The 71,734-nt window shown below is 46.1% G+C and overlaps 1 long non-coding RNA gene across 1 annotated transcript; it reads left to right on the forward strand.

Moving 5' to 3' along the window:
• Positions 1-17,022: 17,022 nt before the first annotated feature.
• Positions 17,023-29,408, forward strand: LOC129386296 (uncharacterized). Its single transcript, XR_008613742.1, has 2 exons — positions 17,023-17,198; positions 29,213-29,408. It is a non-coding gene; the product is annotated as an uncharacterized lncRNA (long non-coding RNA).
• The last annotated feature ends 42,326 nt before the right edge of the window (positions 29,409-71,734 follow it).

Raw genomic sequence — 71,734 nt, forward strand, 5'->3', positions numbered from 1 at the left:
ATATATATATATATATATATATATATATATATTTAGAAGATTTGTTCCAGGCCGGGCATGTATGCTTTTAATAAGGCTGTGCCACAGCTAAAATTTTAGCATCCCAATTGTGTTTTCTTATGCTTTCTTTATTTCGACATATATTTTTCTGTAGAGTGCAGGCGATCCTCTCGCATGCACCACCAATGACTGCAAGGTCCTGACACAGTGGCTGAGAGTGAAAGTAGACCAGAAAGTCGACCCTTGCGACGACTTCTACAAGTTCGTGTGCGATGATTACTCGGACGAGGCTACTCTAAATAAAGTAAGTCATAAATCTCGCAAAGTCTATGGTAGCCGCTACTGGTACACAGCTCCAACGTGGCGCGAAATATTGCGGAAAAAGAAAAATATGCGAAAGATGAGAGAACTATGTTCGTGCTCCCAAAAAGTAAAGGTTTACTGAGATCTTCTAAATTGCAATGCGCGGTTCCCTGGTGCATCTAACAATATCCACGCCTTAAGGGGCTGAGCGTCGCCATTATACATGTTTCTTTTAATTTTACATTTCCTTAAAATGGGACATTCAATAACTCCAGCGCCGGGGAAACGCTGAAATTGGGGCATTTCAAATTTTACTGTCAAATCAGTTTCCACGCCGACTTTAGTGTAATGCACCAACAAATTTGGGCAGCGAGTCCGACGTAAACACACGTGAGCTATACTGTCTGCATTGATATGTTCGGCATGAAGATAATAACTTGTGTGTTTATACAATACATGTAATGATGATGGCAAAAATTAATACATGTCTCACGGTTTTTTAAAGCTACGAAGTGCATGCACAATCTTGCGATGAAAATAATTTCGTTCGTCCCTACACAAGGTATGCTCTTTACATGGGGCCTTATAACGTAAAATTATTTCAATCTCTATTTATTCCACTCACCTGACGTCCAATTTACGTACCCACCAACGCAAGAATCGGGTGGTATCTCGGTACCGCCTCTGCTGCTTTCAGAAAGCTATGTCTACTTCGCCATAAGCTTAAACATGCATCCTATGAAGTGAAATCATTAGCCTATACCACATTTATTCGACCCAAATTGGAGTACTCGTGCGTTATTTGGGACCCGTTTACCAAAATCAACATTAACGGCCTTGAAAGGATACAGGGAAGAGCCATACGTTTTATTTTTTCCAAATACGGCCGAGAAGAGTGTATAACTGAATTACTGCGCACAAATGGTTTTCACACGCTTCTAACGAGGCGAAAAAAAAATACGCCTGAAGTTCTTTTACTCCTTGATAAACCATAAATTTTCTTTAGATCCTAGTCCATACATAACTCTTTCTGCATCCAAGAAAACCCGTCATTCCCACCCCCTCGCTCTCTCCCCTTACGTTGCCAGGACAAACGTCTTCAAATTTTCATTGTTTCCTCGAACTATAGAAGAGTGGAACCTCACCCCTTTCCATCATCTGAACTCCCCTCGAACGAGTAACGAGTAATCGAACGAGTAATGCGAAGGCGTGGGATCGTTCTACACCTGCAGGAAGTTGTTGTTACAGCGAAGCTGTATACCTCTATCATCCAAGGAAGTTTTCTTGTGGTAAGCAAAAAACGCCCCTACGTGGGCCGATCCTGGAAATTGAGCGATTCTGGGCCGACGCGTAGCGGAGGTGAAACAGACGTTAAGCACTCCCCAGACAAAGGCCCGTACCGAATATAGTGCAATGCCGGGGCGACCCGCAGCAGAGGGGAAGCACGCGTTAAGCCCTGCCCATACGTGGGCCGAACCTGAAGAAAGTGCGATGCCGGGGCGACCGGCGGCGGAGGTGAAGCAGGCATTAAGCACCACCCCATACGAGGGCCGACCCCAAAGATAATGCAATACCGGCCTGACGCGCGTCGGAGATGAAGCAGGCGTTATGCACTCCCCATACGTGGTTACATCCCGAAGTTAGTGCAATACCGGCCCGACCCGCGACGGAGGTGAAGGAGGCGTTAGGCACTCCCCATACGTGGGCCGATTCCTAAGATAGTGCAGGTGGAGGTGAAGCAGGCGTTAAGCACTCCCCATATGTGAGTCTGTTCCGAAGATAGTGCATTACCGGCCCGACCCGCGGCGGAGGTGAAGCACGCGTTAAGCACTCCCCATACGCGGACCAATCCCGAAGTTAGTGCAATGCTGGGCCGACTAGCCGCAGAGGCGCAGTTCGCCATTAAGGGCCCCACATACACAGCTTCGCTGGTCATCCTTCACAGAGTGGTAGGGTACTGAGTTTTGTTCATCCACTTCAATTTCCATAAATACATCATTTCTTTAATTCAATTCATTCAGTTCATTCAATTCATTCAGTACAAGAAATTTTCCATACATTTTTCTTTATGTCTTTGTTTGTTGGCTTCTCAAGAAAGCGAATGATAAATTCATATTTTAAGCTGAATAAAACTGACCTGTTTTTCCTTAAGTATTGAAAGGGTGTGATTATATGTTTGCTTTTATGTCTTGTGTTGCTGTTCTCGAACACCGTGCGAATGTGCTCTAGTGCTTATATGCACGAACTCTGTGAATTGTCAAGCGCATTTGCTGTGAATTTACTTATATGAGCTGGTGCTTCACAGTTATGTCATAACAAGAGTTATGTCACCCTTCCGTTGAGTGTTACAAGCGTAAACTGTGCATTTTGCGACTGCATGTCACATCAAAATGTGCTTGGCACTTCAATATTTTTAGTGGATAAATAAAGTATCCAAATAAAACGCTGCCTTAATTCTGTGTGTTTTCATCCCTACAGAGAATCGTGTATGCAGATGTGATCCTCGAATTATGAAATGAGCAGTGGCACAACCAGAGATGGTATGGGGGGCACAATGGGCACGTGTCTAGGATGTGTCCCAAGTGATGTTTGTAACCGAAAAGAAAGAGGGTTAACCAAGGGGCTTATATTTAATTTATCGTATCATCAGAAGCCAACAAACATTCACACTAAGGACAACATAAGGGAAATTACTTGTACTTACTAAATGAATTAACGAAATTATAAAAAGTTGGAAATGAAAGTGGATGAAGAAACTAATTGTCGCAGGTGGGTAGCGATCTCATGTGTTCGCATTACGCGTGTGATGCTCTAACCAACTGAGTTACCCCGGCGCCGTTTCGCCATCTGCTTTCTTGTGTATTTATGTTTCCTATTAAAACCCTGGGAGTGTTAGCCAGCGCCACCATTCGCAAACCTTGGCGTTGGATGTGGAAGATCCTTTCTGCCGCAGGTGTCACGAGTACGTGATCTTTGTGGGTGAAGGCAACTGGTCAGTAAACCCACGCATGCTACCTGACGCTATCAATGTTGCCGGATTCAAAACCCTCGTTATGTAATAAGCGGGAAGAAGGGTTAACCTAGGGGACCGATATTTATTTATCATATCATAAGAAGCCAACAAACTTTGAAACCAATGGCAACATAGGTAAAATTACTTGTACTTACTAAATGAAATAAAGAAACTACAAATTGATGGAAATGAATGTGAATGAAAAAACAACTTGCAGCAAGTGAAGAACAATCCCAGGTCTTCGCATTACGCGTGCCATGCTCTATAACCAAGAAAGTAGATGGGGAAACGGTGCCGCGCTAGCTCAGTTGGTTAGAGCATGACATGCGTATTGCGAAGACGTGGGGTCATTCCCCACCTGCGGCAAGTTGTTTCTTTCATCCGTTCTTATTTAAATTAATTTATAATTTCTTTAATTCATCCATTGAGTACAAGTAATTCGCCCTCTGTTGTCCTTGGTGCCAACGTTTGCTGGCTTGTCATGATATGTTACGAATAAATGTCTTAACATCGCCAAATAGGCATTACACTTTGCGCGTGACGGAGCTGGGGTACTCGTCAAAGAATGCCAACGCATTAAACGCAAACTCCAACTACATTTTCAACCGCGTAAAAAGGCCAGCTTCAGATTATTTAGACATCCAGTAGATTTTGTGCAAAATTTTACCCTTGAAATACAGGTCAATGCGTCGCAAAGAGCTCGGTAAAACCATATATTTCATGCCGAAACTGAAAAAAGAACCATAATTGCCCGGTGGAAGTGGCATGCATTGATGAAGCAGGAGGACCAGCGCCCGTATTGTCTGCTTTCCTTGCTTGTCTCGCACGTCTGTTAGCCACAGAGTAAGTACACTTAGCTGTCTTGTGCGCTATGGCATTTCGACGTTGAATGCCCGCGATGTTATTTTAATGTGAAGTATTGTCCGAGTCCCACCGGTTTTCTCTACCTGGTTGTCTACGTTCAACAGCAGGGCCTCGATACGTTGCCCATACAAGAAAAATTATTGAGAAGGCATTGAAATATCTTTGGTCAATGTTGAGGTTTTTGTTGAGGAATTATTGAGAGTTTATTGCAGAATTGTTGGGTTGAGTGTTGAGGGCTCTTGAATATTGGCCACTGAAATTTAATTGAAACACCATTGGGTATCTCAAGGTTGAATAACTTTTAAGTTACCATTGAAAGTCCACAGTGCTTAGACGGCCCGTTGGGTTTGTTTTGTTGAATGGGTGTTGGGTCACCATTGATTCTACGTTGAACTGACGTTGTGGTAGTTCTGTTGACTTGCTGTTGAGTTAATATTGCAACAGCACTGAAAAGTACATTGTGGCTCAGTTGAGATGGCAAAGAGATTTCAGAAGTCACCATTGAAATATGATTGACGTTTCGTTGGGCTAGTGGATGTTTATTCATATATTTAAATTGCTTTGCTGTTCACACTTGCATGCCCCGGTGCCTGCTCATAACTTTCCTAAACACAAACAAAAGGAAAGGAGAGACTGATCAATTTGAAGTATCTATATTTACACTAAAGATGCGTGCACATGAAACATTATTACAGTGCATAAGGCACCACTACATCGAACCTGGAGACATAGGCTAGTATCTACAGCACTCTAGCAGTGTAAATACATCTGAAAAAAACTATACATATGAATTCAATCAGAACGATCATTGTGGTCTTCGCTTTTGACTTAAGTTTATGACTAGAAGAGAAAGCGACTCAAAAGGCAGGGCTTAAGCATACCCTCCTAACAACCAACTTTGAACACATGAACCTTTGAAGCTGCTTGCGTTTGAATACACAAAAGACATCTGAATACGTTACATTAGAATGTTTCGCACAAAAACACATCACAGGAAGACCTACGGCTGACTGTGAGAAGGCAAAATAACAGACTTGAAACAAATGACTACACGTAAATGTGTACAAGCTTTAGCACACGTCTTTCACCGCGATTAAAATTTAATTAAGTACCAAGGTAGACTTCCCTGAGCTTTTTGTCTTCGAGATGTATATATTTTCATGTTGCCCAATTATTCTATAAAATAACATCACTCAACTTAGCTATTAATTGACGAAACATCATTTAGAAATTTGTCGGGCATGGTGAACATCTGAATCATGTTTCTGACGAGCCAGGTTTGCTTTCTTCAGAAATAAACTTGTAAAACTTTTGTGCAATGAATGCAGCTTATCTCCTTGGCACAAGTCAAGAACAAACAGTACACAAGTTGATTATGTTAATTTGGGGTACAGAAGAGTTTGTTGGTGGCATTTCCTCAATTTAATGAGCTCATTTTCAGGTAATTTTTCTGGACTTCCACAAAGCTAATTAGAGCACTTTTGGGGGCATTTCCCCGATACCCACCAACTAACTGGTACCTCAGTCAAAGAGATAAGGTAGTATGCTATGCCGGTAGTATGCCGGTAGTATGCTAGTTTGCTAATATGCCGGTAGTATGCCGGTAGTATGCTAGTTTGCTAATATGCCGGTAGTATGCCGGTAGTATGCTACTCAACGCTGCAAAATGCCAGCTTCTAAAACTGTGTAGCCAATATGAGCCGCCACGAAGTCAAACTACAAGCCGGGGTCATATCTTCGACAAGATCCACATCCAAAAAAGTGGCCATGCCAGCACATGCGGGAACGCATAGCTCGTAGAGACCGCAGCGGACGCTACGCGGCTTTTGAAATGCTGCGGGCGCATGCAAGAAACTGTGTGTGCTTCTGCGTACTTCGCTTGCGCACTATCTCCTCCGCTTGTTTCCTGCGTACGCAGAGTTGTTGCGGACGCGCAACTAAATCTGGGCCCAGCGGGCGAGCGCCGCGTCGGCGCCACTGCATATCTGCGGTGCGCTGGGCCGGTCAGCGTTATTACAGAGCGCATCGCTTGCTCGCTGATATGCTCCCCACCAGCGGAGCGCGCGCAGCATACCAGCGTTTTAGAGCGAACCTGTTAAGGGCTAGTTCCCCCATTTTCCTCGTGTCCGTGTGTTGGCTCCAAATCCCAAAGATAGTGCGATGCCGCACCGACCCGCGGCGGAGGCGGAGCAGACGTTAAGCACTTCCCATATGTGGGCCAATACCGAAGATAGTGCAATACCGGGCCGACCCACGGCGGAGGTGAAGCACGCACTGTACACTCCCCATAAAGCTGTTTCACATGCTGCGAGTGGAACGACGAAAATCGGTACAGTCGCACGCGTCGCATTGAGAATTTGAGAGGGCCCATTTGACATTGCGATTTTAATAATGCGACTGGTGCGACGCCCATGACTGCTTGCAACCACGCTCCGTGGCACAAGCCGCATCATTCCCTTATTATAACGAAAAAAACACGTACATTGTATTATTATTGACATGTCTTTATTATGAGAAAATATAATAGGCGTCTCTTATAATTTAAAAACTCTTTAAGGTTTACTCTTGTTTTGGAGTGCGCAATGGCGATTTGTGAAGTTCTGTGCGATGTGACACGGCGCACGTATACAGCGGCTCGTAAGTGGTTGTGCAGCGCTGTGTGTTGTCTCGTGTGACTTGTATGTTCGTGTCGGTCTGTCTGCGCTACAACCTACACGGTGACCTATCAACAGGTTCGTATAGCTACCCTCACCGCATATGCAGTATTCGGAATTCGGTTCCAGCGAAGTACGAGTGGAACCCACGATGATAATGCAAGAGAGAATAGTCTAGAGGAATTCGAAATCCCACAAGTAACGCCGGAAGAAGTAAGGAAAGCCTTGGGAGCTATGCAAAGGGGGAAGGCAGCTGGGGAGGATCAGGTAACAGCAGATTTGTTGAAGGACGGTGGGCAGATTGTTCTAGAAACACTGGCCATCCTGTAGACACAATGCCTCATGACCTCGATCATACCGAAATCTTGGAAGAACGCTAACATAATCCTAATGCATAAGAAAGGGGACGCCAAATACTTGAAAAATTATAGACCGATCAGCTTACTGTCCGTTGCCTACAAGGTATTTACTAAGGTAATCGCAAATAGAATAAGGAACACCTTAGACTTCCATCAACCAAAGGACCAGGCAGGATTCCGTAAAGGCTACTCAACAATAGATCATATTCACACTATCAATCAGGTGATAGAGAAATGTGCGGAATATAACCGACCATTATATATAGCTTTCATTGATTATGAGAAAGCGTTTGATTCAGTCGAAACCTCAGCAGTCATGGAGGCACTGCGGAATCAGGGTGTAGACGAGCCGTACGTAAAAATACTGAAAAATATCTATAGCGGCTCCACAGCCACTGTAGTGCTCCATAAAGAAAGCAATAAAATCCCTATAAAGAAAGGCGTCAGGCAGGGAGATACGATCTCTCCAATGCTATTCACAGCATGTTTACAGGAGGTATTCAGAGACCTGGATTGGAAAGAATTGGGGATAAGAGTAAATGGAGAATACCTTAGTAACTTGCGCTTCGCTGATGATATTGCCTTGCTTAGTAACTCAGGGGACCAACTGCAATGCATGCTCACTGACCTGGAGAGGCAGAGCAGAAGGGTGGGACTAAAAATTAATCTGCGAAAAACTAAAGTAATGTTTAACAGTCTCGGAAGGGAACAGCAGTTTACGATAGGTAGCGAGGCACTGGAAGTGGTAAGGGAATACATCTACTTAGGACAGGTAGTGACTGCTGATCCGGATCATGAGAGTGAAATAATCAGAAGAATAAGAATGGGCTGGGGTGCGTTTGGCAGGCATTCTGAGATCATGAACAGCAGGTTGCCATTATCCCTCAAGAGAAAAGTTTATAACAGCTGGGTCTTACCAGTACTCACGTACGGGGCAGAAACCTGGAGGCTTACGAAAAGGGTTCTACTCAAATTGAGGACGACGCAACGAGCTATGGAAAGAAGAATGATAGGTGTAACATTAAGGGATAAGGAAAGAGCAGATTGGGTGAGGGAACAAACGCGCGTTAATGACATCTTAGTTGAAATCAAGAAAAAGAAATGGGCATGGGCAGGACATGTAATGAGGAGGGAAGATAACCGATGGTCATTAAGGGTTACGGACTGGATTCCGAGGGAAGGGAAGCGTAGCAGGGGGCGACAGAAAGTTAGGTGGGCAGATGAGATTAGGAAGTTTGGAGGGTCAGCATGGCCACAGTTAGTACATGACCGGGGCAGTTGGAGAAGTATGGGAGAGGCCTTTGCCCTGCAGTGGGCGTAAGCAGGCTGATGATGATGATGATGAAGTCGTCGTGTCAGCCCAACGAAATCATCGCGCTACCCGTGCTCAGCTTCAGCTTCTGGAGCAATATATATATATATATATATATATATATATATATATATATATATATATATATATATATATATATATATATATATATATATATATATATATATACGTGTTTGTGTATATATTGCTGGTGAGTGCGCATAAGCAGTTCCTGCGTCTAGCCATGTTCTTGCACCAAACGCAGCAACAATCACCAACCCGAAAGCCCACGTCTGCCCCTGAACGAAGCCGCAAATGATCTGTGTGCTACGGAACCATTTATTCAATTGCACTGAACATGGAATGAAAATTGTGTTGTGACATTAAACCTTATCGCTAGCCTGGTTCGTCCATCGTTGTGCGTGTGCCGTGAATATATATATATATATATATAGGAGTTCTCTCTAAATATTTCTAAAGGTGCAAGAGCCGACATATGAAATTTTTTGAGCAGCTACCTTTACTTGTGTAGGAACCTGTACGTGGCATCATAGCACTCTGAAAGACACGCCTGTCGTCCACTTTGTTGTCCTGGGTCTCGTGCTCATAGTATAATGTGAACCTCTAACAAGGAGACCGTATGAATGCGTGCTGCGCATAATGCAGGAACGTAAGCCTAAGGCGGGTGCACTTGCCGTAGGGTTTTACTCCTTTCTTCTCAGCCTCGCAGGCCGCTCACGGTTACCCTGTTTTGCGGAAAACATTATTATTATTATTATTATTATTATTATTATTATTATTATTATTATTATTTTATTAGATGTTATCGGTCCCTAATTCATGCGTACATCCGTAACAAGATGCGAGCGTAACGCCCGGATTCCTGCTTGAGTCCCTCGCGGGACACCGAACAAGTGAGCGTGTACAGAGATGCTGCATACAGCAAACTCCGCAGCTTGACTTTGATGCTTGTGGTACTTAGCATGGCGTCCGCGATTGCCCGCCGTGCTGATCGCAGATACCACGCCGTTAGTATATTTGTGACATTAGGTGGCGCTGTGAAGCATTCGAAAACGCTTACAACTCGTATATTACATGTCTAGTTGAGCAAAACGTCACAGCATATCAAAGTAAAAGCGCTGATGCGCGCTTCATTCTGCAGCGCAGGCAACGTATTGTGCATTAGGCACGCATATACTGCGTACGCCCAACTAAAACTGTCTATTAAAACGGTTTTCCTTGCATGCTGAAATAAAATATGTAAATAAGCAGTATCAACAGATGCTGCAAGCAATATCACCAGCGAGCTCCCTTGGTTCACTTTTATACATAGTTGAATTGTACACAGGCAACAAGTACGACATGAAGCAACGTGTCACACCGAATCTGAACGGGCGTTTTGAGAACGTGCCTGCAGCTGAAGCAAAGTTCACCCGAAAAAATAATGATATTGACCGGTTCTGTACAAGGTGGTTAGAGCACGCAGACCGACAACTAGTGCTTTATAGCTTCGTGAGGTTTTCGAAAATTACTACTTATTCATTGCACGCCATTAGCAGAATAATATCAAACTGCTGTCACGGTAAACAGAATAGTAAAACAGAGAATCATGAAACTAACTCTTTATTGGGCGACCGCGTGCACAGAAAAGCAGGCTACCCTCAAAGAGCAAGGATAGCGGCGATCACACTCAGCAGTCTTTGAAAATCTTGTCGGCGGCTAAAGAGCGTCGCCTTTTATACATGAATCGTCGAAAGTTCCACGGTAATACTTAGTGCCCGCATTCCTTCCACAAATTACTGCGTAATCTATGTCGTGCGTGGACTGATTATAAACGGTTCGGTGAGAACATTCACAGCAGTTGGAATCAACGATAAAATTCGAGTAATTCCGAAACCATGCAGGTGCCTCTGGCGCTGAGTGATAACTTTAAGCTGTTAACAGGTGAAATGTCGTCCCCCAGAAAGCCATAAACAAATACTTGTGACATTGTTATGGCTCACAAGTTGCTTGTTGTGCAAGAACAGGTATAGATTACAAGAATTGTGCCTACCAGTGGCCACCTCGGCAAAGGCGCTTGTAGTTCTTAAGTCGACCATGCCTGTTGCGTTCGCAGTGGGAAAGTTGTTTCAGGGACTAAGATGAATTACCGTTTTATTGACGCTACCAATTTGACCGTTCTGGCAAGTCCTTACTGAAGGTAGACAAATCGCAAGAGGCGCACTTCATGATACACAGAGAGCAGAAAATAGGATGTTTTTCAGGAGGAAAAATCAATGAATTGAGTTAAATCGCTCACTGTAACACTGCCGTCGATAATAAATAGAGTCACGTTCTAGAAGAATGGAAACCGCAGCTTGAAATAATAAAACAATTCTTTTACTCCGTGCCATAGTTCATCTCACATCTGGTACGTAGTGAAGCAGAGTACAGCGCTCTCCGAGTTGCGTGCGACAGTGTGCGTGCTCTCAAGTTTTCATTCGCCTTTAGCCAACACAAGACTCTCCGCCCCATGCAGATGCGAAAGACCGACGAAGGAGAAGGAAAAATGAACCATCTTTGATGCTTTGAAAAAAGGTCTCAATGTTCTCATATGATCATGTAAAAAGAAACAGCAAGCGGAGTGAAATGCCAATTGCTTTCTTTCTTTGCTAGAGGAGAATTTCCTAGTTCTTTGATGTAATGCAATGTGGCTTCAGGCGTTCTTGACACCACAAATGCAGCCTGCTATAGTAGATGCCAAAAATAAAATGAAAATGCACTTACTGCGCTGCTTTCAAATCAGCGTGCGTGGAGCTGCGCTCGCTTAGACAAACGTCAGGATCCTTGCTCCTTGCTTCTGTCTTTATATATACAAAAAATTCATTCTTACCATTTTAATACATTCATAAGTTTAACCATTATAGCAAAAAACGCTGCGCACTTCCTAAGGGAGCGTCGACTTCATTGCGCCTCATTTTCTATGAAGTCGTCGCAAAAATCACTGGGATGGTGTTAAATCGAAAACTTTGTTCAAATGTTGCACCCAGTTTTGTGCCCGAGGGCACACAGACCCTCCATAAAATATAATATGCACGTAACATCACGGCTGCCCTTCAAGAGCCCTATCTTGAAAGGGACCAGGAGACGGCTCATACCTTTACGCGCACGGTGCTCTCGCCGCTATTGCACTGAAGTTATAGACCGCGGAAAGGTGACTTCGCTCGCTGCTGCTCCCGCACTTGGTCACACCAGCGTCAAGTGTTTTGCAATGAGTGTCCGCGCTCATCGACTATGATGTGTTCATGTTTGCTTGTGCTCGCTGACACCACGCTTCTTAATTCAGTTAGCAAGTGAATGGCTCCAAGTTTACACGGCCGGTAAAGCTGCTTTACTTAGTTCATATAGCTGTCTACTAATTCTCTATCGCAATCGATGTTTCGTCATTCCGGTAAAACTGCGACTTTTTTGTGTGCATGTCAGGTGTAGCTGCATAAAAATAGACTTCAGCAATATCTACTCAGGTTAAACATGATTTGCCGTGTCTCGTGAGCCCGATTATGTTTCTTGATCATAAAACTTGACGAGTTGATAGTGCTACACATAAAATCTACCGCGCCCGACAGGTTTCTGAGTTTGCGAAGAGATAAAAACTGATGTTTTCCTGTAACCGAACTTAACACTACCGAAATTGGAGCAAGTTGAACCTGAACCAGCCAATTAAATAAATACTGAACTGATTCATTGACGAGACAATAGCCCCCAGCCCGTGTCATGCGCAGATGACATTCGAGATCGCGCGGATAGCCCAATCTGCTGCTCATGACACTACCGTCCCGGCCACCGGACAGACTGCCTGGCAGAAAGCGGTGGCTCTCTTCAAATCCTGCTTGTCGATGGTTGCCTCCAAGCGTGACGAGGTGAGCACGGCATATGCCACTTCCATGCCTGGTGCACGTGCGAGGAAATGCGACTGTTTCGCGTCACAGACGCACAGATAACTGCTGTAGTAAGCCATTGCGTGCAACTTGTATTAAGTATGCATCTGACTTTCTTATTTTACAGTGGTACTTCTCTGTCGCTATAAGCAAAAGGGGCAGGCTTTTAGCTGGTGGTTTGGCCTCGATAAATGTTTTTACGAGATACACGCCTGGAGAGTGGGGCATTATTTTTGCCACCTTCGAAGGTGTCCGACTTCAGATTTGTTCTCGGTCTGCGAATTGTGCTTATGGTTATAGATAAGAATGTATAGCCTTCGCCCACAGACATGATTAATCAGTGGTGATTTGCCGGTAAATTCCGAAGGAATTGGTTAGAATCAAGTCTGAACTATATCCACACACGAACACACTGTATATTTATTTAAAATAGCTTACAGGCCCCATGGGGGCATTGTGTAAGGGGGGTTACAGAGTGAGCAGCCTTCTAATGTGGCACACAAAAGATACACCTCAATACAGGCCTCATCAACAATACTACCAAGATTAAAACATGAAACAGGAACAACTGAAGTAATGAAAGGCCACAAAGGCACACTTAAGGAAATAACATGAGTAAAACGTAACGTAAGGCATTAATACTAGAAAGTAAAATACACAAGAGATGAACATATCAGGGAGTACAATTCTTGAAGTGATATTCAGGGAAAAAGACGCAAATAAGCAAAAATATATACAGGGCATACAAGTGAACACACGACGCAGCATAAAATAGCAATTCACAAGAGGGAGATAGCAATGCATCAAAAAAAAATATCACAGGATGTTCGAAGCAGATTGCAAAGTGTACGAAAAAAGATAAAGTGATTTGTAAGTGCTATTATGAAAAATGCTCGTGTAGGAGATGACGAAATTTTTCTTGATCTGACTCGGAAGCAATGTGCTCAGGCAGATTGTTCCACAAGCACGGCATATAGGGAGTGCGGAAAAGTTAAAAGCATGTGTCGTACCGTACATGCGCGCAAAACTTAAGTGGTTATTTAATCGACGAGACGTGTTCGAGGCGGTCTGGATATGTAGTGTGGATTGTGTGGTATTATAAACATATTTGTGAAACAAGGATAACAGAGCGATATTACGGCGAAGAACTAAAGGCTGTATGGAATGATCGAGTTTCATTTGCGTTACGCTGGAGCGATGGTTATAATTACGTGAAATGAAACGGGCAGCTCGGTTCTGGACTGATTCAAGCATGTCGATTAAGTATGTAGGATGTGGGCACCAAATGGATGATGCATACTCGAGCTGTGGACGAACAAATGTCTGATAGGCCAATTTGCGGATGTTGGAAGGCGAATTACCCAGATTACGACGTAGGTAACCTAGTGTCCTTGAAGCTTTTGCGCAAACGGCTGCAATATGGTCTGTCCAGGAGAGGTTTTCGGTTAGGTGAACACCCAAATATTTATACGATACTGTATGCAACAATTCTTTATTATTGACGTTGTATAAAAAATGTGAGTTGTCACGCTTACGACTAAAAGAAATAACCTGACATTTTGATACATTTAAAACCATTAACCAGGTGTTACACCAATTATGAATTAGGCTAAGGTCATTTTGAAGGGCTAGGTGGTCGTCAGTACTGCTAATTGATCTGTAAATAATGCCGTCATCAGCGAAAATACGTAAGCGAGAAGAAACATTAAGTGGCAAATCATTTATATAAATTAGAAAGAGTAAAGGGCCCAAAACGCTGCCCTGAGGCACACCAGAAGTAACGTAAGTATTTGACGAAGCAATATTATTAACAACCGTGAACTGTTGACGATTCGAAAGAAAATCACGAAGCCATGTTAGAGTGAAGCAGTCAATTCGAAGTGCAGTTAATTTAGCAATAAGGCGACAATGAGCTACACGATCAAATGCTTTAGAAAAGTCAAGGAAAATGCAATCGGTCTGCTGGTTATTGTTCATGTTAAGGTGCAGGTCAGTCGTGAATTCGAGTAACTGTGTCTCACATGAAAATCCTTTCCTGAAACCATGTTGATGGCGAAAAAAGAAACTATTGGACTCTAGGTGATTATAAATATGAGAAGCAATTATATGTTCGAGCATCTTGCAGCAAATGCAGGTCAATGAAATTGGACGGTAATTTTCCGGGGAGTGTTTATTCCCAGTTTTAAATATGGGTATGATTTTGGCCATCTTCCAGTCATTGGGCAGTTGTCCCGATGACAAAGACTACTTGAATATATGGTACAGAATGTTACTGGATATAGAAATGGTATTTTTTAATATCTTGGAACTAATATTGTCAATACCAGGTGAAGTAGAAAACTTCAAATTATTAATAAGACATGCAATTCCCTCCACCGAGATTTCAATACTTTCCATGAATTGCCAGCCATAATCAGCAACATCAGGTACATTGGTATGATCCTCGCGGCTGAATATCGATGAAAAAAACGTATTAAACGCAGAGGGGCACTCACTGTCAGGGAGGGGAGTATTTGTATCGCTATGCAAGGCTATCCGGTTAGAGTCACGGTCAGGTGATATAACTCACCAAAACTTTTTCGGATTCGAATTTAAGAGAGAAGGTAAATCTGTGGAGAAATATTTATTTTTAGCTGCAGCTAAGGAAGAACAGTACGTTTTTAAGCAAAGGCTGTACCTTTCCCACGAAGGAGCATTATTGACGCGTTTAGCGGTATTGTACAGACGTTTCTTTTTATTCCTGAGCTTACGTAAGGCATTAGTAAACCAAGGATTTGTTTAGTCATTTGTTATCGAGATCACTGGGATATATTTGTTAATTAGAGCAGACATTTTATTCTTGAAACATACCCAGTTATCTTCCACCGAGCGATTATAAAAAGAAGGAAGTAGCGTGCGGTTGAAAAATACTTCAAGTTCATCGTTTATTTTACAGTAGTTTGCTTTGTTATAATCACGTATTTTATATATATATATATATATATATATATATATATATATATATATATATATATATATATATATATATATATATACAGTGTGTTCGTGTGTGGATATAGTTCAGACTTGATTCTAACCAATTCCTTCGGAATTTACCGGCAAATCACCGGTAAAGTTTTGTCCCTGCTTTCCAAGGAACACCAGCACTAAGGGTAATGGCACCCTTAAGGGTGTATTGTTGTGCCTTTAACTGACCTCCCTACACCTTTAGGGAAGAGTGTTTTAGACAACAGACCAATATGGCAGGATGATTATCTGAAATTACACCTTTTTCTCCGATGGGTGTTGAGCCAGAGTTGTACCCTTTCCACTTAAGGGGTGTCCTGACAGAATTGCACCCCTCGGTTATTAGGTTCCTTGTACATACATGACACCCTTTCTACTTAAGTGTGTACCATGCAGCATTCCATCTTAACATATATGTTGTGTATGCATATATGAGTCGCAAAATAACCATGCATTTACACTCAGTCAGCATGAGCGGTGCAGCTACAGCATGACAGATGTCCGATTCATTGATGACGGTCCTCAGATCGCTCATAAGTGCAATATTATATAGCATGCAAATTGAATTTTTATGTGTGGGTTAAACAAGCGAAAGTGTTCTTTCGAGTGTATGAGTAGACAAACAAAGATCAGGTTAGGAAACCTCAGGAAAGTGGTAATTATTTACTTATCTCCCTTATAAATATTACTAATAAATACACAGCGATAGAAAATACCGCGAAATGGCTTGATGAGCGTGCACTCAGGCAGTCACATGGGCTGGATTTGTGAACACGAAAACTCCCTAATCAGTCATATTAGTTTGCGAACGGGATCAATTTTCTCAGAAATGCAACAAAGGTCATGCTGCATGAGCACACGTATCCGGTATCTAACACCAATACACATTTTGCACACAGGCTAAAATGTCCCTAATGGAGAGGTATGAAACAGCGCACAGTGCGTTACGCTTAACACACGCCGACATCAAGAAAAACCTTATGGAAAACACAGCACAGGCGGTGCGCAGCATTGTTGTATGCCAAACAATCTAGCACCAGATGCAATTTTCAGAATTGTGATATACTTTGTGATTGTTATGTTATTGAACAGTAAATATGATAGTTTCGTTTTTGTAGAATTTGCAACTTTTTGACAATTGACAGCCTAAATAAATAATGTGCTTCAAACGGTCATTAGATTTTAACCTTTCTTTCGAATTGAATGAACCTTACAAAATCGCCTGCAATGGTGGCCAAGCAAAACGATTTCTTCGTTCCCATCTATTTAGATAGAAACCTCAGAGCTAACGCTGCCTCTTAAAAAGGATGACAATGCATTGCCGTAAGGTTCTTGTGCACAATTCATTCACAACTTGAGAGTTGACAAGTTATTACCCAGTCTTGAAAATTTACAAGTAATTAAATAACATGAAGAAAATATCTTACACGGCACCTTAGCTCGACTGCGGACGGCATATATTTGCTTTTAAGCAATGAAAATGTTCTAGATTTCCACTGAGGTCATTGTCCAATATTAGGAACAATGTGTATGAACAAACGCGCACCCAAGATAGAGATGGAGAGTGGCACTGTCTTTTTGTCAGCGCAGACCAAAGAGCTCACAGCGTGGATGACTTCACTTGGCCTGGACCTGAATAATCTGACATCTTCTGACCAATTTGACGGGGTGGACATGCTGGTGCGCCTATCACTAGACATCGGCATCCCAGTCTTTATTTCCTTATTGTTGGATAACGACACCCTGGTAAACAACAGGCGTTTAGTCCATGTGAGTATCTGTTTCTTGCCGTTAACTTGCAACTACCTGTAAGGAGTAGTTATTATTTTTACGCACAAGTGTAACTATCCAGCTCTTCCAATTGTCGAATATATGTTACGGGGATGTTGGTAGCATAGACATTCTGTATTTACAATCTATATACAAGCAGAGTCAATGGGGTTGAGATGGCGGACTAGCAACAAAACGCAGCAGCCAGCGTCTCGCGATCTTCTTCCTCTCTCTTCTTTTATCCCTCCGTAACAGAACCCCCGTGAGCTGAAGCGCCGTCTCGACGCATGGTAGGTGAAGATATGCGAGCGATGTAGGCTTCAACTGTGAAACGTGCATGATGTCAATAGGCGGCGGGTTTGAGGATGGATGAAATTCTAACGGCACGATGTCGTAATTAACGACGTTAACTTGACGTAGGACTTCATAAGGCCTTGTGTAGCGAGAGAGAAGCTTCTGGGAGAGGCCGACTGGACGAAATGGTGACCAAGGGAGCATCCAAGCACCTGGGACGAACTGAACATCGCGATGGCACCGGTCGTAACGCTCTTTTGGCATATGCTGCGAGGCTAATGAACAAGATCGGGCTACTATACGGGCCATGTGAGAGCGATCGATGGCTTCAAGAGCGTACTCAGTGGCAACGCGCGGCACAGAAGATAGGATGGTATCGAACAGCAATGTGTGGTTGCGACCGTACAAAAGATAAAAGGGAGAATATCCTACAGTGTCATGTCGGGAGGAGTTGTACGCGAATGTCCCGTAGGCCAGCGTAGCGTCCTTGTCGCGGTAGTCGTTCATCGACAGCATCTCATCGACAGCATCTCTGTGAGTGTTCGGTTCCGACGTTTCTTAAGACTGTTCGTTTGTGGGTGGTAGGCGGTGGACATCTTGTGCTCAGTGGCACACGAGTGGCGGAGGTCATCCACAACTGGACATCAGAACGAGCGGCCGCGGTCTGTAACTGTCGAGGTGCACCGTGCTGGAGAACGACGTCGTGAATGAGAAAATCGGCAACGTCAGTTGCACAACCAGTCGGCAACGCTTTTGTTATCGCGTACCGTGTCGTGTAATCAGTAGCGACAGTGATCCACTTATTCCCTCAAGTCGTCAACGGAAAAGGGCCCAGCAGGTCATGGCCTACGCGAAAGAAAGGTTCAGAGAGAACTTCAATTGGATGGAGTCGTCCGACAGGTGGCAGGGAGGTTTCACCCGCACTGACACAATTGGCAAGTTGCGCCATCACGACGCGCAGAGCGATAGAGACCCGGCCAGAACAGGCGTCATACGCGCTCGGATGTACGCAAAACTCCAAGTTGTCCCGCCGTCAGTGCATCGTGCAGTTCGAGAGCGACGGATGGCAGATGACGGGCGACGACAAGGAAAAACTCAGGGCTATCAAGGTTCATATTGCGGTGGTAGAGGATGCCTTCGTGCAGCTCGAATATGCGCACGTGCTGTAGGCTCTGCCACATTGCACTGCGGTGATGATGCACTGTAAGGATGAGTCGCTTTGTTGTTCAGTGCGCACGTCGGTCATGTCAGTCAATGCTATCACGCAGGTCACCGGATTAGGCGCAGCATAATCGGGAGGATCCACGGGGTGACGGGAGAGGCAGTCAGCGTTCTTGTGCAGACGTACAGACTTATAGCTGACAGCAAACGAAAATTCCTGGAGCCGCAAAGCCCAGCGCCCAAGCCTTCCTGTGGGTCCCGGAGGAAGAACAGCCAGCAGAGAGCGTGCTGGTCTCCAACGACCAAAAACGTGCAGCCGTACATATACGGCAGGAACTTGGTGACAGCCCAACCTAAGCCAAGCGCTCTCATTCGGTGATGCAGTAATTTTTCTCAGGAGGTGATAGCAGGCGGCTGGCGTAAGCTATAACGCACTCGGTACCATTCAGCTGTTGAGCGAGAACAGCGGCGATGCCGTGGCTGCTTGTGTCAGCATGGACTTCGGTCGGTGCAGATGGATCAAAGTGGGCTTGTATGGGAGGGGTGGTGAGGAACCCGATGAGAGCGGCGAACGCGTGAGCTTTCTCAGGGTCCCATAAGAACGGCGTGTTCTTCTTAAGGAGATCTGTGAAAGGCCGAGCAACGTCGGCGAAGCAACGTCGGCGACAAAGCAGCGCACTTCAGAAGCAGAACGTGGACAGGGAAACTGCGAACGGTGCGAACTTTTTCCGGATCAAGTTGTACACAGGAGGCGTCAACGAGGTGTCCCAACACAGTAATCTGATGTATCCCGAATTGAAACCTCGTGGAGTTCACTTGGAGGCCGGCTTTTCGGAAGGCCGCAAGATCTGCGATGAATCGGATAAGGTGGCTGCCGAACGTGAGAGAAAAAGCAATAACGTCGTCAAGATAACAGACAGGTGGTCCATTTGTAGCATCGCCGAATAGAGTCCGTCATACGGTCAAATGTAGCAGGAGCATTGAATAGACAATACGGCATGACTTTGAACTAATATAAACCATCAGGTGTGATGAAGGCCGCCTTCTCGCGGTCCATTTCATCAACTGGTATCTGCCAGTAGCCGGACTGAAAATCAATGGACGAGAAGTATTTAGCTCCGTGCCAGCAGTGCAAGGCGTCATCGATGCGTGGTAGTGGGTAGACATCTTTTCGCGTGATCTTGTTTAAATGGCGCTAATTGACGCAAGAACGCCCGGTACCATATTTTTGTTTTTCACAAGGACGACAGGCGAAGCCCAAGGGCTGCCTGATGGTTCGGTGACCCTTTTGCAAAGCATTTTGTAGACTTCTGACTCGACGATCATCAAATCTGCTGGCTCTACCATAATGAAGAGTAGATGTAAGCATGAAATGACAGCTGGGCAAGCAGATTTGTTGATCGTACTAGCCACTATCTTAAACCGTGTGGAATACATGTTCGCAACGTCACACCGCCCCTCCCCCCCACATCACACCGCACCACGTCATACTATTCACTGGTCCATATAGATGCTGCCTAGCTTGAAAAAACCCTAATGAAAGAGGAACAACAGGCAGTGAAAGACGCCAGGGAGACAACACGCACTGCCCAGCTAGATGAAGCAAAGCGCGTGAAGGAAGCGCCACGCAACGTGGCGCCACTCTCGAGATGACGCAAAACCCGCGGTGCGGAATTGACCCACCGCCGGTGTTCAAAAGAGCACATGCAACGCTGTCTCAGCGCAAGAAGATAACAAATCGAGTCTATGGTGCCCGGTATCTGCCTTTTCAATATCGCTTTCGGAAAGAGCGAATAAAACTTCAGCGTACTTGAAGTTAAAAGTTGAGTAATATTGTGAAAAATCAATAGGAAGAACTCGGAAGCCATATTTGCGTAACTTCTTTGATGCAGAAACTAGCTTATGTAACACGGTCGTGTACAAAGGATTGGAGCCCAAAGATGCTATTTTCTTGCGCGTTCGCTGGTAGCCCGAATGATCTCAAAACGTGAAGTACGCGCAAAGTGCCTCGAGCGGCCAGTCGCTCGGCAATTATGCATGTAATCGCGGGCTCCTTTCACGCTTGGAAAAACACTTTTATGTAGTACGTATTGAGCGGCAAAAAGCTCTACCAGGAGTTTTTCATGTTGCTCTACAATGTTCTAATTAGCACTTTTCACTTAATTGTAAGGTTTGAGTAGTTGCAATAAGACTTGAGGCGGAGTGCAAAAATAATCTGAGTCGCTCCAAGCGCCAGGAAACAATACCTAGCTTCTGTCCAGCTACGTGGCATTTGCATATAATAAATCTTGGTGCATGACAGCTAGGACACCTTGTAAAAGACGAAGACCTATAAACTGTTTGTTTATATGTGGGGAGGGTGTGAATCTCGACCACTACTTTCGTTCGAAATGTACTTCGCATGTTCGTAATGCGAAAGTATTACATGCCTCACTACTCTCGAACATCAGTCGTAGTCAGCGTGACCGAAAGAAGTCGCCATACATGGCCGACAGCGCGAAGAGTAACAACACGTCAAAAATGCTCGGATTATCACCAAAGTGCTAGCAAGGTTCCTGTAACGAACGTAAATTAATATCCTCGATAAAGAAATGGCATGTTCCGGCCTGGTTGGGAATAGAATTGGTAACTCCAGTGTGCAAGACGAGCACGCTTGCCCGAAGCCACGATGACTCGACGGTTCCCATTGACTGAAAGTGTGCCTAGTGTGCGCGTCACTGCACACGGAACGGCGCAGCCAATGGGAAGGAGTTTGTCCTTCGTCATGAGTGTATAAATTGATTGTATAAAAAGCTACAGAAATGCTGAGAATCGTCTATAAATGCGCAACTAGTGTTTGGCTCAGCCGTGACTTCGTTTTTGCTTACTTTCGCTTACTTCCTTTTCTGAGCTTATGCGCTTTCTACCCATGGCCCTTACAGTGGCAGAGAATGCTTAGCCTGTAGTAGGCAATTGTAAGATTTTCTCGCCGCATATGGCCTGTTCGATGCAACAGTATCAATGGAGCCATGACTAGGGCACGAACGCACCTCGACAAAGCAAAGTGGTTGAAAGGGAGCACCAACCGCCGCACTAGCGTGTAAGGCGTTGCGTGAGTGGAGAGGGCATCGCCGCGATGCCGTGTCACCATCGCTGTGGCTCTCGTGTTATAGAAAATAGCGTCTCTTCCTATTCACAATCACCCTTTCCCTCTACGAGCGTTCCTTGCCCACGCAAGCTCTCGCCTGCTTTGTCACTGAGCTTGGCAAGGCCCAGTGAAAACGCTCAGGGGTTTTGGCGCGTTCGCTTGCTCTTGAGGTGCTCATAACTGCAAGCACGCTGAGGAGCGTTCAGTTGGACAGCGGGCTACACCAAATATTAGGATGGCCCACACCTAAATTTCAAATTGGCCCACTGCCATACGTAAGTTATCAGACCCCCAAATTTCAATTTGGCCCAGCCAAAAATTTATGTTCGCCCATCCACAGATTTCAACTTGGTCCACCCCGAAACAAAGTTGGCTCGCCCCCCAATTTTACATTGGCCCTACCTCAAACTTTAGCTGGCCCACTCCCAAATTTAAGTCAGGCCACCCTAGAATTTCAAGTTTGCCCACCAGTTAATTTAGGTTGGCCCAACCCCAAACTTCAGTTTGCCTACTGCCAGATTTCAACTTGACCCAGCATCAGCTTCAGTTTGCACACGTTCCAATTTCAAGTGTGCCCACCTGCAAATGTAATTAGTCCGAAGTCCGAATCTCAAGTTTGCAGACCCCTCTCGTTTAAGTTGGCCCACTCCACATTTCAAGTTTGCTCATCCTCAAATTTAAGTCGGTCCACCCCCAAATTTTCCCTATCCCGAACTTTAAGTTGGCCCGCCCACAAATTTAGGTTGGCCTGCCCTCATAGTGTTACCCTTGCCCACCCCCAGGTTTCAACTTGGCTCACCTGCAAATTTCATATTGGCTCTCCCTATAATTTAACTTAGCCCACGTCCAAATTCATGTTAGGCCACCCTCAAATTTCAAGTTGGCTTATCCCCTAATTTAAGTTGGCCCACCTCTAAATTTCAGTTTTCCCAGTCCGCGATTTGAACTTCGCGTAACCCTAAACTTCTGTTCACCCTCCTTTAAATTTCAAGTTGGCTGACCCCCTAATATAAGATGATCCGCACCACATGTTAAGTTGGCCTACCCACAAATTTCACTTGGCCCACCCCTACTATAAGCTGCCTCATGCATTAAGGTGCTCTTTTTATCTGTATGAGTGCCTTCGTGTTAATAAATTCTTATGTTTTAAATTTTTCCTTACCTCTTAAAATCTACCAATCAGCTACGTTTACTCCATCATAACCATTAAATATGTTAACCTTGGAAGCTACGCATATTTGTGCGTATACAAGGCCTTACACTTATCGTGCGAGACGGCAGGGGAGCTCGCCAAAGAATGCTTTGGGATTAAAAGAAAAATACCGAACCTAACTATACCGCAAATTATCGGTAAACGAAGTGCGTAATTCGTGTCCCTGACCTTCGTAACGTTTAAGTAACCCACAAGATACCGTGCTCGATTGCTTCGGCATCCCGCTCCCTCAGCTCTAGATATTTTCGTTGCTTTCGCGTTGCCTGGGATGGGGGTGGTTCCAACGGCTGGATGGGCGCGCCGACGGCGAGCACCTTCACGGACGAGTTCTCGCCGCCGCTCGTCGAAGGCTGCCTGTTCCCCGGGGCGACGCTCAACGCGCGGTCACACCATTCGTTTGCCGAGACTGAAACGAACGGAAACGAAGCCGGCGGATCGCGCACGAAACTCACTCCTGCCCTGTCCCTCCCCGACGGGAGCGAAACGGCTCTGGTTGGTTGCGCGGGTGGCGTGAGCGCGCGCCTTGCAGCTGCAATCCTTGCGAAGTAACACTTTCAACTGTCAAAACAGCTGTCCACACATCAAACCGCTCTTTTCCACGGATGCTCTGCTCTGGGAGCAGCTGTTTTTTTTTTTTTTTTTGCGCGAGCACGACAACGCCAGCGAAACTTGTGAACCATTGCAAGCTTCGCTTGACAACAATTACTGTCCACTTGATAGACGCGGAGCGGTTCTTCGAGTGTCGACCTCTGCGCGGGCGAGTGAGTGCGTCCAGACGCTTGGTGTGGTTTGATTTGACCAAACCGAGGTGCACTTAGAATGCAGACGAGAGTTTATGCGGACCTGGAACGCGGGGAAAGAACATTTAGCCGAAGGGATTTAAAGCTTTCTATTTACTACACGTAAGCAGGCTTAAGTCTGGCTGCGTAATTTATCTCTCATTGGAAAGGAACATATATCCGCCGTAGTACCTTAGTGGCTGTGGCATTGTGCGGCGATATTTAGGTCGCGGGTTGAACCCCGACGTCAGCGGTCGCATTTTAATGAGGACGAAATGGAAAAGCGCGCCTGTAGCGACACCTAAGGGCACGCTGAAACTTAAGGTAGACTTAAGTAATCCGCAGTCCTTTATTGGGAAGTACCTCGTAACGAGGTCGTTGTTTCGGAACCTCAATCACCAGATTTAATTTGTTTTTTTACGATTATCCCTTCGTATCAACGATATTTACCAAATCAGCAGGGGTGTTTTCCGCATAATTTTTCAAGGTGTATGCAGTTGCCTGATCGGAAAGGACAGTACACTGGCGTTTCCATTCGGTTTAATTTCCGGCACCATTGCAGTGTGACGCCTGCGACGCCCTAAGCGGCGCTTCTCTTCATGCAAGTGTTTCCAGATCCCTAAGAGCTGCCAGGGCAGCGCTTGTCCTGCGTTGGAGTCGTTGCCTTGTCTTCTATGTTGCGCAAAATTGTCGCCCCTGTGTGACTCTATACCACCACGTGAAAGATGTCAGCGTAAAGCTAAACCATGGATGCTGCTAAGACTGCCTGCTAGTGAAAACAGTTTTATTTCTGCGTTTTAGCTCGTTTACTGAAACATGGGAAACGAATAAAGGGAGGACTATTTTTGTGGTTTTTGTGAAATGGAAACTACAGTCATAGCAAGACGGTAATTATCTACGCCAACTAAGATTCATTGTTTCGTTTGCGTGTAGATTCTAGTAAATATCCGCTTACTGATTAAATAAACAAGCATAGCGGCCCATGCTCACATGAACACATCTTACTCCATGGCTGTGAACAATCGCTGTCACATCGCCGACAGAAGGGAACGGAAGCTCCGTGTGGCTTGTCGTTTCAACGGGTCTCTGAAACTAGAGATAAGGCGGCTTCCAACACTATAGGCGCGTGGGAAGAAAGCGAACATGAAGCGGCAAACTACATCGGCATGCCAAAGCGTCACGCAAGCCCCAGATGACCTCCAATATGCGGAGCGTGGGCTAAGCTACGTACTCATTGCACTACGTGAAAGTTGTGATCTGTGAGGCGCATCAACAAATATTGCACGGAGGGCGTCTTGCATAGCGTGGAGTCATGTAGTACAATTGCATCTATGGCTAGTTTTAACGCAATGGCGCAAATGCTGCATCGGTGTTTGGCGCCGGTGCCCACGGCCTTGTGAAATAAGAATCATTCCGAACCACACATTCCAAAGGACGCAGGCCCTCCGCGTAGCGGAAATGCGTTACTGAATGCATCAGAGAAATTCTTAAGTGCGGCTTACAACCTACACACATGATGGCGTCGCACTGTAATTTGAATATACGTGAAAACAATTCCCTCACGCGGAAACTCAAACACAAAGGCCCGTTCCAGCGTGTGTACCATTCATAAAGTGACGCACCCGGCTTTGCCAATTGTTAATAAAAAATTGACGACGTAAATAAAACATTCAAAAGCAACACTCACTAGATAATAAGTTTTCTTTTAAATGCAACAAACGTTGTAATATTTCGTGCTGTGGTTGCCGAGAAAAACAAATCTCCTTTTACATGTATTCAAACAGGAGCACCCGATCTAAAGCTTCCTCTTTAAAGCGATGTTTAAGCGTCCTCCAAGTTTTCATAGTGTTTAATCTGCCGCCACGTGGGAACCTCGGCTCCCATCGATTCCAAAACTGCATTGGATGTGCAAGACTAATGTTTATTAGTTGCTTTGGCGACAGCGCTCGCCATCGAGGCCGTTACTAGTTGCCTGCATTTTCTGCATTGCAACGCAAAATAGAAATAATTGCTCTGGTAGAATAAATTTTCAAGAAGGCCTGCATACCGCAATTCAAATCAGAACATAATACAAACACGCGCACGAGGTTACGTATACGACTGCTAAATATCTGTACTAGCATTCAGGCACACATTTATTATCTATAACTAAAAGGTTTATTATTGTGCTGCAAAACTTTACAATGATGATTGGTCACACAGGTAAACAGTTGAATTCTATTGTTCTTCTAAAGGAAGCACATTTAAAAGCGGAGATGTAGTAATATTTCATACTTTCTGCGGAACCCTATGTAGTATGCTACACAGTCCAGCAGCTTTCTGACAGGGAGAAAAGGAGTCAGCCTTCCCTGTTTTGGGCAGCCGGTTAATGTTGACAATTCAAATAGGCCTATAACTTTGCTAGCATAATCAATTTGGGAATACAGCAATTCAATGAACCTTGAGGCTCCCTTTTAAACTTTTTAATGCGTTTGCATTTTTAGAAAACCTAATAAAACTTTGATGGGCTATCTATCGATCTATCTATCTATCTATATATCTATCTATCTATCTATCTATCTATCTATCTATCTATCTATCTATCTATCTATCTATCTATCTATCTATCTATCTATCTATCTATCTATCTATCTATCTACCTACCTATCTATCTATCTATCTATCTATCTATCTATCTATCTATCTATCTATGTTTGTATGTATGTTTGTATGTTTATATCTAACCGTATTCCCGCCTACGTGGGTAACTGCCCAGAACGTGGTCGAATAGTTAGCGCATTGGGCTGCTGTGCTGAGATAACCGGGTTCGAAAGCGCCATCAGAACAACTTGGGTGCCTGAATATATACCAATGCCTACATACTTGCCGTTCTTCAACGAGGCTCTTTCATGCCGACATGGGTCGCTGTAGATGCTCGACCAGTCGGCGCGGCTGTTCAAAGAGACCCCTTACGCGGACTTGGAGCACTGTGAATGGGCCACTTGGTCTGTGTGACGAGAACATGCGTCACTGCCTATACGTGTAATAGTAGCAGAACTGATAGTTGGGTGAGTTGGTACAAATTCATTTGGGAAATATTTAACGCGCACAATCGACAAGGATACAGCGCTCGTGTGTCCCCCTTGACTGTGTCCTTGTCTATTGTGCGCGCTAAATATTTCCCTGTGTAATAGTAGGTTCGAGCCACTGTTCAATGAAGGCGTTTCACACCAGCTTGTGCAACTGAGCATGTGCCACTAGGAATGGGCCGCCTTACAAAGAGAAAATTATCCCAAAATTTTATCGAAGCAGAGTGGCACCATGTCACAAGGAGTCCTCAAAGACAGCAAGCAACCCGACGAAATGAGGGGCTGCACCACAAGTGCACTGGGTATGTAATGCTTTTCGATGAGCGCCTTCCACGACAACGCTCAGCGAGCTGCGCCATGAGCTCACTGGCCATTTGGCTCTCTTCAACGAAGAACCGCTTCCCAATTTAAGCATTGAATATGTGCCACTGAGTGTGGGGCGAAGGAGAGAATAATCCTCAGTGGTCGCAGCCACCGGCGTGCCACACTTCCTGTCCCGGAGACCAAACGTACACCTATCAGCAGTTCCACAAGATAGCGCAGCGTGTCCAGAAAGAAACGCAACAGAGAAGCACGGCTGCCGCGTGACTTGTTTTTCAGTGTTTGCATGAGCCGGTGCGCCATGCATTTTGCAGGCCACCCGCAGGAGAGGCCCGAGCGCTAGATGGGCCCAAGTTTTCCTAGGGAAGCGCAAAAGAGCAATCGCGATGTAATAAACGTGTTCGACGGTGGCAATACGTTTCATCGCAGTATCGATTCGCTGCTACACATTAGCGTCAACAGTCATGGTGAAATTCGCTATGCCGCAATTTCTTAATTAGGCTGACTAATTTAGTTCAAATATCTTCGATTAGCGTGAATTTAGTATGAGGTACATGACCAGGTTAACAGATTTATATGTTTTCTTTGATATCCTGCCAAAAACGGTAACATGGCTTCCAGTGGCACAGGTTCTGGTATAGACGTTTTCTGCTTCACGCAAATGAAAGGTCCTCAAGCGACTAGAAACACATGCACGTTAATGAGATTGGTCCAGAGTGGTGACAGTTTCCTGCATTTTGCTTGTTGCTACAAATAAAATAAATTGAGTGGTCTGTTTATTACTTAATCAGGAGCGAATATACTACTAATATATTGAAGAAGATGGACGCTGAGGTGCAAGCAGTATTAATAATACAGTGTGCGAGATAGGATCTCAACCTAAACTTGCGCTCGCCGTTGCTAACCTTTTGAACTAACGGCCCTTGTAGAATAAACCTCATTTCACAGCAAGGTATCATATGTCATCTGATGGGCTGCGCTCCAGCATGAAGTAAAGCATCATATTCATTTGGGCTTGTTCGTACGGATTCAGGCTATACTAGCAGCACCAGGCACAAAAAGAGAACTTCGACGATACTCCTCTTTTGAAAATGTTATGTCGGTACGTACTGGCATCTACATGAGTTACTGGAGCTCCTCAAAACATCTGGTGTTGGTTTTCGCGCCTTTAAAAATTTAGGGAGAAAACTGCAATACATATTAATCGCACACGTGTCATGACTGATCGCCACAATCCTCATGCCAGTTGTCTTCATCTCGGCACAGAAGCAATTAAGAAATGTGCCGCACATTTTGCTTTATCTAAGCATTTGAGCAAAGCAAATGCCACTGATGTAAAACACAATAGTTATTTGCCTAACCTACTACATTGTCGTAGGACCACGCGTCTTTGTCTATATTATAATATCTATCATTACATCCCTACTTTAGGCGATGCTCCTTTATTACCACCATAGTGGAGTTTTTTAGGAACGATTATAAGTTCACTATTTTTTCTCTATGCTGCGCCATTAAGCAGCGTTGCAACTGCTTCATTCCCACAACGAGCGCCCTGTTACAACCACCTTCTCACTTCCATTGTTTTATCGTCAATACCAACATATTGAAGAAAGCTAGTCTTTATAATTGGTTGTAAGCAAATGACACTTATAAAAAGATTTATTTTTGATTTCACACTATCCACTCCTATCTGTAAGGCCTCGGCCTCTCAGAAAATGAGCCAAGTGAAGTATATTTTTAATTCATTTCATTCTACGAGTGTCTGAAACTTTTAGCAGTGTAGAAAGGATCTTTGCATTTCTATCGAGTTTTCAATAAAGTTCTTTGTAATGTAATGTCTTTCCTCAAGGCACGAAACTGGTGGGTAGATTTTTGGAGAGAAGTTATGCAAAACGAGTCGATAGATTTGATTACAGAGTGTAACCTCCTGTTGGGTGTGTCAATATTCTTCTGTAAACGTGCATCATTGCTCCGCAGTGTGTCGTGATGGCATATCCAGGCTTTCTATACTATAATGTCACATTACTATTGCTTCTTCTACTTCCATACAGTTGGCGATAAACAACGCGGACATGAATTGGCTTGTCATGCGAGAAACGATTTTGCAAACATCACCGCAGGAGAATAAACGCTTCCACTTGATGATGCTGCAAAAGTACGGCGTTGACAGCAGCCACATCCAAAGGCTTTCCGACGAAATCAACGGCTACGAGAATGAGCGTAAGAATAAATTCGATTCTTCCTTTATCAGCATCGTCAGATGTACGAGCTCATCTGCGATGCACAGCGTTCGTCGTACACTGAGTCTGCTTTGCCTCGCATCATCGTAGATAGTGTCTTACGAAAATAACAACCGTGCATTCCAGTGTTAAGTGGCATATGTGCGTAAGACGCCACTTTTAACGATTTGCAAAGAAAGAAAGAAACAGCAACATTTGTGCCTTGGTTCCTAAGGTGTCCTTATGTACTATGCAAGTCACCTCGTTTTTACTTGATGATATTAGGGGGTAGGTTATAAGCAACAAGTACGTAAAGTTCAATATACCTTGCTTATTAACGGCATTAAAAAAAGCAACCTATGCACGTGCTCCAAAGCATTATCAGAACATTCGACGAACGGCACAAAGTGTTGCTAGCCGCCCCTACGCAACTACAAGTTACCCCAAGATCAAGTTCAGCGAACTCGGAGCCAATGCTTGTAGATAGGGGCAGTTGGAAAACTCAGCAGCCTCGCCATGGCAGCAAACTCACCCCTGCCTGACGCCGAAAAAATAGCGGCGCAGCAATGCAGATACGTCCTGTTCACCTGGTTTTTCTTCAGCGGCTCATTTGCTTCATCGTATAATGTCTCCAGTGGTCACCTCACGTCGAACTCCGCAGTCTTCTTTTAACGCCTCCAGCTCTCCAAATTCGTTTACCTGAGCTCATAGCGACAAGATTGTATCCCACTCCGCGAACACAGTAACTGTGCCACTCGAACTTTTGTACGGCATGAGAAGTGCTCGACAAGCGGTACGGGGCTTACAAAGTACTGACAGATATCAGAGCTCCTGAGGTACGGCGTTTATTCATGCCTAAATCGCCAATGCAACTCCTTCTCGATCCAGCCCATGAACGCAGAAACTTCAGATTCATTGTGGAAGTTTCTTTTTATAACTATTACATGCCTACTGTGGCGATGAATAAGTTAACACTTTGTTGGGCGTTCAACACGGACCTATTACATGCAGGTTGTCCCACATAACTTGAGCCAACGTTTTAAAAATGAAAGGCACACCGGACGCGAGTTGAACCGAATGCATAATGTTGGCAGTGGCTTAGAGTTACTAAGGCTATTTTTTTTATTTGCCTCTTAACTAACTGATTAGTTACGTTTAAGTATTCAACATTTTAGGTATTGGCCGCAGACCCCAAGTGTGATACGAGAAGTTGTAGAGCACATTCGGAAACCTCTCAATAAGTTGTTTTCAACACGATATATCTCACGTAGTCCTTTCATCAAAGTTCCAAAGAAAGTCCGCGAAATATGAAAAAATACCACGTGACGGGGCGATTGCGCACTTTTATTGTGCAGCTCTCAAGAGTTCGATGGATGAACACGGTCGGCTGCAGCGAGACTGGCCCGTGACATGGCGGTATGTCTGGTGTAGGTATCTGGGCATGTGGTTTTTATCGCATGACGGCGCAAATGCGTGCTGCTGGCCGAGGAGGGCCGAAGCGATAAAGTGTCTGAGGAGACGAAAGAGAACTACATATATTTATATTTTTATGCTTGAAATGGGCAAGAGCTGCTAGCCTGCCGGCGAAGCGTTGGTTGGGTTGGTTGTGGAGGCGGCGTTAGGGCCGGAAGATTTTTCCAGTGACCTTCAATCCAAAAAAGTGCCTTTTGATTGTAATGCGTGTTCGAAGATGTCACCATCTACTGGAACGTACATTTTGCATCTGATTGGCACACTTACCGAGGCGTTCTTGATCATGGTATCAGGGATGGAGTGGCAGACTTGTTCTATTTGTTCCTTTAGGTTCTCTGATGTTGTGGCTGGTGTCGGGTATACGTGATCTTTGACTTAGCCACAGAGAAACAAATTGACGGGAGTTAAACCTTGCGACCGTGCCGGCAAAGCAACGGGCCTATGCCGTCCAATCCTCTGCTACGGGCATAGTTCATGCACAGATTTCCACGCTTCGCTGCTGGCGTGCGCGGGAGCACCATAATGCTGATACCAAATATCCGTGATCCTTGCCAAAGGAACTTCGCAAAGAAAATCCTCAAGTTCCCCATCAACTATGTCGTTGACGTATCTTTCGCCTTTAATCGTGCTATCAAAAAAAAAAAACGGGGCCAATGATAGTGCCACCGTAATTTGCAAACCACACATTAACTCACCACTGATACTGGTGATGTGACTTCATAACCTAGTGAGGGTTTTCGTCGCTCTAATGGTGAGCGTTGTAGATGTTCGCTTGGGAATTACGGGGGAAGGTAGCTTCATCGGTCCACAGTAGTTTGTTAACAAAGCCTGAGTCCTCTTCCGTTTTGATATTACTCCAGTTTTCAAAGTCGTTTCGATTTTGGAAATCGCGGGGCTCCAAAATTTGGTCCAGCAGTACGTGGTAGGAATGAATTTGCCTCTTCTTAAGTACTCTCCACACTGAAAACTATGACACGCCAGCTTCAGTACCAGCGCTATTAACACTTGCATGTTGGTCTGAAGAAAACTTTGACAGGATACCTCTCTGCACATCCTCGCCCAGGATTGAAGATATGTGTCGTTTGTTATAAGAGTCCCTGCCTTCCTCAGCGCTTCATATGCACGCACAATCGTCATTGAGCTGGGACGCGTAGCTCCATGCAAGCGTTCAAATAGCTCAACTGCGCTGCTTCTATGCCCACATGACGCACCTAGATTCAAATCCATATCCTCACTTTCCTCATTGGAGTAAGCCATACCTGCTGCTTAGCGTTGGTGACAGCCAAATAGCGTTGCTGTGGAGAACACGCAAAGATACGGGCGCCTGAGGAGCACTACATAGATTGCAGTTCTCTGGGATTGGTTCAAACGAGGTACATAAGTTATGATGTACATCGGATAAACTGCAACAGCCTGCCGGCGCACTCAGGGACTGACGCGCGGATCAGGCTGCACAAGTGTGAAGCCAGACACGGCCACTCTATACTGCGACCTCGAAGCGATGCACGCATGCGGGGTGTGAGATCAAAAAAGAACGCCTGGTAGACAGTAAGTGCGAGAAGGAGAGCAGACGGGGCCAGTGCGAAAAGAGTCGTCGTCTGAAGAGGACATGCGTAATCTACCTTGGACATAGCCAAGGTGTTTTACCATTGGTTAGTTTGGTCCCCTTGTGATTTATCCGCTGTTCGAGCCCTACGGCTTAAAGTTGTAGCATCATCGTTCAATTCTAAAGCTATCCAAGGTTATTTGTGGACAAAGGCAAAATTGTAGCAGCCGTCAACGCCTTCCATCGTTCCCAGGCGCTTCACCCTTTCCTTCTTTGAAGCAGAATCAAAATGCTGCTTTCGTCTATCCTTTTTCATGACCTCAGACGCTTTACCCCTTCGGCGACGCTCGGCCAGCAGCATGAATTTGCACTGTCATGCGATAAAAGCCGCATGCCCAGATACCTACACAAGGCATAACGCACTGTTGTGGGCCAGTCTCGCTGCAGCCGACCTTGTTCATCGATCGCACGCTTGAGAGCAGCACAATAACTGGTATTTGTTGAGAGCAGCGTAGTCATGTAGTATTTTTCACATTTCGCGGGCTTTCTTTGGAACGCAGAAGAATGGACCACGTGAGATATGTCGTGATGGAAACATCTTATTGAGAGGTTTCTCAAGGGGCTCTACAACTTTTCGTATCACACTTGGGGTGTGTGGCCAATACTTAAAATGTTGAATAATTAAACATAACTAATTAGTTAGTTAAGGGGAATATAACAAAGTAGCTTTAGTAACTCTAAGCCAGTGCCAACATTATGCATTCGATTCAACTCGGGTCCGGAGTGCATTTCATTTTACAACTTTAGCTCAAGTTATGTGGGAGTACCTGTATGTGCAGCTTTATAGAAGTGGCAAACGTAACACGAAGCATCTGAGTGCTAACATGACCGCATTTCCCGCTCTGAGCGAGTTTTCCAACTGATGGCACCTAAAACGTGCTTCGGTGGAACGCTGTTGCAAATGTGTGAGCCAAATAGTGTGTCAATAATTTGGGGGTAAAATATAACCTTTGCAAAAATATTCTTTAGGAAGTGCTCGAAAGTGCCACGCTGCCGTTTTCAGATTATTTTCCCAATTTCCTGAGGTAGCTGTTGTTTACACAGAGCGTACACTTTCGAGAAAGGAGGGTAATTTTAACTGCAATATGTGCCGATGTTTGCGGGTTTCAAGTTATTTAGAAGCTTACAAATTAAAATTCAGTCCTCTTCTCTTTTTTCAGTATTATTGTACGTCACATGACGGTTATAGTTGGTTTCTCTTGTGTATTTGGGGATCTTTATAAGTCACTCTTTTCGTATTTAGCAAAACTAAGTGCCAGGTTATCGGTAATGTGTACGCAAGGCTGTAAATGTAGTGGTTAATAATGGCTTTTGTAATAAATTACGTTTGCGAGTGTTCCAAAGTGCTATTGGTGTGTTTTACGAGGAACGGAAAATTTCGGTAGCTGCTCTGGCCTGAATACAAATGCCAGCAAAATCATATTACTGAGAAGTGGCAGAACGGTATGTGAAATCTCTGTGTGAAGTTATTTGCTTGTGGATAATGTACTGTCTTCGTGAGAAAATTCTTATGTAGACGTTTGAAAATGTCGTATGACCGCTATGAGCTATGCATTCTAAGGCCCCAGAATAACTGCTGGTTACACCATGATTACATATCGCAGAAAGGGCTAGGGGGCATGCTAAGTGAAATTTGTGAATGAACTTCCACGTTTCGGGGTTAATTAGCATCGTTACCAATAAATAATGAACCCTACTATAAAACAAATGTTCCTTTGCCTTTTCCTTCCGCGTTTCCATTGCTGCTGTTGGGCGTGATTTTGTAGGAATGTTGTTCAGTTTTACGTTTTTATCGTCATAAGCCGGTTGCCATTCGTCATAAATCACCGGGACGCACCTATTGCGTCTGTCAGGCACTTGACGTCAAGAATCCGCAAAAACCCGAAATGTAAACTTGTTGTTTACACACTCATTACACGAAGCATAGGGCTTACTTTTGTGGCGCCGCCGGCAGCACGGTCGACTTAGAAGGCATCAAAAATACCTGCCCCTCTTATCGGTGTGGCGGTGGCTCTTCGCCGTCGCCGACGTCGACACGGAGAGCAAGATGGTCCGTTTGACAAGCCAGATGACCATTTTCGACGGCATTTTCTCCTCTAGAAGGAAATGGTGCCGTTGTTGTGCGATGAACTGGCGGGGGAACGAGAAGCCGAGTGAGCGATATGGGACTGTCGGTGGAGGATATGTGAGCAGATGTTCTATGCGCTGCACTTCTTCGCCACCGGGAGCTTCCAAGCGTCCATGGGAGGGGGCCGGGGTGAGGACACGGTGCTTGTGTCCCAGCCGACCGTCAGCGAGCGCGCGTGGTGCGGAGCAGAGGCTGCCGTAAACGCAACAAGGGGGTCAAGTTTCCGAAGACATGCGAGGAAACGTCCGCCGTGAGGGAGAGTTTCCTTCGGCCCGATGCTTTTGACCGCATCATCGGCGGCATGGACGGCAGCCTCATTGCCTAATATTACCACACGCAAGAGTAAGCGCAAGGTTGCGTTCGTGTGTTGAAAGGAATACTACGCACTAAACTGCATGTTCGTAAGTATACGTCAACTTTCCTAGTACTTACTGTTTTGGATGTCCAGGAATTCTCGATGTTCACCTTCACAACTTCACGATTGTGTTTCAATGGGCAGAAGTTTAAAAATTTCAGAATATCGATCGATGATCAAAAAGTTTAAACTGACTACAAAGAGAGTGTAGTTCCTTCTAACAACATATGCATTTATTGCACTTATTGTCGGAACATTGGTGTCGCTTTAAAGCAGTATTTTTGTCAGGGATGGGTGGTGCAGTCACACGACAGGAGGAAGTCGTTTTACAGTCTCCCGGCAAAGGGCACATTGCCTTGAAGAAGTGCCAAATTTAAACAGTAAAGTTATTGATAATAGCGGGCATTGGAACGGTAATGGTAGCGCGAGTGTTATGCAGTGTGCTTGAACGCGCAGGTTTTGAGAGGCAGCCGAGACGGTACAGAATGATTATGGCTGGGCACGTCTCGAGCGTGGCTGCGTATAGTTGTATGTGCGTGTGCACGATTGCGATTGCGCGTGTGTATGCGCGTGTGTATTTGCATTTGCATGCACGCGAAAGGGTGCAGGCATTATTGAGCAATCGCGGCGTCTGCACGCCTGCATTTCTGTGTGCGTGCGCATGCGTATGCACGAGCCTCTGAGTGCATGTCTGTATGCTTGCGGTGCAGGCATGTGCGCGTGTGAATGTGTACGTACGCAAATGTGCGCGTGTTTCAGCATTCTTGCGTGCGAACAAATGTGTACGTGCTTGTGTGAGCATGGATATCTGTTTGTGCGTATTGTGTGAGTGTGTATGTGCATGCGACGGAGAGAGAGAACTCGTGTCCGTGTGAGGGACAGAGTCGGTGCGAGGAGCAGAGAGTGGGTGTGTTCGTGTGAAAAAAAGATAGTGTCTGTGTGTGTGCGGGCGAGCGAGCGAGTGTGTGTGCAAGGCGAGAGAGTGTGTTCGTGCGAAGTAGCGAGAGTGCGTGCGTGTGTGATCGTTTGTGCGAGCGAACATTTTCCTACTTAAGCCTACTCTTGGAAACAAACGCAATGTCGAAATCATTTAAACCGATATTTAAATCAACCAGACATGAACGAATGACACTGCATTTACAGCATCATCTCTTTGTGAAAACGAAACCGACAAAAAAGTGCCTGTGGCGTTACTATTGCCACCCTTGACGGACGTGGCCCCGTGACAAGCTGCTAAGTGGTTCACCTTCGTTATGTGGCTTCCATAGGTGGCAACGCAATGTCTTGACGATATTGACGCGCTAAATCTGTAGCACCACTGAATCGTGTATCGTTTGAGCGACCAAGCAAGCTTTCGACAACGTGCGTTCGCTGCTACAACGACATTTCAAGTTTAAACGGCTTGCCTTTGGAAAAACAACGCGAATAAAAATCGAGAGTCGTCTGGCCGCGAGGACAATGTTCACGGAGCCACATCATTGATGGCAGTATCACAAAAGGCTGAAAGCGGTCAGGCCGATGTTACCGACGGTCTTATCGCGTCAGTTAGGCATCCAGAGAATGCTTAATTGCAATATATTTATTCTTAGCTCTTAGGCGAGCATGTTTGGTAAACCTACATTTCCTCAGCTACACAATCCCGAAGATGCGCTCCAAACTGCTCATTTTCTTTAGCAACCGAAGCTCAATTATTTGAAGCTTAATCAAGGTAGCTACGTGAATTACGCACACTACGGCTCTACTTGATCCTTATCTGGATGTTAGCATCTAGACACTCTAATAAATATAACGTCAGAAAGATTTCTATGCTTCTATTTCTTAAAACTTGGTCCCGTTAAAAATGCCTTCAACTCTTATCCTTATCCTAACATGCAAGTCCTGAAGAAAGGTAGATAGAATGGTAGAAAGGGACACTCGTACTCTTCCTATCGGTGTTTGGAACTGAATTTCAGCACGACGAACTTACCGCTTTTCCCTGCAGCCCACACGGCTATCGTCAAGCGTGCAGTTTCGCCACTGCTTGACTTCTGTGAATCAACGAACTTGAGAGCGCGGTTCTGAGCCCCACACTCGCTTCTTTCACTTTATTAGTTTTTCTAATGTGCCACATTCTTCTGGTCTCTCTCTATCTATTTTCCCTGACACCCATTCCCCGTGCAGTGTTGTTGACGTGTCCTCCTCTGAGAGGCAGGTACGGCACTGTACTTATCTCTTCCCCTTCACCTTCAAAGTCCACACACACACACACACACACACACACACACGCACACGCACACAAACACACACACACACACACACACACACACACACACACACACACACACACACACACACACACACACACACACACACACACACACACACACGCACGCACGCACGCACGCGCACACACACACACACACACACGCACACGCACACGCACACACATACACACACACACACACACACGCGCGCGCCTAGAAGAGGCAGAGAAACGGTAGAACCGGGATATTCGCGAAACGAATGAATAACAGCCTTTTCACCCTTCGTGCTCAGTCCCCATACAAGGAGGAAGGACGGGACAGGGAAAAGACGACGTGAGAAGATAAGGAAACGCTACTAGTATAGATACGACAGCGCTTGCGGGCAAACTGAAGGCACGGTACTGTACGTTTTTGCTATTTGTGGAAAACAAACACGACGAAAATTTGTGAAGTGGACAACTGACTCCGAGCGTGCAGACGCAAATCCGCAACTAATCACCGAAAGAGTATAGGCGACACTAATGAAGCACTCGCACGTCAAATCCACACTTATGTAGCCACAGGGGTAGCTTTGCGGCAAGGGCATGGCTCGAGGTCGCAGGCTTGATCCCCGCCGCGGGAGCAGCATTTCGACGGTAGGAAAATTCAAAACGGTCGTGGACTTGGTATTTGGGATCACGTTAAAGAACACCAGGGTATCAAATTTTATTCAAAGTACGTCACTACGGCGAAACTCATAATCCGATAGTTGCTTTGCACGTAGAGCCCCTTAATTCTACCAAAACGTCTCTCGCAATGCGAAGTGCTATGTTAAGCCATGACAATTCTGAACCCTCACATAAGTCGCAAACAATAGTACACAGCGCCTCAAGCGAACACAGCTTGCTGCATTTTGTGTACTACGCTGACAAACAGCTCTAGTGCACGCAAGGTAACATCCACCATAAGCTCACTACTCTCGCACTTTACTATACGTTGAAATATGTATATAATCGCTTTCACCATTACCGCAAATCATCGTCAATCAAAGAAAACAACACAGAAAGCTTCCCTCACGTTGATTCGCACAGTGCGTGGGATCCGCATAATTTTTAGACTGTTAATTTACATGCTTAAGAATGGCGCTCAATAATGCAATATTTTCATTCCCAATGAGGAAAAGTGTTTGTGGTGTCCACGGAAGATTTCATTTAAACGCTTTCAATTCCATGCCCGTTACGTCATTGCCAACTTCCGCGGGATCGTAGTCGTCAAAATGGGATACATTTGACAGGGAAATTAGGAGGTTGATGAACGGCAAGAAATAGAAGCTTGCGCAAGACCTCAGGAAAATAAAATGACTTTTTGATCAGCGTGGTGAGGCGGCTATGCTACGGTTTCAACGTCTACTAAAGATCGCCCAAATTATGAAGAGAGGCCAAGAAAAATGCGGGCATTTTGGGAAAGGTGATGCGGCTGGATATCTGAGGACACCACTAGCTTAAAGGCAAAAGATGACCTAAAAAAATAAGCATAACGCGAACACGGTGGCCAAATTTCGGGACAAATAAATTGTCTGTTGAAGCAGTTCACCTGAAACCCGATGGTGCGAAGTAAGGTGCGAATGTCGGCAAGTGGTGAAGAGAGGTCAAGTAGGTCCTGTGGGCGACGCCAGCACCCGACAGCTGTCAGGCGACTGCAAGTCTAAGCGAGAGGCCTGGTTGTCAGTCATTACAGGGTGAATCGGATCTGAAACTTTGGACGCGCACTTCATCACATTAAATACAATGCACCCTGCGGTGTTATTCTTCGACCGCTCGTACCGATTTGCGCCGCAATGAGGATAGGAACAAATCGTCTCACGTGCCGACTATCACCTTCCACGAACATCCGGCCATCCGTCCTCGAACATGCGGCTCTAAAGGCTGCGTTTTCATAAACTAGTCTCTCCGCCTGACGGCAGCGTCGGGTAACGTGTTGCCCGCTCTTCCTGACCATGCGGCAACCCTTCTACAACCGCTGATTTCCCTAGCTTTCGACAGGCGACGAAATAAATTGATACTAGCGTAGCCTTGGCAGTAGCTATAGCTTCCCTATAGACGTATGTAGCCTTGCATTGTTTCCTTAAATTGCCTGTACTAAGCGTTACACTGAACATCCTGTAGCGCGAAATTGTATCTTTCTGCGAAAATTGAGCCGGCACGAAAATTCAAGGGGCACTTAGTTATCCTTACGCGGATGATTGCGAAAAGATTGCGACCATGGCGGAATATTCAGACATTATGCAACAACGTAAGGTCATGTGTTCGACTCTCCTGTTTAACTGTACTGTAATTAACTGTACTTTAATTAACTTCGTCTTATTGAATACCGAACGTCGAGGGTTCAACTCCCACCAAAGGTAGCGCGTTCGAGTGACCTAATTAATTTTATTTTAACTGACTGGCCATTAATGAACTTAGCCTTAATTAACATCAAAGGACGTGGGTGCGACTGTATTCATTAAATATATCGTAATGAACTATGCCTTATTACCTTGGCCTTAAAAGCAAAAGTTGTGGGTTCAACTCCAACCAAAGGTCAACGGTTTGTACCCTTAATTAACACAAAACTCCTGGGTTCGACTTCTGCCAAAGGCCGAGGGTTCGTAGCCTTTTTCTACCACCATGTAGTCACGCCGCGTTGGAGGTGTGACCACATTTCGCCAACGCCCGACTTGCGTCATGAACCACTTAATGCTTTCGCATTAATAAGCGATATGGGTAAAATATATTTCCATGATTTTAAATAAAATATACACGTCTTCGTAGGTGGAGCGATTGTTTAGTGAATCGGGAAATTAAATGCAGCACGGCTAACAACGATGTGTGAGTTGTCTGTATTTTCATGCTACCAACTGGTGATATGCTTATGCACTCCAAAAATCACAAATTCATAGCGACGTCATTTCGATATTCAAGCACTACGCTATCCACAAGTTATGCTGCAATATAAATGCCAAATGAGGCGGATGCACATGGTGTGATGCCCACGTGGCAATGGCACGAGCATGAAGACGTATGACGTGTGTCGATGGAAGAATGCCGAAGGCAGGTTTATGCACAGAAAACAGCAACATATATATTTTTTGACTACGTTTAAACATGCTGTACAGCTTTTGCTACAGTGGATGACACCTCCTTTGCAGTCTTTGCCAGGAATGGATATATGCCCTAATATACGTACCAACTGGCTAAATCAAAGAAAATCAAAGAAATCTATTCAGCCATTCAGCTTTATGCGCTAGTTCGTAAAGTTTATTCTGCTTTACATATACCTATAAAGTAACATTATATGTCCAAGTCTTATGACGGGAATAACTTTTTTAATGCAAAGCAGGGAGGTGTGACTATGCCAATAGCTTGTCGCTTGGCGTACCAGGCTTCTTTAAGCCCAGTAAGGGCCTAGCAGCAGTAGTAGTAGCAGCAGCAGCAGAAGTAACAGTGGCGGTGGGGTAGCCACCATGGCAACCGGGAGCCAGCACAGCACGGTCTACATTAGAAATTTCTACAGCGACACAAATACAAAGCCTAGCGGCATAGTCGCGCATGCGCGCGTCCAACTGGTGCAGTGTGCGTGCCAAATTTTCGCTGCGCCTGTCTTACGCATTCGTAGTCTGAGATCATACTGCACTGGATTAAGATCAACGTAGAATGAATAAATTAGTTGTGGGCTTTTACCTGCCACAATCACGATTTACTTATGAAGCGCGCCGTAGTGGGAGACTCCAGATTAATGTAAACGACCAGGATATCTTTCACGTCCCTTCAGTGCAGAGGACCCACGGGGGTTTTTCCATTTCGCCACCATCAAAATGCGGCCGCTGCGGACGGGGTTGGATTCCGCGACCTCGTGCCTAGCAGTGCAACACCGTAGCAGCTAATTTTCTGCGGCGGGTAAGATAAATCTAGGCTAGTGCTAGTTTGCTCAATATGGACTATTATAGTTAAGAGCGAGCCCAAGCTCATGCCCAAGTCTGATGCCGCCTATTAAAATACGTGTAAACACGAATACCCATTTTCTTAGATAACGTTACACTTGACCAATATTAACAAAATTTATTGCGTTTGAGAGAGAAAAATTCAAGTGACGGCTGGAAGCTGACATATTACATAAAAAGCTTGGTATCGTACGAATTTTTCAAACATTGATAGGTCGGTAAAAAAACGAAGCGCGAAGTTTACAAATTGCTAGTTTTGTCCCGTGAACGAATATCTCCGATTTGTAAACTGCGTCGATAGAGAATCCCAAGCGAACAAACTTAATAAATCAATTTATATTTTACCTTATATTGTTAGATGGCTTAGAATGTTTTTGAAAATGTCCTACTGACAATGATCTACTTCACAACCACGTATAGTACAACAGTTTTGTCTGATTCAGACGCACTAGTAGAGGGAAGTTAAAGAATTGGGATATCTAATTTCATTGCTGAGTTGCACGACTGTAAACATGATATCGTCGTTTTTTTTGTAAATTTACGATTTCGATAATTTTTTTTTCATTTACCGTCATGAATCAAAATTTGCCATCAAGAGTTACTAGAATTTACCCTTTTCTTAATAATGCAGCAAACCCCATAACATTTGGTGGAGTAGTTGCTGGGAGAAAATACTGACACGTGCACTTGCCTATCTTTATCGGGCGACCACGTTTCGCCGCCTAACAAATGTTATCGCAAAGCGCGGGACGCACCTGCATGTATCCGAACTTTCTGGAATCTTATCGATGCTTCTATCCGCTGTCTGTTGTCGCCGAACCTTGTGTTATCTGATTTCATCGCGTGATGCGATTGGTGTAGAACTTTGTGGCAGACACGCGGGTCCCAACGATTAGTCTGGAACATTCGACGACTGTTGTATAAAAGCCGACGCGCTTGACCCGCTGATCAGATTTCCGACGATTGCCGACCGTATTCGCTGCTGTCGTTGTGCTATAAGTGTAGCCTGTTTTTGTGGTCACAGGTTCGCCCAATAAAAGTTAATTTTGTCCTTCATAGTATCGCTACTGTGTTCTTCAACGTCACCACCACGTGACAGTATGTCTCCTTCTAATGTATTTAGATACAAGCCACCGATCAAAAGCTTTCGTTTAATAGCAAAGTTGTGTGGACTTGCCCTCCCATCCTCGACTGATTGATTGATTAACCTGTTCTTTTACTGATTGATCGAATACGGGCAAAGTACTGATCAGCACGTCTTTTTATTCATCAGATTACCATGCTCGAAAATACACTGCTTAATTGACTTACATTCTTTTTTCAAGTGGAGATCCACGGGCGATGCTAAGCCGCAGTCGTAAAAAAAGAGAAACAGCAGTTTTCGCAATGGTTGTGCAACAAGCATCTTTTATTTTTTACAGTTACGTCACTATTGGGAACACTCAAGTTGACGGAATATAATATCGCTGTGGTGCGTGGGTCCATTCAAGACATGGGCGCATTGACAAAACGAGTCGTTACTGGAGGTGCGTTCTTTTTTTTTTCCTTTTTGCGCTTCCGTTGTAATTAATTCTGCTGCAAGCGCCTGTGAGTAATAAATACAGTATGAGCTGCGGGTCTTTAATTTCATGTAAATATAAGTTAGACGAGCGGTTTCGCATGACCATGGGACTCGAATGAAGAAAAGCTTGTGCTACTTTAACGGAATGTCGGCTATAAAAATAATTACGCAGCCCCTACAGCCCTCAGTGGGGTGTCCCATTAAATCTCGAGTGCGCATTTGAAACGCTTGCCCCTGTAATAATATATATTTATATATAAAGGTTGTAGTTCCAGACGGAATATACTGTCTACCATTTTTGTGAAGCTATATGTGTATTTTCCCATTACATTCCTCTCACCCTTCTGTTAAGTTGATATTTATTGCCTCGCTTTGCCATTGCCGTGAAGAAATCCCGCAATCCGACTCACGATTGCCACGCTACTGGCCGCTCGAAGCACTTTGCGCGTATTCGCGGGCTTATTTCGCAATCGGAAAAATACTTTTATGTAGCACGCATGCGATGCTTGGCAGTAGCGAAGATACATATATCTTATAGATCTTATCTTAGGTACTCTTGCGATACCTTATATCGGCCCTATGATACATCTGGCAAGACGTGTATTACTATCTGTATTTCTGATACATGAAACAGTGTATCGTTTATCTTAATATACAAGATACTGCTATCGCAACATTACCGTGCTAAAGTATAAACATTGGCTGAAATCCACTTCTGAAGCTCATACTGCTGCCACTAAGCTACCTGAATAAAACTAAAGGCCGCGGAAATTCTTTCTTCAGCTCACTCAAACTTGTATGCAAGTGACAGCGGGGCAGGTCATAAGGTCACGATGACATAAGTAGAATACTAAATGTCATTGCAGCTTTGTGTGTTCTTCGTATACACGATGCTTCGCAAGAAGAGGTCGCTACCAACGTGGTTGTGGTTCTACACCTCTCTGGTTGTCCGGTGTTGCGGAAATGCAATGCGGCAATGCGGAAAGGTAAAACTGCGCAGCGGTATTTGCGCCATCGTACAGAAGCTGCTTTTATAGGTTCTTGTAATTAAATGGCGATCCGCTAGCTGGTCCGCAAGCAGATCAGCGATTCCCATCATTCAAAACAGTGACAATCACAAAGCGCTGGCAGGGCACCATATAAAGAACTTTCATGTTAAGCAGCTAAAGCAGCCCCATTAAATTGTTTCAGAATGAAAATAATATATTTTGAGCAAGTAAGACGAGAGCTGGGACGTTCAGGGTGGAACGTGACAGCATTAAAAGATCCCTGACTGCTTCTCAAGCTTCCCGGCGACTGCAGATTATGTGACTGTAATGTTTACCGGGAAACGCTGGCAACGAGTGCTAGAGACGATGGCGAGCTTTCTAGTAGAAACGCCGCCTCTTGCGTGCGACGATGCCAGAAGCAGTATACAGCCGCGCAAAAACAAAAAATCGCATGATTTTCCCGTTTGTTAAGATTTTGCACTTTTAATATTTAAGTCTGAGAAGTTCAATATCAAAGGCATGCGCTGTAGGTGTTTTGTTTCGTGACATTTGTTTGTGGGCTATAATTCTAAAAATTCTGAGGAACATCTTTGACAAGAACGTAAGACAAGGTATGAACAACTTTAGGGGTATAATGGTCTGGCATGTCATATAGCAAGGCGTGGCATATACATATACTTAAAATAATATCACAATTTTCGCTAACGGACCACTACTCCAATGGCGACAATGGATTTTCTGCGACACAGGGTCCTTAAAGATATGGCGTTAAAAATTTTGAGGTCCTAAGACGCATTTAATTCAATTAATGTAAGGTTGGTCGGAGTTGGGATATTTGTAAGGAAAGATGGTTGTGTGTACGCGTTTGCTGCTACATTATATAGATCTGTAATAAGAAATTTGCAAAAGTATCCAAGCATCTTAAGATACAAATGGTAAGTATCGTGTCTGATACAATAATTGCTATAGTATCTTGTACCTGTAGCTCAAGTAGTTGGTGACAGAGTATCTTGTATCTTGTCATGCTACAACTTCAATGTACCTTTACCCAGCCCTGCACGTATTGAGCAACAGCAAGCTGCATCGGGAGTTTTTCATGTCGCTCTGCAATTTTCTCACTGACACTTTTTACTTAATTATAACAATTGAGAAGTTGTATAATTAACTGAGGCGAATTCGATATGGCGCAATGCTAAAATATTCTGAGTGTCTCGAAGTGATGGCAAATAAGATTACCGTGGTTCTGTCCAGCTACATGGCACCTCGACATTTTTAAATCTTGCTACGTCATACATGATGCATTTTAAATCTTGCTACAAGCCAGCACATAATTAATAGATAGAGTATACTAGTATATTAAATAATAGACAGAGTATATAGACAGAGTGTCCCCATTGCTAACTTCTTATTCTCCTCTACCCGCCAACCCTCCTTACTACGGATTCTGTCTTCCGCAACTGCCTGAGCACGCTTCACTCCCCCCGCCCTTGTTTTCAACCCTCCGGGGATGGTATTCAAAGATGTTTGCTATAGAGGCTGATTCAACGGTGCCATCGGGGCCTACATTCCAGACAGTCTTCAAGGTTCCATCGTGGCTTGCTGTTTTGACAACAGTGATTGGTCCTCTGTGATTTGAGCATGAGGTCGACATACCTTTTCTCCTAACATTAAGTCTTCACTCTCTATTCTTGTTATCGCTATGCTTTTTTTTTGTCAAAGTTCCTTTTCACCCTTACACGGCACATCGCTGCGTTCGTTTCCTCTCTCTTCTCTCAGTTGCAGCAGTGCTTAAATTCCTAGGGATGTGTCGACTGGTAAATTGGTTGGGTTCGCAGTAGAAGCAAAGAGCGGTGTATATCCCAGAGCTGTTTTATAGGATATGATGAGCTACCGCCGCTTCAAGGCAGCATTTCCATCCACCTGAGAAGTCTGGATACATATTTATGTACTCTTTGATGTCACGAATAGCTCGCTCAACGTTGCTGTGAAACTTAGCGTAACTCCACGGCGCTCGGCCCATTTCTTAAGGCGATGGCTACGAAAGGCAGGTCCATTGTCTGGCATTTACGTTTTCACGTTGTCAAACATCTTTTGGCTTACAAAGGAAATCACACTGTTGGCATCCTTCTTCCCTGGTTTTGCTGCCACTATCCTGGTGCACTCACACATGCACAAAGCTTGCGTTTTAGAGCGAGAGCTCAACTACGCCATGTCCCTCAAGGTCATTCATCGCATCGCAATGACATTGAACCATCGCAGTGCAAGTGTGGCACGGTGGTACGTCACGCCATCTGGTCCGCAGTGGAGTGGCGTCGCCGCGGCACTTGCTCGAAGCCTTGCAGCTGTTGTACCGCGTGACTAGACGAGTGTTAAAGGACTAAAAATATGCAGATATCACGCAGTGTAGGAATCGATGTAAGCGAAGCTTTGCCTACTGTTGCCTTCATTGACGGCATACGACAATCGTGACGGGATGTGAAATGTTACCTTGCATGCTCCGCTTGTGTTTGTTGTTCTTGCACCGCTCAGCATTTTATGCTAGCCTTCGTCTTGTCGGCACTAAGTGCACGCTTTGGTGCATTCTGGGTTGTAGCGATGCAGCTCACAAAACTGCCTCCCTCTCTCTCTCTCTCTATTCCTCTCGCTAACATTCTCCACACCTCCTCGCTCCACTGCCGTTGCTGTTGCGGGTGAGCACGGAGACACGCGCTGCAGCTCCTGCACAGCATTTGTGAAGGCTCACGCCTAGTTAGGCGTCCAGAGGGCATTGTGCGTATGCGACGTGGCGTAAATCTCGACACGAGCTTGTCTGGTCGTCTCTTCTTTGTGACACATTCCTGTCATATACCAACGCGATAGCGTTAAGAGCTCTGTGTCGCAGAAATTTCAATGCCGGCGCTGTGGGAGTCGCTCGGCGAATAATTATTCGGAACCACAACCGCACAGGCCCTCTACGTGGTACATACCTTGTATTACATTGTGTACAAAGTTATTCCACGGAATTTGGAAAATGACAGCCCATGCACAAATGACATGAAACTAAACACCGACAGCACATATCTTTTATGTTTTTGCGACATGACCGTATCTCGACCACGTCCCAACGCGACCGGCGTTAGTGGCGTGCCTCTCAACTACGTCCTGACGTAGCCGGCCTTAGTGTTGTGCCGGACAGCAGCAGCCGCAGCAGCCCACAGCAGCATCAGCAGCAGTGGGAAAGTCGAAGGCAGAGACAACGAAAGCTTCTCGCGCGCACGCATGACGTCACGTTGACGGGAACAACAGCGTCGATAGTTCGACCTATGGTTCAACGCACTGGCGCAGCCAATGCAACTGAACGCGGCCAACGCGCGCCAACGCACCCACCTTCGAGCGACACTCGCTCGCGCGCCGATAACGACGGACTATAAACTCGCATTTGACGGCGGCTTCCCTGGCGCCTGGCGCTCAATCTCGCCATGGTTGGCGCAACGGCTGGGCCATCTGTGGGTGTGCTTCAGTGCAGGCGACAGGCTGAGTACTATAATCAAGTATCAGTATCCAGTATCTATCATAGATAGACGGCAGGCTGCGAAATCTCAAGGAAAGGCAAAGTTGCCTGCTGGAGCCGAATCTTCTAGCGCTTCGGCTGGGGAACCGGTCGTTTGGCTTCACCTGATTGGCCAAACTTTAGGTTACGTCACAGTTCGTCGGAGACAGCGGGGCGGTTTCGCAATTTATGAATACGTCATGCTTCTGTCCATCTTCGAAGCGAACCGGTCGCAGGAACCGGCGAAGGGGTAGTCCGCTTTGGGTTCCGTTGCTGTGGCTTGCCTGTTGGCTTGCGACCCTGGCTGCGTGACTCCGGAGACACGCGGGCGTCGCGCGCGCGTGCGTTGGTTGCTTCGGAGGCTATTACTTGCCTTCGTCGTCTCCTTGGCGTTGCTCTTTCGGTGTCGACCACGGCTGGAACTGCGATACGCGTTCGAATAAGTGACGGATAATGAGTTGCACCGGCTTTGCTGGCTTTTTAAGTATAACTTTTGCAGGCTACGCTATCAAATGGAGGAGACTGGGGTGCAAGCGTACCAGTGGGCATTCCCCGCAGTGAAAGGAATATTGCGCGCTGCGGTTCATCGCCACCGGCCTGCAGCTCCCAGAGGTCTGTCGGACGCGAAGCATTAATCAGAATGGCCTAGTTCTCTGCTGCCGACACTGTCCACAAAGTTGCTCTCGCAATTACTGCGAGGCCGGTAGAAGGGCTGGGTCAGCTTTTCTGTGACCTTCGCTTTAAAGCCAATGCCAAAGGAATTATTTGCATGGCGAGATCGAATTCCCAGTACTATCTATCGCCAGCGTGAATAGTTGGCAGATCACCGTTCAGCAATCAGAAGGGTTCAACCTAGACTGGTTCAGCGCTCCCTTCGTTCGGCTGATAAAACTATACAGTCAGGATGGGAAGATATTGTGGAGATCTCTTATTTGGCTGCCCTTATTTCTCAGTTTGGGAGTGCCACACTTTGTTCGTTCATTTCACGGCACAGCGCGCACCGTCAGCGCCACACTATTCGATTTTACTTCGCGCAGGCAGTGCAGGGCGCGTATATTGTAATGCTCGATTTCAAGTTCCATTGCTTGTATTACGCGACGCGCCGTGGGGCAGATCGCAGGGATAGCGGCAGCGCAGCTGCGAGCGAGTCATGTCCGAGCCGATGATGAAGGGCGAAAAAAGAAGGAAAATTGATATAGTCGGCTAGTAGAGCTGCCCTAAGAAACAGTTCGTGGTTTTGTTGCGCTTGCTACCTAGCAAGTGCTGGCAGTGCGTTCCTGTTGCGTGCATCGTGCGAGCTCCTGGTAGCAGATGACATAGCGCTGCGCTCTACCAACTCATTTACGCTTGCGATATTGCCTGTCGGCTGAGAATGAAAAAGTATGACATTAATAAATTACTTCTGCATCGCGTTAACACCCGGTACCACACGTTTATACTTCAGAACTTGGCGTATAATATTTAATCTTTATTTTATCATATATTTAGCAAGCTGAAACATGCTCCAATACTCGATTACCTCGTCATATAATGACGTACATTTCAGAGATGGCACCCTCTCATCTATTGGCACGTCCGCCCCTTCTTCCACCACTGGCTTAGGAGTGGCACATCTAGTGATGTAAGCGGGGAAGCCAACGTTTCGTATTCCGAACGGTTACAAGATTCGCACCCTGAAACACCGGAGCAAATGCAGGCTATAGAGAATCTCCCCAAGCGCTGAAGCGTGCCAAGATTGAAGCTACTGCGAAAGCCGCTGTCGTTCTGCAACACGGACAACAACAAGGAGAAGGATAGGAAGCCATGCATACAATTAACGGCATCCGCAACGAACGTTTCACGAACCACACCATTCGGCTCGCGGCAGTTTGGACAGCGACGGCCAGGTTTCACCGTGACTTCACGAACAATAGCTGTGTGCTCAAAGGGGCTGGTTCGTTCATCTTTTGAATAAAAAAAACAGAAACAGCGTTACAGAGGACGATCTAGTAAAGAATACAGGACAGCACTCTGTGCTGTGTAGCGCTGTTTCTGTTTTTATTCAAGGACAACCTATTCAGCAGCGTGTGTTATGTGTGTCAAAGAGTGTGGCTTATTATTAATGAAACAATGTGTGCCTAGTCCTTGCAAAACGAAGTCATACAGACTTTTCTCTCGCAATAACTAGGTTTACACGAGTTAAACCTCAGCCAATCTTTCTTCAAGCCTTCAGATGTTGTTCGGAATTCCGTGAAGTCCATGTCAATAACTTCATGTGGTGCGCTAGAGTGCTTCGGTAGTGTCCTCTGTTGAATTGGTTGTTTAAACTTTATTTCGTCCACCTCGCATTTGGGAAATGACTGCACGTATGTTTGCGTGCCTTTTTTTTTATGCGGGGCCATGTGAACCATTTCGTCAGTTTCATGCAGGTCCGCAAAAAGTCATCATGACCACCTGAACCACCTGTTGTGAGAAAGGTGAAAATTTTTGCAACCAGTGTAGGAGGCGCTACAATTCTGCCAGTCTTTATTAAAAATTTTATTTCTTCACAATCTGTCGCGCCACCTACTGTTCCGTGTTCTACATCAACAACTGTGACCCGCAATCAAGACATCGCGTCTCCATCTCGCATATACGCTCCCGGGCAGTGATTAACTTGAAAATGGAACTATGGAAGCTCGCTGATCAACCGTGTGACTTTTCTTTTCGGTTCCGCCATATTCAAAAGGTGGGCAGGCGCCTTATAATTTGCGCCCTATTTAAATCTAGTAGCTTCCAGGTAGGAATGGAAGTGCCGAGTTGCTCTTAAAACGGCTAGAGCTTCCTTTCTTGCTGTGGTTTATTTCACCTCCGCTTTGGTAAATGTGTAGCTATGGTAGCCGATTAGGCTTAGTTGTTGATTGTTCGCCTCACTTTAGTGTCGCTCGTATAGTGTCGTAGCCGTTCGGTAGTGCGACGCATTTGTATCCAGCTCAAAAGGTAGACCAAAGTCCGGAAGTGTGAGGACTGGATCAGATGAGATAACTCGTACCAGCTCTTGGTAGGCTGCCTCACAGTGGCGCGTCCCACATAATAGTACGCATTTTTGCGTTAGTCTAGTCAGACACATAGTTTTTAGAGCATAGCCTCCGATAAATGCTCCAAACTGTCCTGCCAAACTCAAGAACACGCGTAGTGAGCGAACATCAAAATGTTTCACGAGTTTTGCAATGTGTGCCATCGATACTTCCTTTTTGTTCTTGGCTGTGCCATCCAGTACTCTGTCCAATAAAGTTACCTTGTTCATGAAAAATTTACTCTTCTGAAAATTGACCTTTAGGTTGACTTCTCAGAAAGCTTCGAGGACATGTGTCAGTTGTTGTTTGTGGAGACACCCACTTTTGTAATGCACTATAATATCGTCCACGTAGACATTGCAGTAGTGGCCAACGAACGCATCCAGAACGATATTTATAATTTTCTGAGACATGCTGGGCCAGTTCTTCCATCCGAAGGGGAGGCGGCTTTATTTGTAGATGTCAAATGGTGGTATGAACGCCGTATACTGCTTGATGTCCTCCTGAAGTGGTACTTGCCAAAAAACGTCTTTACAAAGGTATATCCTAGAAAACAAAGTACATTCACCTGTGTCATCAATAATTCCCTCTATCCTAAGCTTAGGGAATGGTTGTGTATGGTGGTTAATTGCTCTCTAGCGCGTGCAGAGTCGGAGGCTTATATCTTCCTTAGGTGCTATGGTTATCGGCGATGTCTATGACGATACAGATGGACGGATAATACCTGCGTGCAACATCTCAAGAAGCTTGTCTTTCAGCCATGCTTTCTCTTCTCTGGTGAGGTTGCGAGGTTTCTTCTGTTCTATAATCTTGTCAAGTAATATAAACGGTACTTCTGACTTTGTAGTACTATATTTCAGGATATATTAAAGGAATGTCATCTCCTTTCTTCACCAATGCGAATTTGTTTCCGTTTTCTAACAGGTTGCGGCTCATGTGCATCTTGGTTCACAGATACAGTGTCATCCCAGTGTATGTTCAGCTTGAGCAATTTCATATCCAGACGGGAGAGTACAAAGTCGTGCTCAATGCCTTCTATAACCAGTGCCAGAATGTCAGCAGTTCGTGAAGGGTACTTAGGCTTTCGGCGCATCCATTTGCAGTATTCCTTCTCACGCCTGTCGTAGTCTCGCACAAATGTTCTTCCTGTACATATGTTCTCTGATTTGGCTTTGCTTCTCTTTGTAATTGAAAACAAAGCTCCACTGTCTACAAGAGCTTCCAGTGTGCCGCCGTCCACTGCGAGTTGTATAAGCAATAAACCTGACGACCAAAGTTGGATGGTTTTGTTTGCTGTAGAGACTTCTTGAGAATTTTCGTGTGCTTCTTGCTCTTCACCTTTTAACTGTGTAGGTTTCCGTATGGGAGTTATATATCTCGCGATGCTCGCGCCAAAGATACATCTGACACCTTCTAACAACGACGGGCACTTTTCATCCAAGTGATTGAGGCTTGGCGTCCCTGAACATTCGTGGCTAGTCTTGTTGCTTTGCTCAGTCCAGTAATGCGGAAATAGCTTTGGGAGCTACAGGAGCGCTTCCCGCGCTTTCGGATATTTTGCTAGAAACTGTACTTGCCAATCTCTAGGTAAGTCCTGGATGATAAGCGTAAGAAGTGATGATAGCGAAAGTCCCGGTTAAGTGAGGTGAAGAAGCTCCTGTTTTCCAGAAAATACTCGATTGGCGTGCTGAACGTGCTGGCGTGCCTCATGGCACCGGTAAACCGCTTTGTTGCTGAAAGTCAGGGGGAAAAAGTCGCCACTTGTGCCACTGTCTTGCTCTCCCGCTAAGCAATGGTCGCATGTTGATCGCTTGTTCTTCATCAGACAGCTATTCATTGTTCTTTTCAACTTGTTCGTTGAAAGTTATCCACCCTTCTGGACTGTCAGATGAGCCGTCGAACGTTTCAGGGCGTACTATTTGTGAAGGATGGATTGCCCGCTTCTATAAAGCAGAAGCGAGAGTCTCAATAATAGAGCTTTGCTGCGAAATTCGGTGTTGTATATTTGATATGGCTCGAACAACTCTCGGTAGCTCGTCAGTTGAAGCTTGCCAGAGCATGAAATTTTTTTTCTTGTGACTTCAACAGCAGCTTGTTGAATACACGCAGCGGAATATTTGCTTTCCCTGAATGTCGCTCCAAAAATTCCTCTGTAAACACTGAGGCTTCATGCAGAATGAGATTCAGAAGTTCACCAGTGGTTAGGGTGGCTATTACGCTTGCCGGCTGTACTGTCACAGCAAATCTCCGTGTATGACATCCATCGGTATCTCTGTAGCGTTTCATGTAGCGAGCGAAAATAAAACTCTCTAGTGCAGCCAATAACCAGCCTGTTACGCACGGAACTATAAACCGCTGCGCAAGGATATAGCCTCTGTACGCGTCGTGCCTTCGGCAGTGCTGCAAGGAACGTGTGAAATGCAGTATATATTTGTCTGGAGAGGATATCTGGGCTCGCGCCACGCGTCGACGCGTACGATCTGTGCTTCACTATGTGCTCATGCCTGTGGCGCCTGGGCACGAGCTTTCGCGCACCGCAGGCACACGTGTTGTTTGGCCTCTATGTGACCGTTCCTGCAGTGAATGTCGGCGTAACCAGGCAAACGCACGTGACAGTGAAGGGTGAAAAAGCAATGAGTAGCGCAGCCGCGAATGAAAAGCGCGATAGCGAAGAGAACGTCAAGGAGGAAAGGGTAAGAAGAAATGCGTCGTGCCACGCAAGATGCGTTCAGCGACAATGGCTAGGAGATGTTGCCCGAGTTCTGCGAGTTCTCTGTTCATTTTTCCTTTCTCTGTCACTGCTTTTCACCGGCTAAAAAATCTCAAACGTTATCGCTCGACGCACGATGCGTCTGCATGTATGAGAGATTTCTCGAATGTTATCGATAGTGTTTTACCTTAGCTGTTGTCTGGAAAGCCTTTGGCTACTCTGATTTTATGCGCGACGCGAATTGTGTAGCATTTCCAATAAATAAATAAATAAATAAAGAAGAAGGAACGTTATTGCAAGTTAGCAAAAGTTAATAAAGAAATATTCTGCATTAGAGAAAGTCTAAATATAGAAAAATTCTGGAAGCCACGGGGGTACCAGCGATTACACTGGCAACTTCGACGAGCCATGCATAAAATCCGACACACAGATCAGATTTTAGACAATCGCCGGGTCTGGTCGCCGATATCGCAGTGCTTGAGTGTTACTTGTTTTTCTGTGCACATGTTCGCCCAGTAAAAAGTGAAATTTTTAACTCCCATTTTCGACACCATGTCGTTATTTACTGCCACTACCGCGTGGCAATATAAACCATAATACAAACAAGTTCTTTCTGAACAATGAGCGACGCATCGAGTGTAGGTACTTCTTCTGCCGCAGACGCTTAGCGCCGCCGCAGAAAGGACCTTGTCGTTCAGAATAAAATTATATGCCACAATATATCGTGAATTCTAAACAGCTGAACAGCTGCGCTCAAAATTTGTATTAGGGAGTATAGTTATCATTGACTAATTTTGCCGTTACATCACATTTGCAAGGTGTTCTATCGCATACTGTAGTGCGTGTAAGTCAGTGGCCATCAGCTTGTCGCATTTGTAGAGATAATGTCTTGTCAAATTGCATAGATCAAAGAACCAAACAAAACTCAGTGCCCTTCCATAATGTGAAAAAGGTTGGTCAGTGGAGCTTCTAATGTGGGCCCCTTAATGTCGAACTGCACTTACGTTGCGGGTCGGCCCGGTATTGCACTATCTTTGGCATCGGCCCACGTATGAGAAGTGCTTAATGCTTGCTTCACCTCCGCCGCGGGTCGGCCCGGTATTGCACTATCTACGGGATCGGCTCAGTTATGAAAAATTGTTGGTCTAAGTCCACGGAGACGGGATCCGCTAGAACCTAGCCATAAACAGCATCGATATCAAAAGAGAACCGCGGCACTAATAGCTCCTTCACACTAAGAAATCAGGCGTCGGATCAGCTAACGGAATTATCCTGCAGTCTTTCACACTGCTTGCCCACCGCGCTGCTGAACGCGATAGAGCGCCATCGGCCTTGCAAAGCGGTAACCTCCAAGCAATCGCGGGATATGCCGCATGTTCCCGAGGCTCAAAACTGCACAGTTATCTCAGCTTGCATAGAGTCCACGTGTTTTATTTTGCGCCACTTCATCAGGGATCGCACCGACGACGATAAACCCTGAGCAGGAATAGGCACTAGTGCTAGGCCTGCTGGCTAGCACCTTTCTGGCAATGCATGATGCATGGAAGAAATACACCAGCGGCGGTGGGTGGTTCGTCCTGCTCTGCAAGAGCACGAAAAGCTTGGTCTGGCAACCAAACTGCTGACCCTTCTGGTGCTTGTCGTGAGGCATGACGTGGCGATTGTGGAGAAGGACGGGGTGGTTACGCAACAATTCGATGACCATTTCCGATGTCGCGGCGGAGTTTGAGGACTGCGACTTGACGAGCTCGTCTGACTTGGCCGCCATCTTTCATGTTCCTGTCTCGCGCTCCCATTGGTTCGGGACCCATGGGAATCGGTCCAGGACAGATCGGCGCGGAAGGGGCTGTTCCGGCGGATTTTTCTGCCGGCAAACAGGGTTCCACGCCGCTCCAGACGCTGAATGTTTCACTGTGAACGCGCCATTAGCTTTCGAGCAAACGTAGTTCTGGAGGACAACTGATTAGATAAGTAGGACAACGGCGACGTGTTGTAATATTAGCATGGCAGAATATCTTGTCAGGTATTCTCGAGTCGCGAAAAGCCTTAGTGGCACATATCGTGACAACGTCATCAAGGAACTAGAGGTCGCTAGAAACGTTGGTTTTACTCCAGGAAAAATAATGCTATACAACAATTTGGTCGTGAAGATTCGGTCGATTTCAATTTTTTTACGTCACCATGCAGTTGAGATACAGCCTGTAATTCCCAATAAAGGTTTGGCTTGTTTTATGTAATTTGGATCTCCACCAGCACCTTTGCTCGTGTCAAATTCTTGCAATTTACGTCGTCGCTTAAACACATCTGAGCAAAGTGTGTTTAGGTAGAATTCATAACGCGCACATTAGTGGCGCTACTGCTCAACGCCACGATGGGTTTCGCGTGTCTTGCTACTTTCAGGCATATTGTACCGTAGACAGGCCGCTGTCAAGCCTTGAATGAAGGAAGTCGACTGAACCCGATGATGATGTGACGATAACTTGCTTGACGTCACAGCTCTGTGGAAACCCGCAAGGTGGATAGAGGTAATTAATAAAGTGAAAATGAAACATTCACTCATACGTAGCTAAGTGCTACAAAGGAAACCCATACGGATTCCACGAAAGAACAGCTTCGCAGTTGAAGAAGTTTTGCAGTTGGTTAGCTTCAAATTTAGCCAGCTCAGATGGTAGAGCAGCTGGTTCGGAAAAGCGGTGGACCCGGGTTCGAGTCCCGGACCGGGAGTGTGAGTGAAAAACTTTATTAGCTCTAGATTCACTGGTCTTCTGCGGTCTTCAGATGGCTTCGTCCATCTTCTTGCACAACGGTTGGTTGCCCTTAGTTCAGAGCTCCGCTGGATGCTACTGCCAGTTGTGCTCACCGAATCAGACCTTCTTGGTCGACCGGCCATAGCTGGAGAGCACTCCATCCCATTGCTCCGCACTCGGGTTTGGTATAACGGGTACCACGTCTATCTTCTGGCATGCCCACGTTATGTAATACAGCGTGGGTGTTTCGTGGCACCAGGGGCATTTGTTATTGTATTGTGTGGGATACATTTTGCTGATTACGTTTAGGTTCGGGTACGAGCCCGTTTGTAGCTGCCTCCACGCGAGAGTCCTCTCTGCTATGGGAGTTGTGCGGTGGTGGATACCGCTTTCTGCAGACCTTGTAGTAATTTAGTATCGCCGAATAGTCTTGGGGTACAGGTTCGGTCCCCTCGAGGTCGCCAACGTTGGATGGTCGGTAATAAGTGTACCCTCGAGCTATCCTGTCGACCTCTTGGTTCCCTGCCACTCGCGTGTGCCCCGGCGTCCATATTATCGCATGCCTAATTGGTTATTCTTTTGGTTGTCGTTGTGTTATGTGGTCTCCGGGGCGGAGTATGCGGAGTGCTCCGTGCCCCATACTGCCGCGTAGGTAGTTGCGGCAAGCCGTTTTTGAGTCTGTAAGGATTGTTAGAGACCGTTTAGACCGACATCCCTCCGCTGCCGCTAGAGCGACGGCCGCTTCTTCAGCCTCGACTATCGTACAGCCTTGTAGTGATCCGCTGGTGATGTCGCGTGGGTTCGCATCAACCACCGTTGCTACCGCGTTGCTGTTGCTCTGCCCCGCTGCTCTGGCGTATGCGGCTGAGTCCACATATACCGTCGTATCTTCGGGTGCTAGTGTCTTTTGTAGGTATTCAGCCCTCGCCTCTCTGCGTGCTTTGTGTAGGTTGGGATCCATGTTCGGGGGTATGGGTGCTAACTATAGTGGGTTGCGATGCTCGTCCGGAACTGTTTCAATCCTCTGTATCTACTGAAGATGATCGGCGCAGCCTCGTTTCTTCAGGAGCTCCCTTCCAGATGGGGTCTGCTGTAGTTTGCGCTGTTCGGAGACTAGTTGCGCCTCTTTCAATCTCTCGAAGGTGTTTTGTAGTCCTAAGGCTAGGAGCTTTTCGGTTGAGGTGTTGTGGGGAAGGTGGAGTGCGCTTTTGTAGGCTTTGTGTAGAATCGCGTCCGCCTGTTGTACCTCACTCTTGATGGAATTATAGTATGGGAGGCTGTATGCCGCTCGGCTGACAACCAGGCTTCTGACCAGCTTGAGTGTGTCCTCCGCTCGCATGCAGTGGCGTCTGTGTGAGATGCGTGTGATCATGCGGGCCACTTGTAGGGTGGATGCCTTGAGTAGGGCGAGGGTGTGGGTGCAGCGTTGGTTTGACTGTATCCACATCCCCAGGATCCTGATGAGCGCCTTTTTAGGTATCGGCTTCCCCTCGAGGTAGACGTTGAGCTTTAACTCGTCGCTTGTGGGGACTGTGCGGTATTGCTTTCCTCTCCAAACTCTCAGGGGCTCGGACTTCTCAGTGGAAGACGCTAGCCCTCTTGCTCTGGCGTAGTCCTCTATGCAGGTGGCTGCCTCTTGTAACTTCTCTTCTTTCTCTCTGAGCAAGCCCGTGTTAACCCAGATGGTGATGTCGACATACATGGCATGGTGTATGCCGTCGATTTCTTTTAATTGTTTTGCCAAGCCAATCATGGCTATGTTGAAAAGCGTGGGGGAGATGACTGACCCTTGAGGCGTCCCTTTGTTTGGAGTAAAGAAATTCTCTGATCGGAGCTCTCCCACGCCAATCGTTGCCGTTCTGTTTGAAAGGAAGGCTTTGACGTAGCCGTAGATTCTCCTCCCGCAGTTCAGGTCGTTCATGTCCGTGAGGATAGCCTCGTGGCTTGCATTGTCAAAAGCCCCCTTGATTTCCAATGCCATTATTATATTCTCCCCACTCATTGGGACGTTCCCGAGTACTTCTTTGATTTGAAGCAGTACGTCTTGGGTCGCTAATTTTGCTCTGAAGCCAAATATGTTGTGGGAATACAGTTCGTTGTCCTCCATGTACTATTGTAGTCTCAGCGTTACCACTCGTTCGTACAGCTTTCCCAGGCACGATGTGAGCGAGATCGGTCTGAGGTTCTCAATTTGCAGTTTCTTGCGTGGTTTAGGAATCATGACTACCTCCGCGTGCTTCCACTCCTCGGGGACGGTCTCAGCTTCCCAGTGTTTGTTGAGAAAGTCGGTTAATTCTGCGACTAACTCTTCACTGAGGTTGCGGATGAGTGCGTTATTGATCTTGTCTGCACCCGCGACCGTGTTTCTGGTTGTGTTTCGAATCGCTGCATAGACCTCTTCTCGCGTGATGGGTCTGTCCAGGTTAACTTTTTTTCTTCCCCGGTAGCGCTCTGCGTAAGCTGCTGGGTTTGTGTCCCCGAAGCACTTAAGGCGTACCTTCTCCAGGAGTTCCCAGTCTGGTCCGTCGAACTGGTGGATGAACAGGTAGATGGTTTTGTTGTTTTCTGGCTTGGTCTTAGCCGGATCTATGAGAGCCTTGAGGATATGCCACGTCCTCGATGTGTTCAAAGTTCCGTTGAGGGAGTCACTGAATTGCTGCCAATTTTGCCTTGCCATTTGCACCGCGTACTCCTCCGCTTTCGCTGTGACTTCTGCGATCTTTATCTTTAGCTTCCTGTTGCATTTTTGTTTCTTCCACCTCCTGGTGAGCCCGCGTCTAGCTTTCCACAGCTTGAGCAGTCTGTCGTCTATCTCGAGCATCGGCGTCGTTCGCGCGAATTCTGTGGTGTACTTGCGCTGTTTTTCATTGCGCATGTTTCCCCACTCTTTTATCGATGGGATCCCGTTCTCGGCGAGATTCCCATCACCCGCCGTGGTTGCTCAGTGGCAATGGTGTTAGGCTGCTGAGCACAAGGTCAAGGGATTGAATCCCGGCCACTCGCGGCCGCATTTCGATGGGGGCGAAATGCGAAAACACTCGTGTAGTTATATTTAGGTGCACGTTAAAGAACCCCAGGTGCTCGAAATTTCCGGAGCCCTCCACTACGGCGTGCCTCATAATCAGAAAGTGGTTTTGGCAAGTAAAACCCCATAATTAAATTAAACTATTTAGATTCCCATCGCATGCCCCTCGGAAAGTGCTCCATTCCGTAATCTTTGCCGATCCCAGCTAACGCTTTAGCCTGTCCGAAGTTACTTGCGTCTTGAGTATGTAGTGGCCACTACCCAGGTTCTCTAACAGGTTCTCTCACACTGCTTGTTCCGCTCCTCGTATGAACGTGAGGTCGGGGCAGGTTTCGGTACTAACGCTGTTTCCAATTCTGGTGGTAGTGTCGCGGTCTGTGAGGAGGTTGCAGTTGGTGTTCTCTACTGCCTCCGCTAGCGTTTTGCCTTTTGAGTTTGCTGTTTGGTATCCCCAGCTTTTGTCCATGGCTTTCGCTATTTTGCGTGCGCCATGGAAAAGCTCGTAGAATTTTGCCTTCCTCTGTTTCGGGGGGCTGTATGCATTTACAATAAAGATACTGCCCCTCTTTCTTTTCTTCTTTGGTATATTTTTTACAATCACGTGCTCTACGTCGGTGTCGGCTATCCTGTCGTGGCCTATGGTGATGAGTGCCTTGCTGACTAGGGTTGCCATTCTTCCTTTCTCTTGAGTCTCGTAGTACGTGTGTCCTGCGAGTGTTGGTGTGGTGCCCATCTCTTGAAGCGATATGATGTCAGGCGGTGTTTGTTGTGTGTGAATGTATTGTTGGAGGAGGCCCTACTTCTTACGGTAGCCTCTGCAGTTCCATTGTCATATATTTAAGGTTTCTTACTTGCTTAAAGTTGTACTGGCCATGTTTAAGCCTCGGTGTTGTTTGCGGATGTGTCGGGGAGGGACGCGAGTGTGGGGCGGTGGTAGGCCTTCTCTCTAGTGTTCTCGGTAAACTTCTGCTTGTGGATGCTGCTCCAGAGCTCTGTGACTTGTAATGGCACTTGCTGCATTTGTTGCTGCTGTCGCTGCATAATCTGCTGCATCATTTGCTGAATCTCTGCTTTAATCTTGGCGAAATCCTCGTTGCTTGCTTGCCATGGGGCTTGGGTTTGTTCGACCTAAGGTCTAGCACTGCCTTCGTTAGCTCTGCTATTTGGCGTTCTAGTTCTTTCTGCCTAGCGCGTGATATCTCTAATTCGCGTCTCAGCGCTATTTTCTCCGCGTCCTCCTGTCTAGGCTGTTCGAGGTTGCTGTTTTTGTTGTTCTTTTTGTTAGCTGCCCCACCCGAGTGCGGAGGAAACCAGGCGTTTTCGGCTCCCCAGCTCACCTTGACGCCGCCGCTCTTTCGGGTAGGCTCCTTCTTCGTCTTCTTCTTCTGCTGCTGAGCAGGCTAACGCTCAGCAGCAGGGGCCGGGGATTCCCCTCCGAGGTCGCCTTGAGCGGGGCGGCAGGGGCGGGACGCACCATGACCAGCTCCGTGAACGGCTCCGCGAAGTCTCCCCCTCCCAGCTGAACCACCTCGGCTTCTTGCCGCGGTCGTCCCGGCTGCGACGCCTGCGCTGGCATCCGCCGCCGTTGTTGCCGCCGTTGGCCTTGCCTCGCAGGTCCCTGGCTTTCTTTAGTCGGTCTTGGCACTCCCGCGATCCGGTAGCCTGGTTGCCTCCGCAGATCAGGCATCTCGCGGTACACTGGTGATCCTTTGGTGGGTTCTGCATCCCACACTGTTTGCAAGCCTTGGCGTCCGGTGTGGGGCACACGTCGGAGCGGTGACCTTGTTGGCAGCAAACGTAGCAGATTTGTCTTGTGGGCCAGTACGGGTAGCACTTGTACTCGACTCCGTAGTAGATGACATGTTTCGGTGTGATGGGTCTGTCAAAGGTGATGACGGCCGTCTTGGTCTTGCCTAGTCTTCGGAAGCTGTGGATCACGACACCCTGTGTGCGTGTCCACAAGTCGGCTTTCAGTTCCTCCGGTGTCGCTCCGTGGTCCACTCTGTGCATCACGCCACGCCGGGTGTTTTCCGGTGCGGCCACGTAAGCGTTCACGTCGTATGAGCCTCCCTCGATCGTGAGGCTAGTGATGCGCCTTGTGAGCTGGGCAGCCTCTTCGTTCGGCGTGCTCACGATTATTATGTTGGATCCTGTGCGGAGCCTCGTGATCACGTCTCTTCCCTCGAACTTGATGCTGCATGCCGCGACTGCCCGGGCCACTTGTAATTGCGGGAGCGACTTGACTACGAGTCCCTTCGGTCGCAATATTATCTTGAAATCGTCTCTGGGGAGCGGGGGCAGCCTCTGCCTAGGCTGCCGCTGCGCTACTTTCCCGTCGTTTTTCAGCGTGCCAGAAGCTGGCACGCCAGCTGTCGACGGAGGGGCCGGGGATTCCCCTCCGAGGTCGCCTTGAGCGGCCGGGGAATTCACGGCGCAGGCGGCGTTCCGTCCGTTTTTCCTTTGTCGCTTCTTTTGGTGCTTGGTCATGGCCAATTCCCAATTTGCTTCGTCTTCTTTGTGAGTGTCTTGCTGCTCCTGCATGACAGAGTCCTGGACCTCCCCGTCCGCCGAATTCTCGGAGTCGGAGGCGCCGAGGTGGTCGTCGTTCATCTCTTGTGCTAATTCTGGGCTAGTCTAGCCGTCGATGGCTCAAAATTTGGATATTTCGTGGAGCCGGTGTGGGGTCCAGGCTGCATCGTTGTCGCTGAGCGGGCCTGGCTGCCCGCAAAAGCCCGTAGTAGTGCTAAACCTCGGTATGCTTAGCGGCAAGCGTTTCCCGCCAAAGTCCGGTAATTTGCAAGAAAAAAAAATGGTCCTACCGTCTTGAAATGGGGTGTCCGCGTGATCCAGCTTGTGAGCTCTCTCAGATCCAACCCAAAAGTTGGCGGCCCAGTGGGTTGAGATTTTCCGTGAGGGTCGGAATCTACGGAGCCCATGCGACGCGCGTCGGCACGGCGCCGCTTCTTTTTCTTCTTCCCCCGGACCAGGAAGAATTTTTCTTCAATTGCGAAGTAGCGACGTTTCTATTGTAGCACTAAGCTACGTTTGAGCGGATGTCTCATTTTCCCTTTATTAATATATAACTTGTAAACAGCTTTGGGAACCTGCGAATAAGAATAAATTTATCACACAGCCAATAAAGATTTTTTATTTATTGAGTAGGAACTTATCGTATACAGTGAAAACGTGGACCACCGTCATGCGATCTTTAATAGAAGGCGCATATCTTCTTCACAGGCCGAAGGTGATCGTCAGCTGATAAAAAAAACCCGTTAAGGTTCGCAAAGTTGCTTTGACGCTTTCTGTACTGCGGCATATAAAAATATAACTTCAAGAATAGAAAAAGCGTGTCCTCAAATGAAAATTCCGCAAAATTTTCGTTCGTACGTCAACCTTTGTTTGTATGTTAGCATTCTCGTGACGACACAGCAGCCTGACAGAAGTCATGTCGCCACTTTGTGTAGTTTCCGTTGCTGTGGCGCATAACGAGGCGCGGCTCGCTTGCAGAAATGTGGGCTGGATCGTTTGCGAAGCACACGAAAAATATGTACCGAGGCAACGAAATTATCAGCTACCAGAGGTTTGTCTTGGTCTGGCTGGTGAAAGCTCTCAAGTCCAAGGAATTTGGCTGGCGCGGAATGCGGTGCTATATGGCCTGGAGCTTGTTCTGTCAGCTGGTGTCTTACACGGATCCCGATCTCTTGAAGCAGAACCAAACGACCGAAGACGTCTGCTAGAGTCATGCTAGCACGGCAATGGGGTTCGCTATGACCAGCCAGTTTTTCCATTCGGGTAAGTTATTGGGTTCACTTTATGTTGGAATAGTGGGCATGTATTGTTCGCGGAAAAGTACCTCGCCTAACTGCTCACTGAAATGGTCACTGAAGGGAACGGTATACACACACACACACACACACATATATATATATATATATATATATATATATACCAAGACCATACCATGACCAACTCTTGGCCCATACCAAGAGTTGCGTGCCACGACTACAGTGAAATGTGATATTTGCGCAATCAATCCCAATGCGTCTTCTGCCCCACGTTCCGCTGCACGTTGTGCATGTCGCATGCTTGAAACTGTATTTCTTTCCTATTAACACCCATATGTAGACACACAGGGACCATGCTTCTGCCACCCGTAACAATGATACATCCATGTTTCTTGTTTCTTTTGGGCAATACGCGCAAGCACCGCAATGGAGAATGCAAATTGCTCTTGTGTCTCGGGCTGTCGCTTGAACCAGTCGACGCGGCAGTTATCTTCTAAATCTAAATTGTAAACAACCTTCAGTGTTTAATGCCTCGTTCAAATAACAATATGTTTAAAAAGTAGGCGATGGCCTTAAGCGAGAAAAAATTCGCTAACGTAATCTGTTGTAGGGAGTTGTTTGGCATAACGTGTAGACATACCAGGCATTGCGGAATGTTTGCGAGGGCTTGCACAAAATACGGTCATTTGTACAAAGTTCCAAAGATGATGGACATCGAACGAGATTTTAGTAGCATTAGCGGGCCCTAATTTCTATCTTCTGTGGCAATGATTGGGTCAGAGGCTCCGAATTAGCCAATGTAATCGTGGTTTTGTTTTTCTTCTTTTATTGTGCCCAACAACCAGTGATCAGTAAGGAGACATTCATGGCGGCCAATGAAATGGCTTCCAATATTCGCAAGGCCTATCAAGTGGCGTTCCAATCGTCAAGCTGGATGACCAGATCTGTACGCGAAACCGCGCTACGAAAAATCACATATATGCAGCTTCACATCGGTTCCATGGGAGCGCCGCTTGACAACGCCTACGTGGAGAAGTATTACGGTAAGTGTGTCGCCTGTAACTCATGAAGAAACGGGGTTAACCGAGGGCCCGACATTTATTAATCTTAGCATAAGAAGCCAACAAACAAATACACCAAAGAAAACACAGGCAAAAATACTTGTACTTACTAATTGAATTACATAACTGATAAATTATAGGAAAATCATCATCATCATCATCATCATCATCATTATCATCAGCCTAGTTACGCCCACTGCAGGGCAAAGGCCTCTCCCATACTTCTCCAACTACCCCGGTCATGTACTAATTGTGGCCATGTTGTCCCTGCAAACGTCTTAATGTCATCCGCCCACCTAACTTTCTGCCGCCCCCTACTACGCTTCCCTTCCCTTGGAATCCAGTCCGTAACCCTTAATGACCATCGGTTATCTTCCCTCCTCATGACATGTCCGGTCCATGCCCATTTCTTTTTCTTGATTTCAACTAAGATGTCATTTACCCGCGTTTGTTCCCTCACCCAATCTGCTGTTTTCTTATCCCTTAACGTTACACCTATCATTCTTCTTTCCATAGCTCGTTGCGTCGTCCTCAATTTCAGCAGAACCCTTTTCGTAAGCCTCCAGGTTTCTGCCCCGTAGGTGAGTACTGGTAAGACACAGCTGTTATACACTTTCCTCTTGAGGGATAGTGGCAACCTGCTGTTCATGATTTGAGAATGCCTGCCAAACGCACCCCAGCTCATTCTTATTCTTCTGGTTATTTCAGTCTCATGATCCGGATCCGTAGTCACTACCTGCCCTAAGTAGATGTATTCCCTTACCACTTCCAGTGCCTCGCTACCTATCGTAAACTGCTGTTCTCTTCCGAGACTGTTAAACATTACTTTAGTTTTCTGTAGATTAATTTTCAGACCCACCCTTCTGCTTTGCCTCTCCAGGTCAGTGAGCATGCATTGCAATTGGTCTCCTGAGTTACTAAGCAAGGCAATATCATCAGCGAATCGCAAGTTGCTAAGGTATTCTCCATCAACTTTTATCCCCAATTCTTCCCACTCCAGGTCTCTGAATACCTCCTGTAAACATGCTGTGAATAGCATTGGAGATATCGTATCTCCCTGTCTGACGCCTTTCTTTATTGGGATTTTGTTGCTTTTTTGTGGAGGATTACGGTGGCTGTGGAACCGCTATAGATATCTTCCAGTATCTTTACATATGGCTCATTTACGCGCTGATTCCGTACTGCCTTCATGACTGCTGAGGTTTCGATTGAATCAAATGCTTTTTCATAATCAATGAAGGCTATATATAAGGGTTGGTTATATTCCGCACATTTCTCTATCACCTGATTGATAGTGTGAATATGGTCTATTGTTGAGTAGCCTTTACGGAATCCTGCCTGGTCCTTTGGCTGACAGAAATCTAAGGTATTCCTGATTCTATTTGCGATTACCTTAGTAAATACTTTGTAGGCAACGGACAGTAAGCTGATCGGTCTATAATTTTTCATGTCTTTGGCATCCCCTTTCTTATGGATTAGGATTATGTTAGCGTTCTTCCAAGATTCCGGTACGTTCGAGGTGATGAGGCATTGTGTATATAGGGCGGCCAATCTTTCTAGGACAGTGTTCCCACCATCCTTCAACAAATCTGCTGTTACCTGATCCTCCCCAGCTGCCTTCCCCCTTTGCATAGCTTCCAAGGCGTTCTTTACCTCTTCCGGTGTTACTTGTGGGATTTCAAGTTCCTCTAGCCTATTCTCTCTCACCTTATCGTCGTGGCTGTTACTGGTACTGTATAAATCTCTATAAAACTCTTCAGCCACTTGAACTATCTCATCCATATTAGTAACGATATTGCCGGCTTTGTCTCTTAACGCACACATCTGATTCTTGCCTATTCCTAGTTTCTTCTTCACTGCTTTTAGGCTTCCTCCGTTCCTGAGAGGCTGTTCAATTCTATCCATATTATAGTTCCTTATGTCCGCTGCCTTACGCTTGTTGATTAACTTAGAAAGTTCTGCCAGTACTATTCTAGCTGTAGGGTTAGAGGCTTTCATATATTGGCCTTTCTTGATCAGATCTTTCGTCTCCTGCGATAGCTTACTGGTTTCCTGTTTAACGGCGTTACCACCGACTTCTATTGCGCACTCCTTAATGATGCCCATAAGATTGTCGTTCATTGCTTCAACACTATGGTCCTCTTCCTGGGTTAAAGCCGAATACCTGTTCTGTAGCTTGATCCGGAATTCCTCTAGTTTCCCTCGTACCGCAAACTCATTGATTGGCTTCTTATGTACCAGTTTCTTCCGTTCCCTCCTCAAGTCAAGGCTAATTCAAGTTCTTACCATCCTATGGTCACTGCAGCGCACCTTGACGAGCACGTCTACATCTTGTATGATGCCAGGGTTCGCGCAGAGTATGAAGTCGATTTCATTTCTAGTCTCACCATTCGGGCTCCTCCACGTCCACTTTCGGCGAACCCGCTTGCGGAAAAAGGTATTCATTAACCGCATATTATTCTGTTCTGCAAACTCTACTAATAACTCTCCTCTGCTATTCCTAGAGCCTATGCCATATTCCCCCACTGACTTGTCTCCGGCCTGCTTCTTGCCTACCCTGGCATTGAAATCGCCCATCAGTATACTGTATTTCGTTTTGACTTTACCCATCGCCGATTCCACGTCTTCATAGAAGCTTTCAACTTCGTGGTCATCATGACTAGATGTAGGGGCGTAGACCAACAAGCGTCACTTCACGAAAATCTCCAACTTTAAGCACCGCTACCTGCAGCACCCCCAACGCAAGATGCAAGGGGCATGTGGTCTCCCCCCACCCTCGCCACCTCCACCGCCTCTATCCTCCAAGTCGACCACTGCCTTTCCACCCCTCGCCCCGGCAGCTCCTAAATCCGCCTCTCAACCCATCCGGTCGACGTAGTTCCGTGCCCTACAAGCCCTTCCTGCGCTCTCTCAGTGCCTCCAGCACCACAGGTCGTCGCACTGCAGGAAGAAAACGCCTCCCTCCGATGGCAACTCACTGTACCAACTACTCAATTTGCGACCCAGAACATCCAAATCTACTACCTCCCAGCTGAACTGCGTGCTCTTTAAGAGATGCTCGAGGCAGCCCTCCCCTTTCCATCCTTTCTGCCCTCCTCAATTACCTCCTCTTTCGACAGGGACACTTTCGACATGCTGTTCAAAGACAACTAAAGGTCGACGTGCTTCTTCGAGATATCGCAGCCGAAGGGCACAATAGCTTGATGGATTAGTGAAATATGATTCACATCTCAAATAGGGGGCCCAATAGAGCTCTGACGGTATGCATCACCCGGCACAGAAGCATCAGGATGCAGACGCCCAATATCGACAGCACGTGCCGCACGAAACCCCAACTAGAATGATAAGCCTGTTGGCGTTTTGGGAAAGCACACAGGACATGGAAGGTACGAATGGCAGAGTGCACGTTCGCGAGACGAAAGTGCCGACAATTCTGAAGCTTTAGCACACCTGTGCTGACTCAGGAGGGCAAGGCGAATTTTTGAAGACACTCCACAAAATAACCCAGCGATATACTTTCAGAAACATGAAAGAAGACTTCAAAGATTCAGATAAGACTTGTCACCAGCGCCAGCTTATTAAAGTCAAGTACAAGCCAAGAGGCAACAGAATGGTCTTGTCACCGTATTCAGATATCCCCTTCGAGATTGATCATCTTTATTTGACTGAAATAAAAAAGAAGGTGTAGCGAGATATGATGACCCAAGATTTTCCTTGTTGATGTGAACGAATGCACGCATTTTTTCTCTGTTAAAGCTGGAAAAGAGAACGCAAACTGTGATGTAATTGCTGGAACGAGCACTCTTCAAGAGCGCCACAGGTATCATCGCAGCAAATAGCTTGGCATTTACAAGCGAAAAACTGCGACTTTAGGCTGAGAAAAAATTTCACCATTGGTTTCCTCGCACCTTACCATCCGGAAGCTAATTTCCTTGCAGAGCGAATGATAACGCACTTATCATAAATGTTCAAACGATTATACCCCGAATTCAAAGGTGGCCGGAAATGCGCCCTAGAAGGAGCCGTCGCACATCAGAACAAAACATGTATAGACGGCCATGGATGCAGCCCGCATTATGTGACATTTAGCACGAGCTCATGGCTGCCAGCGGATTACGAAGGACCTAGTCAAACAAATTGGTTTAATGGAACATCCCAAAAATTCTCAACAGCTACATAAATATAGGATGACAATGAAGAAGAATTTTGACCACAGACCAGCAAAGAGATGCCGGATATAGAACCAGACCCCTGAATTCAGGTCCAAAAGAGACTTCATTTGAAAGCGGCCTTTACAGGACCTTATTATGTCGTTAGGACAGCCAGACAGCCAGGACAGCTGAAGACAGTATACTACGAAGGACGCAGTGAAAAAGTTGAAAATGCTTTCATTGGGAATGTGCGGCCACATTATCCTCGAGGGCGTAAGACAGCCGATTGGGGGTGTGCGGCGATCCACATTGCCCGCGTGGTATTAACAAAGAGAAAAGGACGTGGTTAGCCGGAAGACTGGCACAATAAATGGGTTCTATCTACACTAACCTAATGAAATATTTACATGGAACAATATAGGTATGCCCTTGTAAGATGTTTCAATAAACATGTGCCATATCCAGTGAAGGATACACGGCATGATAAAAGTGTTTTAGAGTAGTCCTTCGGAACTTCAAGAAAAGAAAAAAATGTTTACAAATTTCAGAAATACAGCTCCTATATCTTGTGGACGTATCGATCAGGCGCTGTTCTATTTGTTGGGAGCTGCATCAGTACCGCCTCTGCGACTGGCTAAATGGCAACAGTTTACTGCTGCGCAGCCGGTGTCGGAGCAGCTGAAGCCGAAGTGCTTTCGTATGTAGCAATCCCACGGCGGCTGTGTGACGTCAGCAACTGAGCAGGGGTCAGATGTCAGAGCAGATGTCAGCAACTGAGCCGGCTCCTGGGCAGGACAGTGCTGAAATGGACCCAGGAAGGCTCGGAAGCCTTTCAAAAAATGAAGCGCCAACGGTAACGGCACACAAAGAAGGAACAAAACACAGGACAGAAGCCTTCGGAAGCCTTCCAGGGGCCGAATCTTATAACGGTTAGGAAAACGAACCGTTCACTTCGCCACTTATGTCACTAAATGGGCCACTCCCGAGACGGAGGTGGAAGAAGGGGAGGACGCTGCCAATAGAATAGAGGGTGCCACCTCTGAAGTGTACGTCATCATATGACGAGCTAGTCTAGGAACTGCAGAACGTTTCTGCTTGCTAATTAAATATAAAATATAAACTAAATATTACAGGCTAAGCTCTAAAGTATAAATGTGCGGTTCCGGGCGTTTATGCAATAGGTGAACTAATTTATTAATATCATTCTTATTCATTCTCAGCAAATAGATGTTATCGCAAGCGCAAATGAGTTGGCAGAGCGCAGCGCTATGTCGTCTGCTACCAGGAGTTTGCACGATACACGCACCAGGAATGCACTATCAGCAATTTCTAGGCAGCAAGGGCAACAAAACCGTGAACTGGTTCTTAGGGACACCTTTACTAGCCGACGATATCAACTTTCCTTCTTTTTTCGCCCTTCGTCATTGGTTCGGACATGACTAGCTCGCCGCCGCGCTGCTGCTATCCCTGTCATGTGCGCCACGGCGCGTCGCGTGATAAGCGCGATGGAACTTGAAATCGAACATTACGATATACGGGCCATGCATTGCCAGCGCGAAGCAAAATCGAAGAGCGTGGTCCTACGGTGCGCGCTGTGCTGTCATTGTGGCGCAAAGTGTGGCGCTCCTGAACTAGAGCAAAACGGGCAGCCAAATAAGAGATTTCCATAATGTCTTCCCGTCCTGACTGTATAGTTTTATTAGCCGAACGAAGTAAGCGCTCGACCAGCCTATGTTGAACTCTTCTTATTGCTGAACGGCAATCTGCGAGCTATTCACGCTGGCGATGGCACTAGTAATTCGATCTCACCATGCGAATATCTCCTTGGCATGGGCTTTTGGGTGGAGGTCACGGAAAAGTTGACCCAGCCCTTCTACCGTCCAACACAGTAAATGCGAGTGCAACTTCGTCGACAGTGCCGGCGGGAGAGATCTCGTCCATTCCAATGAATTCTTCGCTTCCGACCGACCTCAGGGAGCTGCAGGCCGGTGGCGATCAACCTCAGCGCGCAATTCTTTCTTCTGCGTGGAGTGACCACTGGTACGCTTGCACCCGAGTATCCTCCAGCTCATAGTGCTGCCTGCAAAAGGTCTACTAGAAAGCCAGCAGAAGCGGTGCAAATAATTTTCCGTCATTTCACCGATGGTGTATCGCACTTCCAGCAGTGGTCGATACCGAAAGAGCAACGCCAAGCAGAAGACAAAGGCGAGTAATAGCCTGCGAAGCAACCAACGCACGCGGGTCTGCGGCGTCGCGCCACCCGCGCGTGCCGCCAGGGTCGCAAGCGAACAGCCAAGCCACAGCAACGGAACCAACAGCGCACTATACCTTCACCGGTTACGCTCTTAGCCAAAGACAGCTTCGCTTTGGAAATCACTGACAGATGCGTGACGTGTTCATAATTTGGGGGTGCCGCCCCGCTGTCCCTGACGGCCTCTGGCGGAAGCAAAATGCGACAAGACAGATGATGATTATGGTTGTCGGACAAGACAAGCCAATGATAATGGCAATGATTGTGGCAGAGCCAGAGATAATGAGGACCCAAACTGAATTGCGACAAAATTTGTGTAACAGCGTCAAGCATACTGTTTTCGTGCAATATGCAATTGACGAAAGTCTTGACATGACTTTATCTGAATTTATACTAGCGGCACAGTTTTAATTTGAAGATATGAATCGCTCGTAAATATTTTAAACAAGCCGAAGCAAAAAATTATGGTTTTCATGATACGGGCCCCTCACGGTGTAGCTTATTTTAACTTGGGCCCGCACTCTGACTGATAAAGTAGCATTCGAAAGATTACGGTATCTAGGTGAACGCATTGCACAAGTAACCAAGCATCAGCTTAGCTTTAGTGATTATGTGTCGAGATTAATATATTCAAATTAGATTTGAAAGTATATCAACACCTAAGGATTTGTAATAATGGACAGCAGTTTTTTTAGGATAGCAAATAGGCAGGGTTCTAGCTTTGCGTGCACGCATAACTCCACATTTAATAAGGTTTATTACTATTAGGTGTTTGTTACACCAATGACTTCCAAAGTACAAGTCAGAATGAAGATCATTAGTTTCCTGTTGAGCAATTATTTGTAATGTCACATAATCATCGGCAAACGAGTGAGTGTGACGTGTCAAGAAAGATAGTATGTCGTACATATGAGTCAGGAAACTATGGGTCCTTGTACTGATCATTGAAGTACACCAGCGCCAACTTCAGGTAATGCTGAAGTTACTAGCGCAAGAGTGGACACGGGACACCAAAAAGGCGACGAGGAGAAGCGCTTGTCTTTGTCGCCTTTTTAGTGCCCCATGTCCATTCTTGTGCTGGTCACTTTAGCACGGAAAACCAACTAGCCCGGTTTCACACCCGGCTTCGGGTAATGATCAGTCATTATTATTGTGAGTAACTAATCGAAAGTTACATATCCGACACATGGAAGCACTCGTCGATAGACGTTGTATAATCAGGGATAAAATGCCGCCGAAAAGCTGGCCTTTCTTTCAATAGGTTGACAAATCTTTTCAAAAGTGACCTCATCATCCTCAGCGCGTTCGCTTTAACAAGTTAGTAGAATGACGCCACGTGGTGTCGTGCAGGAAAACACCAAATTCATTTTATCGCGATGCAGGCAACATCTGAAAACCGTGAAAATAAATACAAAGTCTAGAAGGGGACCGACACATGGAAGCACTCGTAGATGGACGCTGTATTATCAGGGATAAAGTGTCGCCGAAAAGCTGACCTTTCTTTCAACAGGCTGAGATATCTTGTCAAACGCGACCTCGTCATCCTCGGCGCACTGCCTTTAACAAGTTAGTAGAAAGACCACACAGGCTCTCGTCGGCAGTGGCTGTCTCTAAGGGGCAGATTGAAAAGGAAATAAGCGCCATCTTTTTCACGTCTGTAGGCGTCGTCGTCGAAAGGGTGTGTTTGGACGAGAACGCGGGGAGCGTGGGAAAGAGAAAGGTTCATTGATATGAATTAGCCAGAAAA

The sequence above is a fragment of the Dermacentor andersoni genome, chromosome 3, assembly GCF_023375885.2.
Source record: "Dermacentor andersoni chromosome 3, qqDerAnde1_hic_scaffold, whole genome shotgun sequence".
NCBI lineage: Eukaryota > Metazoa > Arthropoda > Arachnida > Ixodida > Ixodidae > Dermacentor > Dermacentor andersoni.